At 46.1% G+C, this 72089-nt stretch overlaps 2 protein-coding genes across 2 annotated transcripts; one reads left to right on the forward strand and one right to left on the reverse strand.

The window, feature by feature from the left end:
• Positions 1 to 23697: 23697 nt before the first annotated feature.
• On the forward strand, positions 23698 to 28564 carry LOC543450 (pyrophosphate-energized vacuolar membrane proton pump). Its single transcript, XM_044566834.1, has 8 exons — positions 23698 to 24039; positions 25450 to 26021; positions 26141 to 26520; positions 26597 to 26683; positions 26825 to 27155; positions 27353 to 27763; positions 27848 to 27907; positions 28022 to 28564. The coding sequence occupies exons 1-8, from the start codon at positions 23799 to 23801 to the stop codon at positions 28226 to 28228; spliced, it is 2289 nt and encodes a 762-aa protein (XP_044422769.1). The 5' UTR covers positions 23698 to 23798; the 3' UTR covers positions 28229 to 28564.
• Positions 28565 to 28837: 273 nt separating this feature from the next.
• Positions 28838 to 31765, reverse strand: LOC123147564 (heparanase-like protein 3). The gene is made up of 9 exons (XM_044566835.1): positions 31222 to 31765; positions 31093 to 31129; positions 30812 to 30995; positions 30562 to 30710; positions 30238 to 30471; positions 29955 to 30144; positions 29749 to 29874; positions 29524 to 29623; positions 28838 to 29429 (listed from the first exon to the last, which is right to left on the reverse strand). The coding sequence occupies exons 1-9, from the start codon at positions 31432 to 31434 to the stop codon at positions 29088 to 29090; spliced, it is 1575 nt and encodes a 524-aa protein (XP_044422770.1). The 5' UTR covers positions 31435 to 31765; the 3' UTR covers positions 28838 to 29087.
• Between the last annotated feature and the right edge of the window lie 40324 nt (positions 31766 to 72089).

The following is a 72089-nucleotide window of genomic DNA, read 5'->3' on the forward strand; positions in this document are numbered from 1 at the left end:
GGTTCGGAGTTGCTCGGAAATCTCCCTCTCTCTCTATCTCTTCTCGCTCGTCACTACCCACTACTAGTATTAGGAGCGTCACACGGCACAAGAGTGGTGGTAGTGTACAAACTGAGGCTCCTCCGTCTCGAGTACGTGTGCGCGCGGTAGTTTCTTCCCGCCTTCAGGCCAACAGTTCTACGTTAGGTAAACAACGACGGAGAGACACGGACCAACGGGCACTGCCGTCGGTATTCTACGGACGTACTCCTGTGATATGATAATCGTACGATCGCCGTCGATGACAGACACCCAGACCCAGTCCATCCGTCTCGTATTCTCTCGTATTCTCATCCTGGTGAGTGGTGACGACGACCGGATCCGGATGCACAGACCAACTTCATCTCTTTCTCCTTCTCGAACGAGTGCACCATCTTCCGATGGGCGGGTGGCGTACGAAACAAGGGTGCTGGCATCATTCGGCCGTTCCGGCCGGACGTGGACAGCGCGATCGCGGCGGCAGGTGGGAGATCGGAGGCGCGCACGCTGGCGGCACGGCCGGCCGAATGATTGCGCTGCCGCCGCTGCTTTCCTTCCTTCTCTCCGGCCCGCCTACGTACGTACGCACGTCGCTAGTAGTACGTGCAACTTTTTTTTTGAACTGTTGTATGTACTGTACGTGCATCTTTTGCAAGTTGGCGCTCCCCGGCGATGCATGCATGGATGGACGTCCGGTTGGCGGTTGCGGCGGGCCAGCCGTGACCACGTTACCCTCTCGCCCATGTTTGGAAGTGTCGGGGGCGGGGCAGGGCAGGGCACGGTGGGGAGCGTGCCGCCGCCCGCCCGGCCCCGGATGTGCCTCTCCATCGGCTGCGGTTTTCTACGGCGCCGGAGCACCGACGGCGGCGCGTCCACATCAGGCCTCTATCGTGGACATGGCCACGCCCGTCCGCACCAAATCGTCATGTTATATCAATGATCACCATCCGCCACACAGAGCGCGCTTCATATAGATGTGTAGGCCGTGACGGCTATGCGCACACTCAGAGTCGTCATATCTCAGCCTTCATGAACAATTTCATCTTTACTCATTCAAACATTTCGATGGCCGCCAAAATTTAACATTCGACACATTAATGCAAGCAGTGTACATGGTCTTTGACAATTCCAATGAAGGCGAAATGCCCGAATCGCATGCCTTCGTTGTCTGCACCGTCCCCTTTCGCCGGCATTTGCAACGTTCCCTCCTTCGACGTGTGCATTGGGCTCTTCTTCGAGGTTCCTCAAACGTATGGTGATGTTCTACGGCTTTGCCCAAAATTATCGAGCCACTGGATCCATTGTGCTCGGATCCATCATGATAAATTGATTCTTGGTGTTCATGCGGTTATCTCTCGCCCGATTTTGCCTTAATTTGGAGCCCACGCGGCTCCATCTCGATCTTAAGTTGGAGCCCCTTGTCCTCAGTGACTGGCTGATGCAGTTTGCTCTCATGCATAACCTCCCGTCTCGCCTTCTTCTCTTCATTCTTCTTCTGCTCCATCTCTAGCTTTTCGTGCTTTCTCTTCTCGCCGTGTTTGTTTCTTGCCTTTATCAACTCACCGATCTTTTTTTTTCATCGCCTCCACCTCTCCTTCTCTCTTAAGCTTCTCATTTTATCTCTTCCTCCCGTCAGGGCGACCCATGATAGCTGGTGGAATGGTACTTCTAGGCACATTTGCCCTTTCCTCTTGATCAACATCATTTGCGACATCGTCCATCTCTGAAGAGAAATTGGCACCCTCCATATATTTTGACTTGCCATTCTCATTCCACGTGCTCTTCCAACAAACCCAACAATGTTGGAGGCAAAATGGTTTGCTCTTTGACTTGGCCATTTATCTGTACGTCGCTTGGATTATGGCGTCCTAAAACAAACAAGTTCACAAATTGATGATAATGCTCAAAGTAATGGAAATGTGGCAATCAAAAAACAACAACAATGCCTATATATTGAGCAATGGTAGAACCGCTAGGAGGAACGTACTTCACTTGCTCCTTATAGAACGCCCAAGACTACAGATCTCTTGAATCATACCCCGTCAGTTTGTTAGAGATTTGAGGCTACTTTCATTGTCCACCAAAGATGAAATATGAAACATTCATCGATGCATGCCCAATACTTTTTGTTGAATGGTCCTTCCCGACAATCGTATTGAGAGAGAGATATTGCCATGCCCGGATAAGAGTAACATGCTCGGTCTTGAGCGAGAGATATTGACATGCCCGGTCTAGAGTACTTGAGAGCACTCGGTGCTCAGGATACTCATAGGCTTTTGGAGATGAACAAAGCCCGTGGGTTTTCAGGTATGCTTGGGTCTATCGATTGCAAGCACTGAAAGTGGAAGAATTGTCCTACAACATGGCACGGACAGTTCGGAGGACGCTCCAAGGATGCCACCATCATTCTTGAGGCCGTTGCCGATAAAGAGACATGGATTTGGCATGCATATTTTGGGACCTGGATCTTGCAACGACATCAATGTGCTCAACAGATCACCTCCTTTTACCAAGTTAGCCAACGGAGAAGCTCCACCAGTGACCTTCGAAGCAAATAGCCGCGCCTACAACTATGGGTACTACCCATGCGGATGGGATCTATCCGAAGTGGAGCACTTTTGTGAAGACAATCCAAACCTCCTAAGGTAAGAAAGAAACAATGCTCAAGCGGCAACTAGGAAAGATGTTGAGTGGGCATTTGGGGTTCATAATCCCAAATTGCTATTGTGTTAGGACCGGCTAGATTCTGGGATCAGAAAAACCTTTTGCACATCATGACTACTTGTGTGATCATGCACAAAATGATCGCTCGGAATCAGGGTGGGCACGATTTGGATTATACCGTCTATCATCTCATGGGCGTACATGCTCGGAGGATTAGAAGAGAGGACCGAGTCCGACGTTCCATGGAGGTGTACCATGGCATTAGAGAGGTCCATACGTGCAATGATCTTCAGAAAGAAGTCATGAAGGAGTGGTGAAAATGGCATAGGGATCAAGCCTCCTAGTTTCATTTCTTTGTTTGTTGTATTGTGCAAGGATTTTGTTGTATTTTATGTTGCATTCCATGTTGTGGATTTGATAAACTATGTAATATTTTGATGTTGAGAACTAATAAAACTTTTGGGATGATTTTTATTTCAAATTGTGTGGTTTTAGCGCCGCTGCCATTGGTCGTAAAAATCGCACCTGACCCCGCATATATTCCTCGCCATCCGCTCTCCGGACACCCTAGCCACCTCACACTCCACTACCCTCAACTCCATATGCCACCCAAGCTCACCTCCAGCGATTTCCAGCCGTCTACGACATGACGGGTAGCGGATTTGACTCCGGTCAATCTGGATCCGTCGACTGAGGTGTCATCTCGTGCGGGTTGGAGGAGGTAATGACGGTCTGCATTGCACTCCGCTGCTCCAGGGGGACAGCGCCCGACCGACGGAAGGATCTGTCCGGCGTGACTCCATAGCGTTGGCTCGACGGGCGTTGGGTCCACTGGAGCTGGATCATCGTGGTCCAGGCAGCCGAAAAATCTCTCCTCCATCATTGGTCGGGCAGACTATGAGTCCCATCGGGAACGGACGGCCCGCCGTGGGAAGGAGAGGATAAGGGCCGCCGAGGCCCATATCGCGGCAAAAATGGTGGTGGTTGATGCGGTGGCATGGGCGACCGTAGAGGAGGAAGCCATCCGCGCCTACATTGTGAAGAAACGGCACCGGAGGAACACGCGCGTCCTCGGCCGAGAGCAGAATCGGACGGCTCATGCCATGGCCGGACTGCCACCGAAGGAGGAGAAGGAGGACAACGGCGACGAGAACAGCTCTGGCGACGAGCGGATCCAGCTCGGTCCACCGATACTTCCGCGAGAAGGACGGCAAGGGTGCTGGAAAGGGCAAGGGCAGCCGTGGATGATCTCCGCCATAGCCAAACATGCCAAATTTTGGTAGTCCGGTGGCATGTTAGTAGTGATGGGGTAGCCGAACGATGTATGTAATGCATCGACGTTGTTACATGAGTTTGTATGAATTTGAGATATGATGATTGAGGTGTTTGGTTGTGAAAAGGCAAATGTAGGACCTGACCGGTCAATGTCCACAGAGGTGCCCCGGTGTTTGATGGGCAGGATTTGTAAACTCCGGCTGTATGTGTTCTGTTTCGAGTCAAGCAGGAACGGAGTCAATCATGCGTGTGATGAAGGACGATGCATCTATATGTACGTACGTAGTTTCACGAAAGCGAGAAACAAGATAGATGGAGCACGCACACATGGCTGACAGCCGAGGCCGAGTCCCAAGTGCAGGCACCATAGCTGAGCAATAATGCCCCACGTGTGGGTGTGGCTTCATCAAAGTGAATGAACTCAAAAAACGGCCCTTGGACTGAAAGGTGAAGCATCGATGCCCATGAACCGAACGAAATTTCACTGCACAGCAACTGCAAGCGCAAGCACGGAAAGGCCCGGTCCTCCCCAGATCAACCAATCAAAGGCGCCTACGTGTCCATGGCCCTAGTCTGGCCTAGTCTAGCCTAGCCAGTCCGGGCCAACCGCGAACCGCCACCGCCGTGCGCGCGGCGCCGCCGATCCGCCACCGTCACCGGACGGACGCGCGGCGCCCCAGACAATCGGGGGATGGATGGATGGATGGATGGGGTCCGTGGCCGCGGAGGACGCGTTCACGCGGCCGTGCTCGTCAATTTGGAGCGGAGTAGCCCTTTTCCGCCCGGCCCCGGCCCCCGGCCCGCGCGACGGAACCGGTGCGCCACCAACCCCAATCATGCATGCGCGCGCGTCGGCGTCGGCGTCGATCGACCAATGGGTCGATGGATCCTACTACCAGCAGAGGCTCCAGCCCCCAGCTAGCGTGACGCCGGCATCCCAAGCTACTTTCTGTCGGTCGGTCTTTCTCTACGCGCGCCTCTCCCCCGTCTTTCACCCCCCGATCCGATCCGTGCGATTCCACGCCGTTCGACGGTGGAACTTGAACAGAGGATGGACGAGTAGTTAATTTATATGTATACTGCGTGACATGGAGGGAGGATTGGTTAAGCCATTTGTACAGGTTGAAGGCCTCAATCAATCAATCAATCAATCGGCTGGTTGACATGTATGGGCGATCGATCTTCCCCTTTGTCTGCTCGGCTGGTCAGTGACCTCACTCGCCCACGATGCGGTTTGCTGAAGCATGCGCCTAATACCATAATTTTTCTCAGTATTATCAGCGGCTGAGATATCACTTTAGCTGGCCCGATCGGCGCTCGTAATACACTCTGGAAGACCGAGACCTCGCACTCATAAACAATGGCTAAATCCAAGTAAAAAAATCATTTACTCTACCAATATGCAATTAGGGCATATAAAACGGTAGCATACGGATACATATGCCGATGACAAAAAGTAGTTTGAGGCATCTAAACCACGGATGTGTAGCCTGCGTGTGTGCGGATCTGAGCCACGAAAAGGGCATGCTTGCATGGCTGCGGTTACGTGCAGGCGCAACCACTGAATCATAGAGTGGTGCAGTGCAGTGTACCACCAACGAACGGTCGATCGATCTGGTAGCTAGCTAGCTACTGTCCATCGACATCACCCACTGCATTGCACTGGACTGGAGTGCGCCCAACAGCCAGCCAGCCAGCCAGCCCGGCTGCCTTGAACGAACTGCCCACCCCGTGACGCCTACCCCGTAACCAACCTCCTAATTTCTGTTGCATCCTTCTTCTTCTTCTTCTTCTTCTTCTTCTTCTTCTTTTTCTTCTTCTTTGCGACTAAAAAACTTGTTTGCCCCGTCATTTGTAATTCTAGCCCTCATCAAAGAGGAGGCGGCACTTTGGGTCGCCGCCGGTGCTAATAAGTTGAGTTCAATCATGTCGGGAGAGTAGTCCCTTTGTAAGGTGGTGTTGTAATCCCTCTAACTCTTTCTTCTCTCTTAATTAATATATGAGGCAAATCTTTTGCCTCCTTTCAAAGAAAAAAATTTGTTGGATTCGAACAGCCACGTGGCTTTACCGAATACTAGCACCAAAAAAAGCCAGGGTGATTTGGGTTTCACTTTTCAGATTTACCACCAGCTCGCTCTTTACACCTTGGCTCGACAGGCAGGCAGTGTGCCTCCAGCTGTAGAGATATTGTTGTTTATGCTCCGATGGTACATTTTTGTCTCTTTGTACTGTTCGGGCGTTTGCACAGGAGCAGGGCTTTGTCGGGACGGGCGGGCGGGCAGGATTTGGTTAGGCATCCGATGAGGCAGGAACGGGTTAATTGGGCATCCGATGAGCAGGGTTTGGTCAAGATTAGTGTGAGCAGGGTACCTGTATGTACTACCTCGTCTGCTGACACTGCTTCTACTAAGAGCATCTGCAGGTGGACATTGCAGATTTGATCCATCAAACACGCGCGGATGGGTCATATTTCAAACAATCGATTCCACAACCGGTCATCTCAAATTGAAAACCACAAATTCGTATTAGGCTGCCGGACAAGCTCAACGTAAATCTAGTTTTAAGTTGAGCTTGTCCGGCGGCCGGCTGCACCCCTTAGAATGTTGGTCCAGTCGCTGGCGAGGTAGAGTAGGACATGAGACATGGCTCGGCTAACAGAACTCAAGGCGCCGCCGTCTCTCATGCCCTACTCGTTCTCGTCGGTGCCCGGAACCTGACGATGCCGATGAACGTCAGATCGATGATGGATCCGTCCTCCACGACATCCACCACGACGCGGTTACAGTGCCCGGACTGGTACGGGGCGCTAGAGAATGCGACAACGCCTCGCCAACGTCCACCACTGCGAGGGTTGTCGCCGTCTCCCGCGCCCGCTACTTCGCATGGCGTGTCATGTTTGCGTCGGACGACACACATGCGTTCACCTCCTGCTCAGCGGGGCAATGGAGGGGTTGCACGTCCGCCCCCACGTTTAGACTCTAGACAGACCGCACCGACTTTTGTGAGGCAGCGGCGACACGCCTCACGACGGATCCATGCGCCATTTGGGAGGATGCAATCGATTCTCGACAGAAGGACTCCGACCGTTGCCGTCAGGCGGCCTCCTCCAGGGAGCGGCGGAGCGCAAACCAAATGATCATCTTTTCCTCGAGGCCGCTGAAAGAACATGCGGTGCCCCCATGTTTGGTTTTGGTAATTGATGACAATCTCGATGGACTAATGGTTGCCTTGAGTTATATTTGAAGATTTTGTCCATAGGCTTTTCTTGGAGTACATGTGTTGGTTTTAATGAGAGTTTGTGTCGACCAAGGTGCTATTCAAGGAATTACCTAAAGATTGGTCTTGTGAGAGGTTGATCAAGACTAAGTCAAAAAGTGAATCAAGTTGATCAAAGCGTAGAAGATGTACCGAGAGGGATCAAGTGATCCCATGGTATGGTAAGCATTGTCAATTACGCTTTGTGTACTAACCCATGGTCTTCGTGAGGGTTCTTTGTGGGGTTAGGTTGCGGTGTGCAAGTTCAAGTGGATCGTCACGAAGAGATCAAATGCTTGAAGCTTGCCGTCCTTTATGGTGACAATGGACTTGTGAAGATGTGCGGAAGAGTGGCTCACCCATAGTGGAGTATGGGGGAGCAATCAACTAGTCTTCATCGAGTCAACACAATCAAGAAAGGTTGCGGTGTGCAAGTTCAGGTGGAGCATCACGAAGAGATCAAATGCTTGAAGCTTGTCGTCCTTTGTGGTGACAATGGACTTGCGAAGATGTGTGGAAGAGTGGCTCACCCATAGTGGAGTATGGGGGAGCAATTAACTAGTCTTCATCGAGTCAACACAATCAAGAAAGGTGGTCCAACTTGAGGGAGTCAAGATCATCATCATCTAGTTCAAGTGGACCATGTGCAAGGCAAAGGTTTTGCCCTTGATAGGTTTTCTATTTTACCGGTCTCATGATGGTAGTTGGGAGATCGGGTTATAGGATCGATTGCCGTACTATCAGGGGGGGCTCTCGATGAGTAGCTTGATTGTATCGTTCGTTGAGAGCTCAAACCATTGCATCCTTGCATCATCTTTCTTGGTTCTTGTTTGGTTCTTTTTTTGAGTCTTAGAATTTATGGTCATCTTGATGACAAGCTCGAGTTCATCAAAAACGGGGTTCACATGCTTCTTCTATGATGTTTTCGATGTTGGAGGTTATGCCGGTTCTTCTCGGTTGGAGGCTTCACTCCTCTATTTGTTAGCATACCTCCCCTGCCTCTTCTTACTATAGTCAGTCGCTGTTTTGATGCTACTCGTCGTCTTGTTTCCAACAAGCTTGAGTTTGCTCAATTCGGAGCTCATATGCAGAAGTTATGGCAGTTCTGGTTTTCCGTGGAGTTTACTTGCTTTCGTGGAAGTGGCATAATGATGGCGCCAGCGGTAGTACCGCTGGGCCGGAGCGGCAGTACCGCTTATCGCTACAAGCGGTAGTACCGCTGTCCCATAGCGGTAGTACCGCCCATGACCATAAGCGGTAGTACGGCTCCGGTTCCGCGCTGGTACCGCCTCGACTCGAGACGTGGTTTTCTCGTGTCAGGTTCAGTGGCAGTAGGAGCGGTAGTACCGCTCATGTGCGGTAGTACCGCGGCTACCACCACCCATAGTGTCGCTCAATGGCCCTCCTCTCTGTTCCTTCTCCCTGTGCTCGTGGTAGGCATTGTGCGCGGTCCCAGTGGTAGTACCGCCAGGCCGGAGCGGCAGTACCGCTTATCGCCACAAGCGGTAGTACCGCTATCCCAAGCGGCAGTACCGTTGCGGCCAACGGTAGTACCGCTGGCTCCAGCGGTAGTGCCGCTCATACGGCTCTGCCTCGCACTCTGTTTCTCTCCGCTCTCTGTGTTCTACCACCCGAGCGGTAGTACCGCTCATACGCGGGCTGAGCACATAACGGTTGGATTCGGGAGCTCCTATAAAAGGGGGTCTTCTTCCCCATTCAACCTTATCCTTTGAGCTCGTGTTCTTCCCCCATTGTTGACCTTCTTCGAGCTTGCTAACTCTCAATCCCTCCATGGATTCTTGCTAGTTTTTGAGGGAAAAGAGAGGAGATCTAGATCTACATTTCCACCAATCACTTTCTCCTCTATGTGAGGGGAACCCCTTGGATCTAGATCTTGGAGTTCTTTGTGTTCTCTTTCTTGTTCTTCCTCTCATTTTCCTCCCTAGCATTAGTTGCTTCGGTGGGATTTGAGAGAAAAGGACTTGGGCACTCCGTGTGCCCTTGCCATTGCATTTGGTGCATCGGTTTGAGTTCTCCATGGTGATACGTGGAAGTTACAAGTTGAGAAGCTTATTACTCTTGGGTGCATGGTACCCTTGAGCTTGTTCCTCTTGGGTGCTTGGGCGCCCTAGACGGTCGGTGGTGTTCGGAGCTCAATCATTGTGGTGTAAAGCTCTGAGCAAGCGTCGGGGTCTCCAATTAGATTGTGGAGATCGCACCGAGCAACTTGACGGGTACCGGTGACCGCCCCCAAGGGTTGCCAAAGTGTACGGGTTCGGTGACCGCCCCCAAGGGTTGCCATTTGTACGGGTTCGGTGACCGCCCTCAAGGGTCCCTTAGTGGAATCACGACATCTTGCATTGTGCGAGGCATGAGGAGATTATAGTGGCCCTAGTGGCTTCTTGGGGAGCATTGTGCCTCCACACCGCTCCAAAAGGAGATTAGCATCCGCAAGGATGTGAACTTCGGGATACATCATCGTCTCCGCGTGCCTCGGTTATCTCTTACCCGAGCCCTTTACTTATGCACTTTACTTTGTGATAGCCATATTGTTCTTTGTCATATATCTTGCTATCACATAGTTGCTTATCTTGCTTAGCATAAGTTGTTGGTGCACATAGGTGAGCCTAGTTGTTTTAGGTTTTGTGCTTGGCAAATTAACCTTTAGGTTTATTCCGCATTTATTCAAGCCTAAACCATAGTTATTTTAAAGCGCCTATTCACCCCCCCCCCTCTAGGCGACATCCACGATCTTTCAGCCGCGTGAGATGAGCTTGGGGTCGACGGATCTGGAGGTGTAGGACTCATATCCTCTACCTGCGATGCCGGAGTTCGCCGGATGGGAACTTGTATGACGGAGTGGAGTGGAGTGGCTAGGGTTTGGTCGGGGGAGCGGATGAGGACGAATATATGTGGGGTTGGATGGGCCAGCGTGGGCTAGCTCTGATGTGGAGGACACGCCCGGCCGCACTCGGGCATCCCCATATCCGCCCCCATATTCAGGTTGATTATGATGGTTGCCGGTCAGCTCGGACATTTGAGGTTGTTTTGAAGCGCCCGTCTGGGTCAGTTTTCTTTTACCGGTCAGTGACCCAACCGTTTCATGCGGGCGTATGAAAAGGGATTTGAGACCACGGTTGTAGATGCTCTAATATCTGCTACTCACCTGTTAGTAGAATGGACTTTTAATTTTGACACAATTATATGAGAGTGATGTTATAAGCTAGGGCATGTCTAGGGAACATCTAGACTAGTTATTGCACATCTAAATGGCTTAATTATATATAAACAGGAAAAGAACCACCCACATGAATCTTCGCCTAAAAATAAACCATATATAATTTAGATGTACAATTCTTAGGGCATATTCATATGTGCTTTAGCAAAACAGTATAAACTACACACAAATATATATTGAATTACATTTCAAAGTTAGAGAAGTTTAACTACTTAGATGGGCAGGGAATGTCTACAAGACAATCATTATTTTTAATTAGTGATGTGGTTAATAGCGCCCTTTATGGTATGCAAGGGTGATGGCTGAGATGACCATCAGTCCAAGGTGCCCACTCTTGCGACAATATGACCAAAAGGGAACAGTCGAAATGAAGATGAATCCATCTAAAAAAAGATGAATTGGTTAGAGATATGCCATTGTAATATCCATAGCAATGATCATTTTTTTTGTATGTACGACATTCATATGGCATGGATTCCCTTTTTTACTCAATAATATGGGCTAGGTCCTTTTCTTTGTCATCAGTTTTGTTGATAGACACTATAGACAAAGTTTATTGTCTTGACTCACACTCTCTGCATTTTAAACCCGAACCGGAAAACCATGCCAAAAATAGATGGAACGGAACTAATTTTGTGGTTTTATAGTTTTTGATTTTTAGTACAGTATGAAAATTTCCTACCATTTTGAATTTTGGGTTCCATGGTATATAGCTAAAAACCAAACAGTTGACCGAATTACAAAAATATATTTATACTTTTTGAGCGAACGACCATACAAGGACTCGATCACGTAAGCACGTGAGCTTGTCTCGCTTGCATTGTCCAACATTCACGCGCTCAAGCATAGATCTTACATCTGCTCATCATCAGGTAGGTAAGCAAGGTGGTACTAAAGTTGCTGCCGTCGTTCATATAGACTGATTGGCCGGTGACCGCATACAAGATTAAGAGAAGTTGCGACCTACTCACTCAAGCTCATGGGAAAGTTAATGGGTAGACCAAAATCCCAAAAGAGCTTGTAATGCAGACATTTTTCTTGTACATGAGTATGATTCCCTACTAAGCACATCCATTTCTATTGTAAATAGTCATTTTTCTGGAAAAAAAAGCTAAGCACGATCATAAACAAAGCAAAGTATGCATTGCACATTTGCATGCACGACCAGCCATCAAGGAGTAAACACATCCATGCATATGTACGTATTTGTAGTTATATATTGTTTGTGAATCTAAGAACTTTCGAAGTATATCTTTAAGATTGTTCAGGTGATCTGGATCAATATTTATGATGGTTCACTGCCATCCATATTAATTGAATAGTAGGACTTCCCAATCCAAAAGATTCTTCAATAGACAGTTTTATTTCATCATTATGCCAAGCTTCATTGATCAGAATTTTTCAATATTTCAATAATCAGCACAAAAAGGTAGGCGAGATAGATGATCCCCCTATATGATACCTCCTTTGCAAACAATTCTTTTGCCAGTCGCACCATTAAGTGTAACATGGGTTATAGCAGAGTTCAGTATGCTCCTTGTCCACATGATCCATTTCCCCCAGATCCAACTGTTGAAGCGTGAAAACAATAGCACAATGGTCTATCTTATCAAATGTCCTTTTCTTAACCAATCCTAGAGATAAAAAAATCTCTTTTTGATTTGTGGCAGATTTGAAGGTATTCAAAAGCCCAATGTAAGAATCTAGAATATTTATGTTTTTAACGAACACACATTGATTATTGCTACGTATATGATATTTTTCTGCACTATGTTAGCTAGTATTTTTGTTAAAACTTTAATAGGCATGCTTATAAGGGAGATTGGTCTGTAGTTTGTTGTAGATTCAGAAGTATCCTAGTAATGAGTGAAATGCAGATAGTGTCAACAAGTTATCAGTTCACCTTTTTCATCATGAAAGTCAAAACAGAACCTATAAAATTGATTTGTAATAACATGCCCACACCTCTAAATGAAAAAACCATCGAAACCATCTACTTGTAGGGATTTATCATTGTGCATACAATTAACAACCTGGTCAATCTTATGAGTGATGAGTGTGTATTCCAAATGATTGAGATTATTATTTGTAGCTAAAGCCAAGTATCATTGATCTTTCGTCGGTGGTGAAAGGGTCCCGATGCTTTTCTCTAGATATCTCTAATTGCATATTAAAAATGTCAAATAAAATGTTCACGCTACTAGTTAAATGTGTCATACTACTTATGAGTAACATAACAACTTTGTACTATACGTCCACCTTTTTAATTACAATATCTACTGAAAATGTTCATGCTCTCAGATAAATAATATGTGTGTATTTAAAAAATGTCCATAAGTTCAAAATGTCATAGATTTTAAAAAATGCTCACACATCCAAAAATGTAGTTGTGTTTTTTCATAAATAAACAGAAGTGGTGAAAGTAATTTGAATCAAAATGCAAATGAAGATAATGTTTTCTTGTTGAAACACACAAAAAAGGAAAATTAAAATATAGAGAAGGAGGGGGGGGGGATAATAAGATATAATAATAGAAGAAAAGGACAGGTAAAAGAAGCCAAGCAACCAGTAATTGGCCGTACCAAAAAGGGGTGCTAGCATAGCATCCTTAGTTCACACAATGAGCATGGGAAACCTCTAAAACATGCACGCTTAACATGTTGGAGCTTAATTCAAATTAGACATGGAATTCTAACATGCCTCTAGCATGGAAAGCCAATTATGGAGACATCTATATATAGGAAGGGTGAAGGCTTTAGCCATTTTCGGAACCTACCCATCGATAAGAAGTGCCCAAATTTGCCAATCCAAATATGGAAGTCCAGGCCCACAACGCTCCTCCCCTAATGGGTTATTTGAAAAACCACGAGGAGAAAAAGAATGTAATATAATTATAGTTGCACCAACACACTATATCAATTGTATTTCTGCTATGAGTATACGCGTCTCAAGATATGGATTTTCTGTAAAACCGAAAACATGTAGAAAACATCAAGTGGATTTGGGCACTAAATTAATAGGTTAGTCCAGAAAAATAATATAAGTTGCTATAATTTTTTTTCAAAAGTGATAATGTAATAGCATGAAACAATCACAAATTATAGATACATTTGAGACGTATCACAGACTTCATGTGGAAATCTCAGGCACCTCTTCAGTGTCGTTTCTTTACATGGCTGGCACCACGGAATAGATGAAGGACTTCGGGCTGACTGGCATAGAGGGGTTTGCCTCACCAGGAAGTGTGCTTGCTATGTGCAGGTTGAGGACATGATCGACCACATCCTACTCACGTGTGTGTCCGCAAGGACCGTGTGGACTCAGATCTGTTTGCCGCTGGGCAGGCCAGAGTGGACACCAACAACAAATGGCACGCTCATCAAATGGTGCTCGGACGAAGCTGCTAGGAGATACATACCTAAGGAATTCCGTGCCATGTTCATCCTCGCCCTCTATGGCAACTATGGATGCATCAAAATGCCGTAGTGTTCGATAGGGGACTCGCCCTTACGACCGATAGTGGTCTCACGAATTGCGAATGAAGGTGGGGCATGGCGATAAGTGGGCCTTCTAAAAGGAGATTTGGATGTTTTTTCGGTGCTTTAGCCATGTGGGCGAGAGGGGAGTAGTTTTTTTGTGATAGTTTGATGCATGTTGGGTGGAGTTCTTATGGTGTCTGGTGGGGTTGTAACAACTTGTAACATCATACGGTGGACTGGGTTCTTTACCCTCCTTCCCCTTTAATATTGTGCGTATTCGAGATTTTTTCCCACCAAATCCAATTGAGGCATTAAAACAAAAGCACTATGTTATACCTTATTAGACGCTCTGTCAAAATTGATCTTAAAGAACGCAAATTCTCTTTTAGATTTGTGGCGGATTTGAAGGTATTCAAAAGCCTAACATAAGGATTCCTGAATACTTTTGATGTTTAACCCATATTAATTATTTCTAGGTATTTATATGATATCTCTCTATACCCTATTAGCCATTGATTTCGTTAACACTTTAATAGGCATGCTCACCATGAAGATCTATCTCTAGTCTACTACAGATTCAAGAGTAGGTATCTTAGAAATGAGCGATATATAGAGACTGTTAACAAGTTGTATGCTTATTTTTTTTCATTATGATAGTTAAAACAGAACTTGTAAAATAGGTCTATAATAACATGCTATCATCTCTTCATGAAAAGGCCATTGAACTGTCTAGTTATAGGGATTTATCATCGTGTATAAATTAACAACCTTGTTGTTTTCATCATTGGTGAATGTGTCTTTCAAATGATCGAGACTATTATTGGTAGCTAAATGTTGAGTATCCTATAAAATTGATCTTTCATCAGCGATGAAATGGATCCTGAGGATTTTCCCGAGATATGTTTCACTCTTTATGAAAAGAAATTATATATGGCAAATAAAATATTCACACTACTAGTTAAATGTTCACACCACTCATAAGTAACATAACTATTTTGTGCTATACATCAACTTTTTTAATACTGATATCTATTGAGTTCTCAAATGAAAGATATTTGTGTATTTATGAAATGTCCATATGTTCAAAATTTATGGTCATTGAGTTTTCAAAAATATTGATGCATCGAAAAATGTTGTTGCGTTTTTATAAATAAATACTAAGGGTAAAAGTAATGTAAATCAAAATTTAAATAAACACAACAATTTTCATGGAAGCATAAGGCCTGGGGGATTAGATAATTTGTCAAGCTTTATTAGGGGTTTGATGATTTATCCCAGGATTGTTTCAGTGGTTAGTGGCCCCGGCCCCACCCGTCAATCTCGATGGGGTGGGGGATGATCAAAGTGAAAAGTAAAGTGTGGGTTAAGATCTAATTTATCCAGACCTTATTCGTTGGAGGAGGTTTAGACGAGAATATCCCCATAGGGCCCGGAATAATGAGGAATCACCGTTGGCCCATGCCAGCCCCCTCCTCCCTCCACACCAAACCCTCCGAAGACCCAGGTGACGTGTTACAAAAAACTCTAGAAGCCACTCGCGGAACGTGATGAGACAAGGGCGCTCGCGATGCTACTGCTATCGTATGCGGTTTAACCAAACAAAAAGGATTTACGAGGAAGAGGGGGGGGGGGTAGGTGGGGACTTGAGGAAATTAGGTGGAGGGGAGGGAAGACCAAATCCCCTCCAAAGAAGAAAGGAAAATAAAAATATAGAGAAGGAGATAATAAATAAATAAAACAATAACATAATAAGGTAGGAAAAAAGCCAAGCAACCCCTAATTGGCCATACCAAAAAGGGTCGCTAGCTAAGCATCCTTATTTCACACAATGAGCATGGAAAACCTTTAAACTTGCACACTTTTTCTTTGCGGGGGAAGCATGCACATTTTACATGCTGAAGCTTAAATGAAAATAGACATGGAATTCTATCGAGCCTCTAACACAAAAGCCAATTATGGAGGCGTCTATATACACACAGGGAGGGATGGAGGCTTTAGCCTTTTTTGGAATCCCTCGAAACCCTTACCCACACATCCCCCGTGCCTAAATCCATCCGTCCAAATATGGAAGCCCGGCTCACAATGCTCCTCCCCTAATAGGGCTATCTGAAAAACCACGAGGTGAAAAATGTAATATAACTGCAATAGCGCCAACACACTATCCCGGCGCCGATGATGATGGTGCTTTTGGTTAGGCCCGGTAAACCACTTCACCAACCGATCCACTACTTCCACTTTTATTCAGTGAAACGGAACGGAAAAAAGTTGAAATGGGCTAGGGGAGTACTTGATCATTTCTAAGATACCTACTCTTGAATCTATAGTAGACTAGAGACCGATCTTCAATGGCGCTTTTGGTTAAAACAGAACTTGTAAAATTGGTCTATAATAACATGCTATCATCTCTTCATGAAAAGGCCATTAAAACGTCTAGTTCCAGGGATTTATCATTGTGTATAAATTAACAACCTCATCGATTTCATCATTGGTGAATGTGTCTTTCAAATGATCGAGACTATTATTGGTGGCTAAATGTTGAGTATCCTATAGAATTGATCTTTCATCAACGATGAAATGGACCCTGAGGATTTTCTCGAGATATGTTTCACTCTTTATGAAAAGATATTATATATGGCAAATAAAATATTCACACTACTAGTTAAATGTTCACACCACTCATAAGTAACATAACTTTTTTGTGCTATACATCAACTTTTTTAATACTGATATCTATTGAGTTCTCAAATGAAAGATATTTGTGTATTTATGAAATGTCCATATGTTCAAAATTTATGGTCATTGAGTTTTCAAAAATATTGATGCATCGACAAAATGTTGTTGCGTTTTTATAAATAAATACTAAGGATAAAAGTAATGTAAATCAAAATTTAAATAAACACAACAATTTTCATGGAAGCATAAGGCCTGGGGGATTAGATAATTTGTCAAGCTTTATTAGGGGTTTGATGATTTATCCCAGGATTGTTTCAGTGGTTAGTGGCCCCGGCCCCACCCGTCAATCTCGATGGGGTGGGGGATGATCAAAGTGAAAAGTAAAGTGTGGGTTAAGATCTAATTTATCCAGACCTTATTCGTTGGAGGAGGTTTAGACGAGAATATCCCCATAGGGCCAGGAATAATGAGGAATCACCGTTGGCCCATGCCAGCCCCCTCCTCCCTCCACACCAACCCCTCCGAAGACCCAGGTGACGTGTTACAGAAAACTCTAGAAGCCACTCGCGGAACGTGATGAGACAAGGGCGCTCGCGATGCTACTGCTGTCATATGCGGTTTAACCAAACAAAAAGGATTTACGAGGAAGAGGGGGGGGGGGGGGTAGGTGGGGACTTGAGGAAATTAGGTGGAGGGGAGGGAAGACCAAATCCCCTCCAAAGAAGAAAGGAAAATAAAAATATAGAGAAGGAGATAAAAAATAAATAAAACAATAACATAATAATGTAGGAAAAAAAGCCAAGCAACCCCTAATTGGCCATACCAAAAAGGGTCGCTAGCTAAGCATCCTTATTTCACACAATGAGCATGGAAAACCTTTAAACTTGCACACTTTTTCTTTGCGGGGGAAGCATGCACATTTTACATGCTGAAGCTTAAATGAAAATAGACATGGAATTCTATCGAGCCTCTAACACAAAAGCCAATTATGGAGGCGTCTATATACACACATGGAGGGATGGATGCTTTAGCCTTTTTTGGAATCCCTCGAAACCCTTACCCACACATCCCCCGTGCCTAAATCCATCCGTCCAAATCTGGAAGCCCGGCTCACAATGCTCCTCCCCTAATAGGGCTATCTGAAAAACCACGAGGTGAAAAATGTAATATAACTGCAATAGCGCCAACACACTATCCGGCGCCGATGATGATGGTGCTTTTGGTTAGGCCCGGTAAACCACTTCACCAACCGATCCACTACTTCCACTTTTATTCAGTGAAATGGAACGGAAAAAAGTTGAAATGGGCTAGGGGAGTACTTGATCATTTCTAAGATACCTACTCTTGAATCTGTAGTAGACTAGAGATCGATCTTCAATGGTGCTTTTGGTTAAAACAGAACTTGTAAAATTGGTCTATAATAACATGCTATCATCTCTTCATGAAAAGGCCATTAAAACGTCTAGTTCCAGGGATTTATCATTGTGTATAAATTAACAACCTCCTCGATTTCATCATTGGTGAATGTGTCTTTCAAATGATTGAGACTATTATTGGTGGCTAAATGTTGAGTATCCTATAGAATTGATCTTTCATCAACGATGAAATGGACCCTGAGGATTTTCTCGAGATATGTTTCACTCTTTATGAAAAGATATTATATATGGCAAATAAAATATTCACACTACTAGTTAAATGTTCACACCACTCATAAGTAACATAACTATTTTGTGCTATACATCAACTTTTTTAATACTGATATCTATTGAGTTCTCAAATGAAAGATATTTGTGTATTTATGAAATGTCCATATGTTCAAAATTTATGGTCATTGAGTTTTCAAAAATATTGATGCATCAAAAAATGTTGTTGCGTTTTTATAAATAAATACTAAGGATAAAAGTAATGTAAATCAAAATTTAAATAAACACAACAATTTTCATGGAAGCATAAGGCCTGGGGGATTAGATAATTTGTCAAGCTTTATTAGGGGTTTGATGATTTATCCCAGGATTGTTTCAGTGGTTAGTGGCCCCGGCCCCACCCGTCAATCTCGATGGGGTGGGGGATGATCAAAGTGAAAAGTAAAGTGTGGGTTAAGATCTAATTTATCCAGACCTTATTCGTTGGAGGAGGTTTAGACGAGAATATCCCCATAGGGCCCGGAATAATGAGGAATCACCGTTGGCCCATGCCAGCCCCCTCCTCCCTCCACACCAACCCCTCCGAAGACCCAGGTGACGTGTTACAGAAAACTCTAGAAGCCACTCGCGGAACGTGATGAGACAAGGGCGCTCGCGATGCTACTGCTGTCGTATGCGGTTTAACCAAACAAAAAGGATTTACGAGGAAGAGGGGGGGTAGGTGGGGACTTGAGGAAATTAGGTGGAGGGGAGGGAAGACCAAATCCCCTCCAAAGAAGAAAGGAAAATAAAAATATAGAGAAGGAGATAAAAAATAAATAAAACAATAACATAATAAGGTAGGAAAAAAAAGCCAAGCAACCCCTAATTGGCCATACCAAAAAGGGTCGCTAGCTAAGCATCCTTATTTCACACAATGAGCATGGAAAACCTTTAAACTTGCACACTTTTTCTTTGCGGGGGAAGCATGCACATTTTACATGTTGAAGCTTAAATGAAAATAGACATGGAATTCTATCGAGCCTCTAACACAAAAGCCAATTATGGAGGCGTCTATATACACACAGGGAGGGATGGAGGCTTTAGCCTTTTTTGGAATCCCTCGAAACCCTTACCCACACATCCCCCGTGCCTAAATCCATCCGTCCAAATCTGGAATCCCGGCTCACAATGCTCCTCCCCTAATAGGGCTATCTGAAAAACCACGAGGTGAAAAATGTAATATAACTGCAATAGCGCCAACACACTATCCCGGCGCCGATGATGATGGTGCTTTTGGTTAGGCCCGGTAAACCACTTCACCAACCGATCCACTACTTCCACTTTTATTCAGTGAAACGGAACGGGAAAAAGTTGAAATGGGCTAGGGGAGTACTTGATCATTTCTAAGATACCTACTCTTGAATCTGTAGTAGACTAGAGATCGATCTTCAATGGTGCTTTTGGTTAAAACAGAACTTGTAAAATTGGTCTATAATAACATGCTATCATCTCTTGATGAAAAGGCCATTAAAACGTCTAGTTCCAGGGATTTATCATTGTGTATAAATTAACAACCTCATCGATTTCATCATTGGTGAATGTGTCTTTCAAATGATCGAGACTATTATTGGTGGCTAAATGTTGAGTATCCTATAGAATTGATCTTTCATCAACGATGAAATGGACCCTGAGGATTTTCTCGAGATATGTTTCACTCTTTATGAAAAGATATTATATATGGCAAATAAAATATTCACACTACTAGTTAAATGTTCACACCACTCATAAGTAACATAACTATTTTGTGCTATACATCAACTTTTTTAATACTGATATCTATTGAGTTCTCAAATGAAAGATATTTGTGTATTTATGAAATGTCCATATGTTCAAAATTTATGGTCATTGAGTTTTCAAAAATATTGATGCATCAAAAAATGTTGTTGCGTTTTTATAAATAAATACTAAGGATAAAAGTAATGTAAATCAAAATTTAAATAAACACAACAATTTTCATGGAAGCATAAGGCCTGGGGGATTAGATAATTTGTCAAGCTTTATTAGGGGTTTGATGATTTATCCCAGGATTGTTTCAGTGGTTAGTGGCCCCGGCCCCACCCGTCAATCTCGATGGGGTGGGGGATGATCAAAGTGAAAAGTAAAGTGTGGGTTAAGATCTAATTTATCCAGACCTTATTCGTTGGAGGAGGTTTAGACGAGAATATCCCCATAGGGCCCGGAATAATGAGGAATCACCGTTGGCCCATGCCAGCCCCCTCCTCCCTCCACACCAACCCCTCCGAAGACCCAGGTGACGTGTTACAGAAAACTCTAGAAGCCACTCGCGGAACGTGATGAGACAAGGGCGCTCGCGATGCTACTGCTGTCGTATGCGGTTTAACCAAACAAAAAGGATTTACGAGGAAGAGGGGGGGTAGGTGGGGACTTGAGGAAATTAGGTGGAGGGGAGGGAAGACCAAATCCCCTCCAAAGAAGAAAGGAAAATAAAAATATAGAGAAGGAGATAAAAAATAAATAAAACAATAACATAATAAGGTAGGAAAAAAAAGCCAAGCAACCCCTAATTGGCCATACCAAAAAGGGTCGCTAGCTAAGCATCCTTATTTCACACAATGAGCATGGAAAACCTTTAAACTTGCACACTTTTTCTTTGCGGGGGAAGCATGCACATTTTACATGTTGAAGCTTAAATGAAAATAGACATGGAATTCTATCGAGCCTCTAACACAAAAGCCAATTATGGAGGCGTCTATATACACACAGGGAGGGATGGAGGCTTTAGCCTTTTTTGGAATCCCTCGAAACCCTTACCCACACATCCCCCGTGCCTAAATCCATCCGTCCAAATCTGGAATCCCGGCTCACAATGCTCCTCCCCTAATAGGGCTATCTGAAAAACCACGAGGTGAAAAATGTAATATAACTGCAATAGCGCCAACACACTATCCCGGCGCCGATGATGATGGTGCTTTTGGTTAGGCCCGGTAAACCACTTCACCAACCGATCCACTACTTCCACTTTTATTCAGTGAAACGGAACGGGAAAAAGTTGAAATGGGCTAGGGGAGTACTTGATCATTTCTAAGATACCTACTCTTGAATCTGTAGTAGACTAGAGATCGATCTTCAATGGTGCTTTTGGTTAAAACAGAACTTGTAAAATTGGTCTATAATAACATGCTATCATCTCTTGATGAAAAGGCCATTAAAACGTCTAGTTCCAGGGATTTATCATTGTGTATAAATTAACAACCTCATCGATTTCATCATTGGTGAATGTGTCTTTCAAATGATCGAGACTATTATTGGTGGCTAAATGTTGAGTATCCTATAGAATTGATCTTTCATCAACGATGAAATGGACCCTGAGGATTTTCTCGAGATATGTTTCACTCTTTATGAAAAGATATTATATATGGCAAATAAAATATTCACACTACTAGTTAAATGTTCACACCACTCATAAGTAACATAACTATTTTGTGCTATACATCAACTTTTTTAATACTGATATCAATTGAGTTCTCAAATGAAAGATATTTGTGTATTTATGAAATGTCCATATGTTCAAAATTTATGGTCATTGAGTTTTCAAAAATATTGATGCATCAAAAAATGTTGTTGCGTTTTTATAAATAAATACTACATATAAAAGTAATTTAAATCAAATTTTGAATAAACATAACAATTTTCATGGAAGCATAAGGCCTGGGGGATTAGATGAATTGCCACGCTTTATTAGGGGTTTAATGATTTGCCCTAGGATTGTTTCAATGGCTAGTGGCCTCGCCCACCCGTCAATCTCGAGGGGGGGGGGCAAAAATGATCAAAGTGAAAAGTATAGTGTGGGTTAATATCTAATTTCTCCATAAGGCCTTATTCGTTAGAAGAGGTTTAGATGAGAATATCCCCATAGGGCCCAGAATACCAAGGAATCACTATCGGCCCATGCCAGCCCCTCCCCCCCCCCCACCAACCCCTCTGAAGACCCAGTTGACGTGTTACAGAAAACTCTAGAAGCCACTCACGGAATGTGATGAGACAAGGGTGCTCGCGATGCTACTGCTGTCGTATGCGGTTTAACCCAACAAAAAGGATTTACGAGGAATAGGGAGGGGGAAGGGGATTAGTGAGGAATTGAGGAAATTGGGTGGAGGGGAGGGACGACCAAATCCCCTCCAAAGGAGGCATAAAGAAGAAAGGAAAATAAAATGCAGAGAAGGAGATAAAAAATTAAATAAAATAATAACATAAGAAGGTAGGGAAAAAATGACCAAGCAACCCCTAATTGGCCGTACCAAAAAGGGGCGCTAGTTAACCATCTTTATTTCACACAATGAGCATGGAAAACCTTTAAACCTGCACACTTTTTCTTTGCAGGAAAACTTGCACATTTTACATGCTGAGGCTTAAATGAAAATAAGCATGGAATTCCACCGAGCCTCTAACCCAAAAGCCAATTATGAAGGCGTCTATATACATACAGGGAGGGACGGAGGCTTTAGCCATTTTTGGAATCCCCCGAAACCCTTACCCACACCTCCCCCGTGCCCAAATTCACCCGTCCAAATCTAGAAGACCAGGCTCACAACGCTCCTCCCCTAACGGATTATTTAAAAAAACCACGAGGTGAAAAATGCAATACAACTGCAATTGCGCCAACGCACTATCCCGGCTCTATTTTTTGCTACGAGTATGCACACCTCTGGTTATAATTTCTGCCATCAAGGACTTCCCTAGCCCATTTCAACTTTTTATCTTCATTTATATGAAAAAGCACTCCGCCAGCAAGTAATGGATCAGAGTTGGTGAAGTAGCTTATCGGGCCTAACCAAAAGCACCGTCATCATCGGGCGTCTTAACTATCTCATCAATGGCAATAAAAACTTCTTACCAGTACCATCAATCCAGTGACCAGGCGTCGTGCTGTAGCTGAGATGGAACGACCAGCTCGCCGCCAGCACCTAGATAAGCAGGAGTAGATAGATAGATAGATGCCCCGGTTGAAAGGATAACCATCGGCGCCGCCCGCGAGTAGTAGCCGTGGCGTGCCATCCGTTCGTGGTTACCACCAGAAATGCATTGTTAAGCCGGGTTAACCACGCGAATTTGTTCACTCAGAGGACTCATCCGTTCGGGTTAGCCGTGGTTTCGCTCCGTGATGCCGTCACCGTGATGGCAGATTCTACCGAGGCAGGCGCAAAAAACAAAAAAGAGAATCGAATCCCCTCGCGAGTACCACTACCACCGGATAAAAAGATGCCCTATCCCCGGGGCCCGCCTGCCATTGGGACCAGGATGGCCGCAGAACACTTGCGTACAACGGGACAGAGGGACTCTTGCGCGCAGCCCCCTGGAGTTCTTCTCAATCACGGATGGGTCCCATTTCCCTCTCCTCGCCACGGGCCGCGGCCGCTATATAAAGCGGCAGGCATCCGGAGCACGGAGACACACGCAGAGAGAGCGAGAGACCCGCCGCCCCACCCCCCTCACCCGCCGCCGCCCCGTGCGTCCCGTCCGTTCGGTCCGTTAGGGCTTCGGCCGTCCGCCATGGCGATCCTCGGGGAGCTCGGGACCGAGATCCTCATCCCCGTCTGCGGGGTCGTCGGCATCGTCTTCGCCGTCGCGCAGTGGTTCATCGTCTCCAAGGTCAAGGTCACCCCCGGCGCCGCCTCCGCCGCCGGCGGCGGCAAGAACGGCTACGGCGACTACCTCATCGAGGAGGAGGAGGGCCTCAACGACCACAACGTCGTCGTCAAGTGCGCCGAGATCCAGACCGCCATCTCTGAAGGTGAGAAGCATCCTCCGCCTCCTCCACCGCCCGGGTGGTCCCCCCTCCCCCCCTCTCACTCTCTCCCCAGATCTGGGGCGGCCGTTGCTCGGCGGGAGCAGATCCGCCCGTTTCGCGGCCGTTTCTCCGGCGGAAGCGGCCGCGCTTCGAGCGCGGACAATGTTTGAAACTGCCGGATATTCTTTACTGTACAAAGTAGAATCTCGCCTAGGCAGCCTTAATTTTTCAGGGCCAAATGGCTCGGTTTGTGGCCGTCCGTTGGCTCATTTCGTCGATTCCGGCGCTGATCTGAGCGGGGAACTTTCGAATTTCAGCTCCCCGAGTGTTTTTTCCTCTTCATGGAAGGATAAAACCATGAGAAAGCTGAGCTGTAGCCATGCTAAAAGCTCTTCCTTGCTTCCTTTTATGCAAAAGGAAACCGAATCCGGGCGCCGGAGCTTTTGATTCGCCCGTGGGCGCTGCAGAACAGTGTCGTTTTCCCTAAGATATATTTGTCGCTCCCGGCTTAGTTCCAAATCTGCAGGATTTGAAAGTTGGCCCCTTTGACACTTTTGTTTGCTACGCTAGTAAATTTTTGTTTATGTGGGGCTAGGAAAGCCTAGCAAAATCACCATCTTCCATTTTTTAAATCTGAATGAAATGAAAATTGACATCAGATGCCTGTGTTTGGTGCCAGATCAAGGCTTCAATAAACAGTTCTTTTAATGCCTTGAGCGGTGCCCGTGTTCTGCGTCGGTGCTGTAGTAAAGATGCAGCTTTCAGTGAGCAACTGCACATCTCTACCGTCGCTGTCTTATTTTAATTAGAAGAGTATCATACTCGCTTGCTGGTGGAAGGCGCGTGATGGATCTGCCAGACGCAGCAAGCTGGACACGTTGCGAGCTGCCTTGACTTAGCTCACTCCACTGCCCTGGGTAGGCAGATCCAGACCTGAAACGTCAGGCTCATGGATAAGGATCCCGGCCATCTGTCACTGACGTGTCGTCAGTTTGCCGCTAGCCTTGTGAGATTGCCATCTCCATCTGCCTAACCCTCATCGGATGCGTGTCCTGTTTCTTGGGGTTTGGTGATTGGTGTCACCGATTTGTTTCTTCTTTGATTGGGACGTGTACAGTGGAAGATCTGCTCTTGGAATTGTCCGCTGGGATAGGATTGGGTGCGTGGCCTGCTGCTCTTCCCCAGATGTAAGACGGCAGTGGGTGGTAGATATTTGTTTCTCCGTGTGTCAGTCTCTAGGTAGATCCTATTTCGTTACTTACTAATTTCAGGAAGGTACAATTGAACCGAGGTTATCTAATAATGTAATAATATGTGCACTGCTAGCTGTAATGAAAAGTTGGCTTTATTTAATATAACTATTTAGTTTGGTCATATGAGTTATGTGTAACAGTTAACTTTTATTGTGAACAGGAGCAACCTCATTTCTTTTCACCATGTACCAGTATGTTGGTATGTTCATGGTCGTCTTTGCTGCGGTTATCTTCGTCTTCCTTGGGTCGATTGAGGGATTCAGCACAAAGGGCCAGCCCTGCACCTACAGCACGGGCACCTGCAAGCCAGCTCTCTACACCGCTCTCTTCAGCACTGCGTCTTTCTTGCTTGGAGCCATCACATCTCTGGTGTCTGGTTTCCTTGGGATGAAGATCGCCACATACGCCAATGCCAGGACGACCCTGGAAGCAAGGAAGGGTGTTGGGAAGGCATTTATCACCGCTTTCCGCTCTGGTGCAGTCATGGGCTTCTTGTTGTCATCAAGTGGGCTTGTGGTTCTTTACATCACCATCAATGTGTTCAAGATGTACTACGGTGATGACTGGGAAGGTCTTTTTGAGTCCATCACTGGTTATGGTCTGGGTGGGTCTTCCATGGCTCTATTCGGAAGAGTTGGTGGAGGTATCTACACCAAGGCTGCTGACGTGGGTGCTGACCTTGTTGGCAAAGTTGAGAGGAACATTCCTGAAGATGACCCAAGGAACCCAGCTGTGAGTTCACTTCTCACTTCTCAGCTTTTGGCTAATCGTTTTAGGCAAATTACAATTTATACTGTGACTGTTATGCTTCATGGCATATCCTTTGCTGAACTTTAAACTCTTGTTTGCAGGTAATTGCTGACAACGTCGGTGACAATGTTGGTGATATTGCTGGGATGGGATCAGATCTCTTTGGTTCATACGCAGAATCGTCCTGCGCTGCTCTTGTTGTTGCTTCTATCTCATCTTTTGGAATCAACCATGATTTCACTGCGATGTGCTACCCACTGCTCGTGAGCTCTGTTGGCATCATTGTTTGCTTGCTCACCACCCTGTTTGCGACTGATTTCTTTGAGATCAAGGCTGCAAGCGAAATTGAACCTGCTCTGAAGAAGCAGCTCATCATCTCCACTGCTTTAATGACTATCGGTGTTGCGGTGATCAGCTGGTTGGCTCTCCCAGCTAAGTTCACCATCTTCAACTTCGGTGCTCAGAAGGACGTGTCCAACTGGTAATTTATTTGTCAATATTTTTACTCAATTTGCAATGTTGTACTCGCTTCTGATTATGCTCTCTTGGTTTCACAGGGGCCTGTTCTTCTGTGTGGCAGTTGGTCTGTGGGCTGGTCTGATTATTGGGTTTGTGACCGAATACTACACTAGCAATGCCTACAGGTAAGGAACCCATTAGTTTCTAGTTATATTATTGTTCATATTTTGTGTTATGGTGTCTTATCCCCCAATTAGTTTCTAGTTATATTATTGTTCATATTTTGTGTTACGGTGTCTTATCCCCCAATTATTTCCTTGTGGCAGCCCTGTGCAAGATGTTGCCGATTCCTGCAGAACTGGTGCTGCCACCAACGTCATCTTCGGTCTTGCCCTTGGTTACAAGTCAGTCATCATCCCAATTTTCGCTATTGCTGTCAGCATCTACGTCAGCTTCTCTATTGCTGCAATGTACGGCATTGCAATGGCTGCTCTTGGCATGCTTAGCACAATGGCAACTGGTCTTGCTATCGATGCTTATGGTCCCATTAGTGACAATGCTGGTGGAATTGCTGAGATGGCTGGCATGAGCCACAGAATCCGTGAGAGGACTGATGCTCTTGATGCTGCTGGCAACACAACCGCTGCTATTGGAAAGGTAAATTTTCCTGCTCTACATTTGTTGGGTAACTCCTTTTTGACTTGACTACTGTTGTTTTTTGCCACATTGAGAAGTTAAAAGTATTTGATAAGATGGGCTATTTGATTATTGCGGAATTAGGCAGTGGGTGATGGGTTTGTAGTGAAAGCCACTTTATTGGTTATGTAACTCACTCTTTGCATATAATGTTGCAGGGTTTCGCCATTGGATCAGCTGCTCTTGTGTCCCTGGCACTTTTTGGTGCCTTCGTCAGCAGAGCTGGTGTGAAGGTCGTTGATGTCCTATCTCCCAAGGTGTTCATTGGCCTGATTGTCGGAGCCATGCTTCCGTACTGGTTCTCTGCCATGACCATGAAGAGTGTTGGAAGTGCTGCTCTCAAGATGGTTGAGGAGGTCCGCAGGCAGTTCAATACCATCCCTGGACTGATGGAGGGAACTGCCAAGCCCGACTATGCCACCTGTGTCAAGATCTCCACTGATGCTTCCATCAGGGAGATGATTCCTCCGGGTGCTTTGGTCATGCTCACCCCCCTCATTGTCGGAACCCTCTTTGGCGTGGAAACCCTGTCTGGTGTTCTTGCTGGTGCCCTTGTTTCTGGAGTACAGGTATCCTAGTGCTCTCCCCTTGCTTCCTGGGGAGTACCTCTGAATCCGTTTATTCTAGGCATTTACCTAGTTCCTTACTTACAGATCGCCATCTCTGCTTCCAACACCGGCGGTGCATGGGACAACGCAAAGAAGTACATTGAGGTAAATATTCTCAGAAGCCCTGATTGTTGATTTCCTTTTGACTTTATATTGATGAGCCAATGTATTGATCATGTCTCTTAACTTTGTCATCAACTTCTTCGCTACTTGTTTCAGGCCGGCAACAGCGAGCACGCGAGGTCCCTTGGCCCCAAGGGTTCAGACTGCCACAAGGCGGCCGTGATCGGCGACACCATCGGAGACCCCCTCAAGGACACCTCAGGCCCGTCGCTCAACATCCTCATCAAGCTGATGGCCGTCGAGTCCCTCGTGTTCGCGCCCTTCTTCGCCACGTACGGAGGTGTGCTGTTCAAGTACATCTAGAAGACTCGTCGAGCGGACTTAGAATCTACGGACACCATCACGAATAACTCTGCCCCGCCCGCCCGCCGTTCGTATGTTGTGCGCTGCTGTTATTTTTGGTTCTTGTGTCATTATTCCAGGATTGCCGCAGTTTACCCCCACTTTCCCTTTGGCCTCTTGGGTGTGTTACGTTAGTCTCACCATTACCGGCTTGTAGCTCCATGTAGTAGAAGAGAGAGACCAGATGTCCTCGGTCATTATTGGTATGTGTCTGGCAAATTTTCCTCGTCCCGTGATGACGACGATAATGTTTGAACCCTTGAACAATGATATCATGACGATTGTTGCATCATCTCACCTATGCCGAGTCTTTATTCTTATTCAGCTGATCTGTGTGCACCTGTGACTTGCTGCTCGATCTGCATAAGATCAGCTAGATAGAAGTGCTAGTTCAGAATGTAGGAATGTTCTGATCTTGTGTGAAATGCCTGGAAATTTCTGCATGAAACCAACAAATTTCTTTGAAAATTCCTGTGAAGTAGTTGGTTTCCCATTGCCTCTTGGTTCAGAAAAGCTTCATTCCTACTTTGATTCTCTATGTTCCCATCCAAAACAACATGGCTCTGAGGCTGAAGGTAAATGTTTCCTATCCTTTTTGTCTGCCACCATTACAAGAAAACACAAACCACTCGGAAGAAACCAGGAAAGAGTTATTCCCATTGCGTCTTGTTTCACTATGTCAATTTCCCCTTCATCCTCTTACAATCTAATCACACAAAGCCACACACTCTTCAGCCATCTTATAACTATCTTGGGATGGACATGCTTAGCAAGCCACCCTTTATGACCACCACCTATACCAGCAAGAACACCAAAACCTCTAGCTACACGCAGGGGCATGGTAATGCGGCATGTGGACGAACACGATGGACCGAGGCGCCATGGCGATGGGCCGCGCCGCGTCCACCTTCACAGGCTCCATCCTGGGGATGCTCCCGTCGGCGCCGGTCACCAGCGCCCTGCCGTTCAGCAGCATCACCTGGCTCTGGATGTTGCCGCCCTCAGGCGTGAGGTGGTACTCCTCCCTCGCCGCTCCGGTCGCCTGAGCAAACCTCCCCCCGTGCTTCCTTCCGGCGTGTGCGCCGCGGCCGCCTGAACCTGCCACCTTGACGTGGTTCGTCGCGTTGCCGTGCAGGTTGATGAGCAGCAGGGTTATCCCCGGCTGAAAGAGACAGACATGGAGAAGGTCAGTAGATGATGAGACTGTTGATGTTGTTGTGGTGATGAAAATGTGTAGGATCATCTGGATTGCTTACAGCATGTTTTGCGCAATGCGCGTAGGCGCGGATCATGTTGGTCCCGGTGAACTTGGCTTCTAGAACCTTGGTTCCCATCAGGCGATGCCACAGCAGAGCACTGCAGAGGAAAACAGGAAGGAGGAAATGTCATGGAAGTCGAAGCTTACACACTTTCAGGCAAGTTCCTATGTCATTAGCCATTGTTTGCATTGCAAATTTCATCAAGTAGCATACTGATCTTACCTGTAGTAGTCAGGATTTGGCTGGAATGTGGTCGTGTTCAGCAGGCCGTAGTTCCCACCGATGAAGCTCTGCCTACAGTAGCTCTTGGTGTCGAATTTCGCCGACATGCCGAGCTGATCCAGGAACCTGAAAACCACAAACCCCATAAGTAAGAACTTCATCAAGAGTATCTACTGAATTTTCATCTCAAGGATCTCCCATCTTACCAGAAGCTGAACACAAATGCATCAGTGACAAGGTGATGCCCACTGTTGTAAGCCCCTCCAGACTCCCCAACCCAGGCGACGGCCGACGTCCCGGCGGCTTTCAGCAGCCCCTGAAGATCCCTGAACGGGCTCGCCATGCCGTCGAGCGCCTTCGGGTCGAGGATCCTGTCAATCAGATGTGTGTCCACCCCTGTAAACGTCCAGTGTTTCACAAACGAGTTCAGGTCCGGTTCATGTATCTTTTTGTCTGAAAATTCTTTAAAATGGGCGTAAGCTTACACACCTGCCCCTAGGTTGTAGATGTGGTGGGTCACCACGTCGAGCATGTCTGGCTTGGTCTTGGCGATGAGCTCGCCGTACCAGGCCGGGTCGAAGAAGCCGCCGGGCGCGAGCACCAGCGGCTTCGCCGGGCTGCCCCGGTACACGCTGTCCACCGTCGTCTTGAGGGCGATCGCGTCCTTGACGTACTGGGCCGCCCCGATCTTCGTCCCGATGCCGGAGCCGCTGAGCTCATTCCCTGCAAGGAGGAGAGAGCACATTTCAGGATGAAACCCCATCTCCATGTGGAGTTTCTCGCTTCAGTTACCAAGGGAAATGGAGGACGTACCGAGCTCCCATCCATGGATTTTGTACCCCTTGCCGGCGGTGTACCGGATGAAGGACGCCGCGTTCGTGGTGTCCCAGTTGCCTCCCATGGCCCCGCCCTGCAGTGGCACCCGGCCGTTGAGGGCGTTGAGCCCGAACACGATCTTGGCCCTGCGGGTTCAGAGTGGAGCGGACCATGTGATGTGATGATCTTCTGATCTTCAGAACTCAAATCATGGAAGAAACGAGGGAAGATTGAGGGTGGAAATTACCCGGATTTCTGGAAGAAGGCGTTGAGCTCGTCCCAGCGGCGCATGGGCAGGCAGCCCTCGGTGAAGCCGAACATCTCCGACTCGCTCTTGGTGAACGGCGCGCATGGCCCCCGCCGGTCTGCCGTGCCGTACACCACCTTGTCCTGCAGCGAGCCGCCCAGCCGGAGCACCAGCGGCGAGAAGGCTGCAACCAAAATGGGAATTGCGCCGCGTTGGCAAGGATCGGTCAGTGAGCCGCCGCGCCAAGAACCTCTAGCGGGATGGGATGGATGGTGGCCTACCTTTGACGGCATTGAGAAGGATTTTGTTGGAGAGATCCTGCGCGGGGTTGAGAAAGAAAAAAAATGGTGTTAGTTCGCCGGCGGTGAAGGGAGGGGAGAAACTGGGGGGTGTCGGTGGTGACCACTGACCAGGTTGAGGAGCGAGGCGCGGCCCCAGCTGCAGGTGCCGTAGTCGCACTTGTCGGGCGGCCACCAGTCGAGGGTGGCGCACACGAAGTCCTCGCCCGTGGACGCAATGGCGCGCCGCCCGTCCACGGAGACGGCCCCCGCCTCCGCCGCCGCGCCCTGCCGCAGCACCGCCAGCAGCCAAAGCGCCCCAACAAGAAGCCGCAGCCCCGCCATGGCCGCCTCACAGAGCAGAGCAGAGCACAGAAGCCTTCACTCACTACCGCGGCCGGCCAGTCACCTACCTACACGACGGGGTTGGCAGGCAATGGCGGTCGATGGATGGATGTGTGTCCCTGCCGGCCGGCCACCTACACGGCGCCTAAATAGTAAATGGCAAGAGGCCAAGACGCAGGCCGTGGACGCAGGGAGAGGGGGAGGGAGGGGGAAGATAAGGCGGGTGGCGGTGGGTCTAGCTCTAGGCCGGATCATCCGACAGTGTGGAGTGCCAGGACACCACTTCACCCGATCGCTGCCCGCCCGGTTACTGCGCTGTCGTCGTCGTCCCCATTTTCACCGCCATGGTCGAGCTGCCGCTGGCGCTCCAGGTAGGACGGTGACGCGGTAAGCCCGGCGGTGAGGCTGGCCGGGTGGTTAGCGGTTAGCGCGGTTTTGACTGGGTGGGTGCATGACAGGCGGCAGCGGGGGCGCTGTAGCGGCGCAGGGGGAGTGGTGGGCGGTGCAGTGTCCGCCAGGAGGACGAGCAAGGGCCCAACCAACGGCAGCAGTAAATGTAGACCGCCTTGCACTGCATGCTTTCATGATCTTTATAAATATCCAGCGGCAGTGCATCTTACAACATACTACATACACGAAAAGGGCGGTACCATTCTTGATGCAAATCATTTGCGCGATTTCGGACGGCATGATTACAGTGGGTACACGACGGAATATTATGACACACGGTGGAACAAGAAGAAAAACACGATGGAACACTCCCTCCGTGTCAAATTGTAAGACGTTTTTTGACACGGTATACGTCTTGTAAGAAGTTACTACCACTTGGAGTAGTGCCGTCGTTCAAAGCTGAACAATACGACGCGAGAGAGGTAGATACATACATGCATGGGGGCATGGGGCCGTACACCGACGAACCCCACGCCCCACGGTGCATCGATGGTCCTCCTCTTCATCTGTTCTCCCATCCTAAAATGGCCCGGGCTAGCAGAACTAGTTGGAGGCAGCATGCACGTTCGCTTTCCTCTGTGGTCCGTGGTGGTGGGCTAGGGCTAACGGAGAAAGGTCGTCGACCGGCATGGCATGGTGAGCACAGCTAAGCTACCACTGGATGCCAATTGCCAAAGCAAAAGTTAAGGGAGGCCACGGTCTATACTTTGAACACAAGAGGAAGGTGTCGTCGTCTGCCACTGATCTACCACTCCGGGTTGCTCACAAGCTAGCTACGGCGGTTCTTGGGAGCCCCCAGGGTAGGTAGGTGTACCATGGTGTTTCACCAAGCCAGAATTGATGTAACCGAACTTGTGTCTTGGGTTGAGCATCCCCTCCCCTGCTCACGAGACACTCTAGCACGCCTTCTAGTGTACGTGCCAGAGCGTCTTCACCATTGTAAACATTTCCCACCTGTCAACGCAATGATACGCTTCCATGCGTATTGGCAAAGAAGAAGAAGAATTGATGTGTGTGTGTGTGTGTGTGTGGGTGGGTGTGGGTGTGGGGTGATGAGGTGTTCACTATCGCTTAGAGTTTATTGGAGTAAATAACACTTCCTCCCACCGCGTGGATATAGCGTGCGCATGTTTCTAGATCGGCAATGTGACTAGCCTAATATTTATTAGGTACGACGGAAATTATATCTTTAGAATTTTTCATCCATAGATGAATTGATTCATATGATTTTTGGCAACGTATAACACATATTTGGTTATTCAAATTAACAACCTAGAAGCGCATGCATGCCCACCCAGACGCAGGCAGTAAAATGTCCTGCTAACGAGAAAACCTTTTACTGGTTTGAGATGTGAGGAAACTGTTTTTCACTGCATTATGCGTGTTTCTACTAGTACACTGCATGCGTCCTAGAGGGTGTTTACCAGTTACTAAGAAACTGCTCCAATAATAATAATAATGAATGTAGATAAAAATGTTATCCCCCCTCCCCCGGCGGGCAAATTTCAAACTAATCGCCCTTAATCTGAACTAGCCCCTTGCTAAATTCGTCCGTAGGTGTAGCATACCCCTTTCTTGTTGCTAAAAGCTCTTGTATGGCCGACATCTTGTATCTTCCAGAGATGTCCAAATCTACTTGGAGTGACCAACCTCATGCAACTTCAATCCAAAAATAATAGACCAACCACTTAGAGCTTCCAAACAAATTTCCTTCGAAGATATGCCTAAATCTACTTGGAGTGACCAATCTCTTGTAGCTCCAATATTAATAGACCAACCTCTTGTAGCTTCAAATCATAGTTTGCATCTTCGAGATATGCCCAAATATACTTGGAGTGATCAATCTCTTATAGCTCCAATATTAATAGACCAACCTCTTCTAGCTTCAAGGCATAGTTTGCATCTTCGAGATATGCCCAAATATACTTGGAGTGATCAATCTCTTGTAGCTCCAATATTTATTGACCAACCTCTTCTAGCTTCAAGGCATAGTTTGCATCTTCGAGATATGCCCAAATATACTTGGAGTGATCAATCTCTTGTAGCTCCAATATTAATTGACCAACCTCTTGTAGCTTCAAGACATATTTTGCATCTTTGAGATATGCCCAAATATACTTGGAGTGATCAATCTCTTCTAGCTTCAAAATTAATAGACCAACATCTTGTAAAATAGATTTTGCGTCTCTGAGATATGCCCAAATCTTCATGGAGTGATCAACCTCTCCTAGTATAGCAATTAATAGACCATACTTTTGTAGCTTCCAAATAGATATTACATCTCTCAGATAGGCTAAATCTACTTGGGGGAGATAAACCTCTTGTAGCTTCAAAATTTGATAGACCTGACGTCATGTATCTTTCGAAAAGATTTTCCATCTCTGAGATATGCCCAAATCTACTTGGAGTGATGAACCTCTTGTAGCTTCAAAAATAATAAACCAACCTTTGGTAGCTTCAAAACAGGTTTTGCATCTATGGGATATGCACAAATCTACTCGGAGTGATCAACCTCTTGCAGCTATGGAGTTAATAGACCAATCTCTTGTAGCCTAAGAATTAATGGACCAACCTCTTGTAGTCTTAGAATTAATATACCAATCTCTCGCAGCCTCAAAATTAAAATACCAACCTCTTGTAGTCTCAAAATTAATAGACCAATCTCTTGTAGCTTCAAAATAGATTTTGCATCTATGATATATGCCTAAATCTACTTGGAGTGATCAACCTGTTGCAGCTTCAAAATTAATAGACTAAGCTGCTGTGCCCTCAAAATTAATGGACCAACCTCTTGTAGCCTCAAAATTAGTAGACCAACCTTTTGATGCCTCAAAACTACAATTTGTTTTAGCCTCAAAATTAATAGATAAATCTCTTGTAGCTTCAAAATTAATAGTCCAACATCTTGTAGTTTCAAAATAGACCGAAACTATTAATTTATGAAATCTTAATGAACAACATCTTGTGGTTTCAAATATTGATGTATCAAATCTACTTGGTATGACAAATTCCACTTGAAATAACCAAACTCTTGTACCTCCAAGAAATGCCAAATCTGCTTGGTATGGACAACATTTTGTAGCTTCAAAATGTTGGGGAACGCAGTATTTCAAAACTTTTACCTACGGTCACGCAAGATATATCTAGGAGATGCATAGCAACGAGAGGGGAGAGTGTGTCCACGCACCCTCGTAGACTGAAAATGGAAGCGTTTAGTAACACGGTTGATGTAGTCGAACGTCTTCGTGATCCAACCGATCCAAGCACCGAATGTACGGCACCTCTGCGTATAGCACACGTTTAGCTCGATGACGTCCCTCGATCTCTTGATCCAGTTGAGGACGAGGGAGAGTTCCATCAACACGACGGTGTGACGATGGTGATGAAGAAGTACCGGAGCAGGGCTTCGCCTAAGCACTACGACGATATGACCGAGATGTGTAACTGTGGAGGGGGCACCGCACACGGCTAAGAGAAGACTTGGTGTGCCTTTGGGGTGCCCCCCTCCCACGTATATAAAGGGGGGAAGGAGAGGTGGCCGGCCCAAAGGGGGGTGTCAGTGTCAAAACCGGCGGATCTCGGGTAGGGGGTCCCGAACTGTGCGTCTGAGGTTGATGGTAACAGGAGACAGGGGACACGATGTTTACCCAGGTTTGGGCCCTCTCTATGGAGGTAATACCCTGCTTCCTGCTTGATTGATCTTGATGAATATGAGTATTATAAGAGTTGATCTACCTCAAGATCGTAATGGCTAAACCCCTAGAAGTCTAGCCTATATGATTATGATTGTCTCTACGGACTAACGCCTCCGGTTTATATAGATACCGGAGGGGACTAGGGTTACACGAAGTCGGTTATAGAGAAAGGAATCTTCATATCCGAACACCAAACTTGCCATCCACGCCAAGGAGAGTCCCATCCGGACACATGTAGAGTCTTTGGTCTTGTATCTTCATAGCCCATCAGTCCGGCCCATGTCCAACAGGCCGGACGCCCGAGGACCCCTTAGTCCAGGACTTCCTCAGTAGCCCTTGAACCAGGCTTCAATGACGAGGTCTCCGACGTGCAGATTGTCTTCGGCATTGCATGGCGGGTTCCTCCTCCGAATACTCCAACACATTTTCGAACACAATGAACGTGTCCGGATCTGCAAAACAAGTACGACACACCGCCACAGAGAGTATAATATTTCACGAGTCCAATCTGCTGACAACTTTTTTGTAACGTGACGTCATGCCCCTGCCCAGTTATTATTTTGATCCATTTTTAGCCTATCGCTCCATGTTTCGAGACGTGGTTTTATTGGCATGTCTCGTCAAAGCAGAGATCGTGTCCCCCTATTGCGGGATTCTCATCAATACGGGCGTGGGTATCCCAACCGTTCAGTTGGCATGATTCCTTAGGAATAGGCAGTTTTTAAGGCCTAGGAGGAGGTGTTCGATATTCACCGCCTTTATAAAGGGGCTATGACTCGGTTTTCTTCTTTACGCCAGTCCTTTCCCCAACATCTCCAGCCTCGAGTTCTAGCACCCAAGGTTCAATCAAATTGCCTCGAGCTTCCCAGTCATGTCCGGTCCTAGCCCTCAAGGCCGGTGGGTGGCTTCCTCTGTCACAAAGGAGGATATTGCAAAGCTCCAGGCGGAAAGGTACCTGACCGTGGAAATCCCCCACAGGCTTCCTGCTCAAGGGCAGGTTATTCCCACTCCCAGATCCGGTGAGAGGGTTGTATTCATCTCCCACTTCCTCCGGGGGCTAGGGTTCACTCTTCACCCCTTTGTTCGAGGGCTCATGTTCTATTACGTGCTAGATTTTTACGATCTAGCCCCGGACTCTTTTCTTCTCACCTCGGTGTTCATCGTCATGTGTGAGGCCTTTCTCCGCATTCCTCACACTTCGGCTTATGGCGCAAGACCTTTAATGTGAAGCCAAAGGTGATCGAGGGGAAGCAAGAGGAGTGCGGTGGCACCACGGTGAGCAAGCTCTCTAACGCTCTTTGTCTAAAGGGATCCTTCATAGAATCTCCCAACTTATGGCAGCGGGAGTGGTTTTATATCACTGAACCCCATGGTACCAAGTGGGCAGCTACACCTGCGTTCCGATCCGGCCCTCCAATTCAACTTGCATCATGGATCAACAAGGGGCTGGACTGGGGATCAATCGGCGAAGTGCAGACTCTACAGAGCCGCATGCGGAGTCTTCTTGAGAAGGACACCGGTCTCATCAACGTGATTCAAGTAATGTTAGTCCGTCGGGTCCTCCCGTGCCAGCAACGGCCCTCCGTATGTGGGAGTTTAATCCGGAAGGACCACAAACCCTTCAACACTTCTTCGGCACGTCGCACAGAGGAATGTGGAAGTTATTTTTTGGGGCACAAAAACAGTGGCCGGACACTACCGAGGACATCGGCCTTGACTACAACCATCCGGACACCTCGGTAAGCACTTGACTCCCGAACACAACTTAATTAAATATCCCATGATAAGGTACCGAGAAAACCATCTTTTTCTAGGGCTGGACGAAGAAGGCGGAGCGAATTAGGTGTTCAGCCCCTCTTCCCGAAGACTTAGCTAGTCCTGTACTAACAAGGATGCTGGTCCCAGCACCATTCCAGGTGTCGGTGAAAGAGGACAATGAGGAGAGCAGGAAGACCAAAGGTGGCCTCCATTCCGTGGGTACACCAAACACCGTGTCCTGGGAGATTAAGGTTCCCTCTTCCGAAGATAAAAGAGAAGGAGAAGCTGACATCCTTTCTCCCCATGGTAAGAAAAGGGCTGCCTCCGAAGGTTGGGAGGTGAAGGCTCCTAAGCAAGGTAAGACGCTCCTATCAGGTGATTCGGGCTCGGAAGACGACGTTGTCACACAGTCCCTCCGTAAGAACGGGCCTTTAGCCAAATCGTAAGTGAACAAGGGTGTTTTAAACATATCCCATTCCTTTTCCTGTCACAAGGGTAATATTTAGAATACATGTTTTGTAGTCCGGTACGTAGTCTTCCTCAACAATCCTCTTCGGGGGATCTTCTTCCGGAGATGATGGAAAACGAGACGCCTCCGCAGGATTTCTCGCCCAATAGGGCGGACGACTTCGAGGTGTCATCCCGGAGGATCTCTCCCGATCAACAAATGGTGCAAAGGATAATGAAGACAACGCCCCAAGGTGAAACATCGGTCACCCAGGGTTCGAGGTATGCGGTCCCTACGGAGACCAATAGCAAAGGCCCTAGACTCTCTAGTTTACAGCCGGAGACAACTCTAGGGTTGGGCAAACATATCCCTTCAAAGGGAGTCCGTACCCCCACAGCTGTTGCCCGGGATCCGGAGGCGCCGAATACACTAATGGACATGTTACGATATTCGTCCGTCTCAGAGAAACATCATACCTTGATGGGTACGGTGGTTGAGAGGATTATGTCCGCGAAAAGTGGATTGAATGAAGCTTTCACGAGCCTGCTAAGAGGCTTCGAGGTACGTAATGTAATATTTTCGATTGTGCTCTATACATAAAATTCACCTGTGTATAGATAGTAGCCCCTGAGACTCTGGTTGGCGTCCCAAGGGAGGCAATCAGAGGATCGAAAAAGATATGCTCAGGAAATAATCTAATTAATTGGAACACATGCTGTTACATCCACGATGACTGTCGACGCTACAGAGGTTGCAGGTCTGGAGCAGAAACTTGATGTGGCGAATGACGACATCATGCTTATTAACAGGCGGCTCGACGAGGCGCAAGGTATGTTTTGAGGCAGTCAGTGTATGTATGTATAATAACATGAGCACGAAGCTAAGAATTATATACTGAGACATGCATAACTGCAGATAGTGTTGCCGCGGTGGAGGCCCTTCAGGCTGAACTTGCCCGAGCCAAGGAGCAAGCCTGGATGAGTAATGTGGCGCCAAGAAGGCAGCTGATGAGCTACAAGCCGAACAGGCTGCTCGACGCCAGTGCGAGGAGAGAATGTCTACCATGGCTCGCGAGCTGAAGGAAGCCACTGTCCGGTGCGAGTTCCTCGAGAGGGATAACAAAGCCAAAATGGCCGATCTCAACAATGCCTTGCAAGAGGCGAGGGAAGCACGATCCGAGTCTAGGGCGGCTCGGGAGGAGATCCGGCAAGCTGGGGAGATAGCGGACAGTAAGCCCTTCTTATTATAGACTAAATTCGGCGATCCGAAACATGCCCCGCTTAATCAAATGTGGAGCTCTCCAGACGCATTCTTGGACTTGCCGAAGAGTGCCTCCGGTGCCGCGCAATTTTACCAAGCGCAAGAAGGGTATGCAACAGAGAAGCTTTTCTGGACACAATTCGGCACGCCAAAGCACCCGCTGTTGCTGAACGAACAAATGGCCTAGTGGGCCGAGCTTCACAAGATATCCAGTTTCGCCATGAAGGACATCATGGTCCGACTGTGGCCGACTGAGCCAATTCCGAATAGTTATTTCGGTTTGGTGCAGCGACTTATGGATGTGGTGCCGCATATCAACGTCGTGAAGCGATCATCGTGCATTGAAGGTGCACGGATGGCCTTTGCCCATGTCAAGACGTATTGGACGAAGATGAAGGTCACCAATATTGTAGCGAAGAGTCCACCCGGGGGCAAGGACGAACAGACGCCAGAGCATTATTTTGAAGATGTCCTAGAGGGCGCCGACTTAATAGAGGTTCAGTGCTCAAAGGATATGGTTTTCAAGTGAATGTGCCGAAATTGTAAAAACAATATTATGATGTTAAGGCTATGCCTAAAAGTTTTGGCTCCTCCTGTGCGGCCGTTTTTGTATAATCTGAAAGTTTTCCAGTCGTCGGCTTCAGCCCGCTCGCATAAAATACGCGGGTGTTCAGAAAAGCACTTGATCACTCTTGACCCAACGTCTTGGTCCGTGAAGGAGGTGTCAGTGCGGTGAACTAGGCAATCAGACTATAGGGCTTTAACACTTTCACTTAGTCATAGAAGTTTGATGGTGGGTCTATGATATAGCCCCTGGTACGTACGCCTCTATCCGAATACGACGCATTATATAAGCGACAGGAAGAACGGTCCTTCGTGTAATACGGGAGGAATCATGAAAGATTTTGATAAGTCATCGAGTGGTTGACCAGCTCTCGCTGCATCATGACAGTCAGTTTTCGGCTTTCTCTACTGAGGTGCTCATTCGGATAAACCAGGACACAATCGCAATAGTTCTCCCTTTACTACCCTAGTCGATAGAGCGGAATGTAAGGTAGTAAGCAAAGGAGCCGGGCAACCCAACTATTGACCAAAGACATGATTCGGAGCTGATGCATATAAGGCCGAACTCGTGACGCCGAAGTGTGCTGTAAAGCTGTTCAGACTTACCGGTAATGTATTTGTTCCCATATTGAGCCCCTCGCAGTTTGGGCCGAGGTGCGTGTGTGAAACAACTAAAGAAGCAAAATTCAGTTCTTTTAGAAAAAGCAAATAGTGAATACGAATTATGTTCACTAGGACATGATTGATATGTCAATTGCCATTTTACAGATAATAACGCCACGACCCAAGCTATTTGACATGCCGGTGGTCGAAGGCTGAGGGAGAAGGCACTTTACATGCTCTAAATAGAGAGTGCGGTCTACTAAGAATTAATTGGACCTCCTGTCGCACGTCTGCGTCGCCTTGCCTCGGTGAAAGGACTCCTTAACAGGAATAGCCTTTGGATATGTGAACGGAGCCGAACCCCGAAAGAGTCCGTAAGATGACCCGTCTTTGAGCCACCTGTGGTAAAATATAAAAAATAATTAGAAAAGAAAAGAAAAGGAGGATATAGGAGAGCTTGTAGGCCTGTCCATATTGTGCCTTTGCCAATGACCAGGGTATTCTAAGTAAATCATTATGTACGCACGGTACAAACTTCGCGGGTATATGAGGCAAACGGCAGAGACCGAACTGCTAATCCAGCTCTGAGATTGATCGACCCCATTTAATAGAGGCCGACAGCTTAATGGCTGATGAGATATGCGGCTTGATGAGGCCGCTTGGTACTTCGACTGTGGTAGCCGTAGTATGACTCTCCGTACCGAGGGAGTGTTCCGTATTTCCATTTATTGTTATGACACCGCGTGGACCGGGCATCTTAAGTTTTGCGTGGGCGTAGAACGGGACCGCATTAAAACGAGCAAAAGCGGTACGCCCCAAAGTGCATGGTAGCTACTGCGGAACAGGACAATATCAAAGGTTTAGCCTTCGCATCGGAAGTTATTCAGTGAACCAAAAACGACTCCCAGTGTGACGGAGCCCCTAGAGTGAGCTTCTACGTTGAATACTGCTCCCTTGAGGGTAGCTGTGGCGGGCTTGGTTCTTGAAGGATCGATGCCCATTTTGCGGACAGTGTCTTGGTAGAGTAGATTAAGGCCACCGTCGCCATCCATAAGGACTTTCGTGAGATGGAACCCATCGATAATTGGAACAATGATCAGAGCCACTGAACCTTCAGGATGGATATGGCGAAATTTTGGGGAAAACGGCTGTATGGCGTATGCGTCCCGTAGTGTGCGCCTGCACTCCCCTGTAGGGGTGTGCGTCACGTATACCATGTTCATGGTTTTTACTTCGGGGGGAAATTGTTTCCGACCCCCGGTATTCAGCTAGTGAGTTTCTTCATCATCGTTGTCACTGGGCGGCCCCTTCCCCTTGCGTTCGACATTAAGCTTGCCGGCTTGTTTGAAGACCCAACATCTTCTGTTGGTGTGAGTAGCTGGTTTATCGGGGGTGCCATGAATCTGGTAGGGTCAATCTAGTATTTTGTCTAAATTGGATGATCCGTCTCTATGTGCCTTGAATGGCTTTTTCCGTTGACCGGGTTTGGAGCCGCTGAATCCGGCGTTGACCGTCGTGTCTTGCGTTCTTTCGTTATGATTGCGACGTTTGTGTTTATTGCGCCGTGGCTTGCGTTGCCGTCTCGGACTTCGGAAGTGCCTAGATCGCTGGTGTTGTTGCTTCTACGAGCGAGCCAGCTGTCTTCTCCCATGCAAAAGCGGGTCATTAGAGCGGTAAGGGCTGCCATGGACTTTGGCTTTTCTTGACCGAGGTGGCGGGCGAGCCACTCATCCCGGACACTGTGTTTGAAGGCCGCGAGGGCTTCGGCATCCGGACAATCGATAATTTGGTTCTTTTTAATTAGGAATCTAGTCCAGAGCTTCCCGGCTAACTCTTCGGGCTGCTGGATGATGTGACTTAAGTCATCGACATCTGGTGGCCGGACATATGTACCTTGGAAGTTATCGCGAAAGGCGTCTTCCAGGTCTTCCCAGCTGCCAACAGAGTTCTCTGGAAGGCTGTTGAGCCAGTGTCGCGCTGGTCCCTTTAGTTTTAATGGGAGGTATTTGATGGCGTGGAGATCATCACCGTGGGCCATGTGGATATGAAGGAGAAAATCTTCAATCCATACCGCGGGATCTATTGTTCGATCGTATGATTCGATATTCATGGGTTTAAACCCTTCTGGGAATTCGTGCCCCATTACTTCATCAGTGAAGCAAAGCGGGTGTGCGGCGCCTCTATATCAGGCCATATCGCGACGTAGCTCGGATGGAGTCCGTCTGTGGCATTTGGCCCGGGCGTGATTAAGTTTGTCATGTCCGAACAGATGGCCGTCGTCGCGTGTCGGGGCACGCCCCCGTGATCCGTAGATCGATCTAGTGTGTCTTTGTTTGCTGTCCAGGTCCTACCGAAGTTCATATGTATATGCCCGAGCTGTTTTATCCTGACCTTTACGGTGAGGTAGTGCGGGCTGGTGTTCAGCTTGAGTTGCCGCTTTGTCCCGACCACATGGTGGTAGGTCAGCCGCATTGTGCGCTGATGGCACGGGCTCCAACACCTCGTCATCGAATTGAGGTAGTAATTTGCGCTTCGGGTAACTTTTGGGTGGTCGCTCGAGGCCGTATTTCTCGGTTGCCAGGACGTTAGTCCATCTATCATTGAGCAGATCTTGATCAGCTTGAAGTTGTTGCCGCTTCTTTTTCAGGCTTCTTGTAGTGGCTATTACCCGACGCTTAAAGTGCTCCTGCTCGAGAGGTTCCTCTGGCACGATAAAATCCTCGTCGCCGAGGCTCACCTCATCCTCGGAGAGTGGGAGATAATTACTGTCCTCCGAGTCTTCATGCACGACCTGTTCATCAGGGCTGACCCACCCATCTCCCCGTTCATCCGGTTCGGAAGTTGGCTCAATGAGGTCTTCATTGTCTCTGGCTTTGTCTAGAGTATTGTTTTCTCCTGTGCCGGTATTGCTGTCTTTTTCACGGTGTGACTTAGAGTGGCGCCGCTGTCGTCGGTGCTTTGGCTGTATCTCAGGGGTTTTATGTTCCACTGGGTCTTCTTTGTCATCGCCGTTAACTTCTTTGGGTGTGTCCACCATGTATACGTCATAAGAGGAGGTGGCCGTCCAGCGCCCGGTAAATGGTGGGCTTTGGGTCTGCTCCTCTTCGGCATCGTCGTCCATACCGTCGATGTCTTCGGAGTTGTAGTCGAGCATGTCGGTTAGATCTTCGACAGTGGCTATTAAGTGGGGGGTGGGAAACGAAATTCCCCATCATCAGCCCCGAGTTCAAACCAGATATAGTTCGGTCGTGAGTCCCTTGCTAAAGAGAGGGTTTTTAATGAGTTTAGCACGTCGTCTAAAGGTGAGTGCCGAAAGATGTCCGCAAAACTGAATTCGATGATCGACGCCTGGTAAGGCTCGGCGGACGCGGGTGCACATAGTTCGGACCCGGTGGCTGGAGATGAATCCGGGGGTCCGGTGATGCAGACCCCGCTCGAGGTTGGATCTGTGTGCGGCTCCAACGCCGCTGAGTCTGCGGCTTCCGTGGCGGGGTTAAGCTTCCCGTCTTCGGATAGCGCAAGCTGCTCCAGATCTAGGGCTAGAGCGCTTACAGGCGCGATCTCCTAGGTATGGTCCAATGATTGATTTAGGTCATGTTCATCACGGTGGTAGGGAGCGGCTGCCATGGGCGCAAATCCATCGAAGATCAAGTCTCCGCGGATATCAGCGATGTAGTTCAAGCTTCCAAACCTGACCTGACGGCCAGGGGCATAGCTGTCGATCTGCTCTAGATGGCCAAGCAAGTTGCCCGTAGTGTGAAGCCGCCGAATACAAAGATCTGGCCAGGGAGAAAGACATCTCCCTGGGCAGCGTTGTTGATGATGGATGGAGCCATCGAACCTTCTGATGGCGGCACAGTGGAACTCTCAATGAAAGCACTAATGTCGGTGTCAAAACCAGTGGATCTCGGGTAGGGGGTCCCAAACTGTGCGTCTGAGGTTGATGGTAACATGAGATAGGGGACACGATGTTTACCCAGGTTCGGGCCCTCTCTATGGAGGTAATACCCTACTTCCTGCTTGATTGATCTTGACGAATATGAGTATTACAAGAGTTGATCTACCTCGAGATCGTAATGGCTAAAACCCTAGAAGTCTAGCCTATATGATTATGATTGTCTCTACGAACTAACCCCTCCGGTTTATATAGACACCAGAGGGGACTAGGGTTACACAAAGTCGGTTACAGCGAAAGGAATCTTCATATCCGAACACCAAACTTGCCATCCACACCAAGGAGAGTCCCATCCAGACACGGGTAGAGTCTTTGGTCTTGTATCTTCATAGCCCATCAGTCCAGCCCGTGTCCAACAGGCCGGACGCCCGAGGACCCCTTAGTCCAGGACTCCCTCAGGGGGCGCGCCAGGTGTGGGGAGTCCTACTAGGACTCCCTAGACCAAGTAGGATTCCCATTTCCTTTTTTCCTTTTTCGGAATAGCAAAGAGGGAAAGAGAGGAGGAGTAGGAGAGGGAAAGGGGGGGGGCACCGCCCCCACCCCTTGTCCAATTCGGATTGGCAAGGGGGGGGGTGCGTGCCACCTCCCTGGCCGGCCCTCTCTCCTTCAGTAAGGCCCATGTGTGGCCCATTAACTTCCGGTGGGGAGGGGGTTCCGGTAACCCCCAGTACTCCGAAACTTATCCGATACTTCCCGAAACCATTCCGGTGTCCGAATATAACCTTCCAATATATGAATCTTCACCTCTAGACCATTTCGAGACTCCTCATCATGTCCGTGATCTCATCCAGGACTCCGTACAAACTTCGGTCATCAAATCACATAACTCATAATACAAATCATCATCGAACGTTAAGCGTGCAGACCCTACGAGTTCGAGAACTATGTAGACATGACCGAGACACATCTCCGGTCAATAACCAATAGCGGAACCTGGACGCTCATATTGACTCTTACATATTCTATGAAGTTCTTTTATCAGTCAAACCGCATAACAACATACGTTGTTCCCTTTGTCATCGGTATGTTACTTGCTCAAGATTCGATCGTTGGTATCATCATACATGGTTCAATCTCGTTACTGACAAGTCTCTTTACTCATTCTGTAATGCATCATCCCGTGGCTAACTCATTAGACACATTGCTTGCAAGGCTCATAGTGATGTGCATTACCAAGAGGGCCCAGAGATACCTCTCCGATACACAGAGTGACAAATCCTAATCTCGATCTATGCCAACTCAACAAACATCATTGGAGACACCTGTAGAGCATCTCTATAATCACCCAGTTACGTTGTGACGTTTTATGGAACACAAGGTGTTCCTCCGGTATTCGGGAGTTGCATAATCTCATAGTCAGAGGAACATGTATAAGTCATGAAGAAAGCAATAGCAATAAAACTAAATGATCATTATGCTAAGCTACGGATGGGTCTTGTCCATCACATCATTCTCTAATGATGTGACCCCATTCATCAAATGAAAACGCATGTCTATGGTCAGGAAACTTAACCATCTTTGATTAACGAGCTAGTCTAGTAGAGGCATACTAGGGACACTCTGTTTGTCTATGTATCCACACATGTACTAAGTTTCCGATTAATACAATTCTAGCATGAATAATAAACATTTATCATGATATAAGAAATTATAAATAACAACTTTATTATTGCCTCTAGGGCATATTTCCTTCAGTCTCCCACTTGCACTAGAGTCAATAATCTAGATTACATAGTAATGATTCTAACACCCATGGAGTCTTGGTGCTGATCATGTTTTGCTCGTGAGAGAGGCTTAGTCAATGGGTCTGCGACATTCAGATCCATATGTATCTTGCAAATCTCTATGTCTCCCTCCTTGACTTGATCGCTGATGGAATTGAAGCGTCTCTTGATGTGTTTGGTGATCTTGTGAAATCTGGATTCCTTCACCAAGACAATTGCTCCAGTATTGTCACAAAAGATTTTCATTGGACCCGATGCACTAGGTATGACACCTAGATCGGATATGAACTCCTTCATCCAGACTCTTTCATTTGTTGCTTCCGAAGCAGCTATGTATTCCGCTTCACATGTAGATCCCGCCACGATGCTCTGCTTGGAACTGCACCAACTGACAGCTCCACCATTTAATATAAATACATATCCGGTTTGTGACTTAGAGTTATCCGGATCTGTGTCAAAGCTTGCATCAACGTAACCATTTACGACGAGCTCTTTGTCACCTCCATAAATGAGAAACATATCCTTAGTACTTTTCAGGTATTTCAGGATGTTATTGACCGCTGTCCAGTGATCCACTCGTGGATTACTTTGGTACCTACCTGCTAAACTAATAGCAAGGCACATATCAGGTCTGGTACACAACATTGCATACATGATAGAACCTATGGCTGAGGCATAGGGAATGACTTTCATTTTCTCTCTATCTTCTGCAGTGGCCGGGCATTGAGTCTGACTCAACTTCACACCTTGTAACACATGCAAGAACCCTTTCTCTGACTGATCCATTTTGAACTTCTTCAAAACTTTATCAAAGTTGCTTTGTGAAATTCCAATTAAGCGTGATGATCTATCTCTATAGATCTTGATGCCCAATATATAAGCAGCTTCACCAAGGTCTTTCATTGAAAAATTCTTATTCAAGTATCCTTTTATGCTATTCAGAAATAGTATCATTTCCGATCAACAATATGTCATCCACATATAATATCAGAAATGCTACAGAGCTCCCACTCACTTTCTTGTAAATACAGGCTTTTCCAAAAGTCTGTATATAACCATATGCTTTGATCACACTATCAAAGCATATATTCCAACTCCGAGAGGCTGGCACCAGTCCATAAATGGATTGTTGGAGCTTGCACACTTTGTTAGCACCTTTTGGATCGACAAAACCTTCTGGTTGCATCATATACAACTCTTCTTTAAGATATCCATTAAGGAATGCAGTTTTGACATCCATTTGCCAAATTTCATAATCATAAAATGCGGCAATTGCTAACATGATTCGGATAGACTTAAGCATCGCTACGGGTGAGAAGGTCTCATCGTAGTCAACTCCTTGAACTTGTCGAAAACCTTTCGCAACAAGTCAAGCTTTGTAGACAGTAACATTATCGTCAGCGTTAGTCTTCTTCTAGAAGATCCATTTATTCTCTATTGTTTGCCGATCATCGGGCAAGTCAACCAAAGTCCACACTTTGTTCTCATACATGGATCCAATCTCAGATTTCATGGCCTCAAGCCATTTCGCGGAATCTGGGCTCATCATCGCTTCCTCATAGTTCGTAGGTTCGTCATGGTCAAGTTACATGACCTCCAGAACAGGATTACTGTACCACTCTGGTGCAGATCTTACTCTGGTTGACCTACGAGGTTCGGTAGTAACTTGATCAGAAGTTTCATGATCATCATCATTAGCTTCCTCACTAACTGGTTTAGGAATCACTGGAACTGATTTCTGTGATGAACTACTTTCCAATTCGGGAGAAGGTACAATTACCTCATCAAGTTCTAATTTGCTCCCACTCACTTCTTTTGAGAGAAACTCCTTCTCTAGATGGATCCATTCTTAGCAAAGAATATCTTGCCTTCGGATCTGTGATAGAAGGTGTACCCAACAGTCTCCTTTGGGTATCCCATGAAGACATATTTCTCCGATTTGGGTCTGAGCTTATCAGGTTAAAGATTTTTCACATAAGCATTGCATCCCCAAACTTTAAGAAACAACAACTTGGGTTTCTTGCCAAACCACAGTTCATATGGTGTCGTCTTAACGTATTTAGATGGTGCCCTATTTAACGTGAATGCAACCGTCTCTAAAGCATAACCCCAAAACGATAGCGGTAAATCAGTAAGAGACATCATAGATCGCACCATATATAATAAAAGTACGGTTACGATGTTCGGACACACCGTTACGTTGTGGTGTTCCAGGTGGCGTGAGTTGCGAAACTATTCCGCATTGTTTCAAATGAAGACCAAACTCATAACTCAAATATTCACCTCCACGATCAGATCATAGAAATTTTATTTTCTTGTTATGATGATTTTCCACTTCACTCTGAAATTCTTTGAACTTTTCAAATGTTTCAGACTTATGTTTCATCAAGTAGATATATCCATATATGCTCAAATCACCCGTGAAGGTCAGAAAATAACGATACCAGCAGCAAGCCTCAACAGTCATTGGACCGCATGCATCAGTCTGTATTATTTCCAACAAGTCTGTTGCTCGCTGCATTGTTCCGGAGAATGGAGTCTTAGTCATCTTGCCCATGAGTCATGGTTCGCAAGCATCAAGTGATTCATAATCAAGTGATTCCAAAAGTCCATCAGCATGGAGTTTCTTCATGCGCTTTACACTAATATGACTGATACGTCTCCAATGTATCTGTAATTTTTTTATTGTTCCATGCTATTATATTATCTGTTTTGGATGTTTAATGGGCTTTATTATGCATTTCTATATTATTTTTGGGACTAACCTATTAACCAAAAGCCCAGTGCAAATTGCTGTTTTTTGCCTATTTCAGTGTTTCACAAAAAAGGAATATCAAACGGAATGAAACCTTCTCGAGGATCTTTTTGGAACAAACGCAATCCAGGAGACTTGGAGTGGAGGTCAAGGAAGCAGCGAGGCGGCCACGAGGTAGGGTGGCGCGCCCCCCACCCTCATGGGCCCCTCGCAGCTCCATCGACCTACTTCTTTTGCCTATATATACTCTTATACCCTGAAAACATCAAGGGGAGCCACGAAACCACTTTTCCACCACCGCAACCTTTTGTACCCGTGAGATCCCATCTGGGGACCTTTTCTGGCAAGCTTCTACATCAACACCATAGCCTCTCCGATGATGTGTGAGTAGTTTACCATAGACCTTCGGGTCCATAGTTATTAGCTAGATGGCTTCTTCTCTCTCTTTGGATCTCAATACAAAGTTCTCCTCGATGTTCTTGGAGATCTATTCGATGTAATTCTTTTTGCGGTATGTTTGCCGAGATCCGCTGAATTGTGGGTTTGTGATTAAGATTATCTATGAAAAATATTTGATTCTTCTCTGAATTCTTATATGCATGATTTGATATATTTGCAAGTCTCTTCGAATTATCAGTTTGGTTTGGCCTACTAGATTGATCTTTCTTGCAATGGAGAAGTGCTTAGCTTTGGGTTCAATCTTGCGGTGTCCTTTCCCAGTGACACCATGGGCAGCAAGGCACGTATTGTATTGTTGCCATCGAGGATAAAAAGATGGGGATTATATCATATTGCTTGAGTTTATCCCTCTACATCATGTCATCTTGCCTAATGCGTTACTCTGTTCTTATGAACTTAATACTCTAGATGCATGCTGGATAGCGGTCGATGTGTGGAGTAATAGTAGTAGATGCAGAATCATTTCGGTCTACTTGACACGGACGTGATGCCTATGTTCATGATCATGCCTAGATATCATCATAATTATGCGCTTTTCTATCAATTGCTCGACAGTAATTTGTTCAGCCACCGTAATTTATGCTATCTTGAGAGAAGCCACTAGTGAAACCTATGGACCTCGGGTCTACTTTACATCATATTATTTTCCAGTCAACTAGCTATTTCTGTCTCCGTTTATTTTGCAATCTTTACTTTTCAATCTATACAACAAAAATACCAAAAATATTTATCTTATTATCTCCATCAGATCTCACTTTCGTAAGTGACCGTGAAGGGATTGACAACCCCTTTATCGCGTTGGTTGCAAGGTTCTTCTTTGTTTGTGCAGGTACTAGGCGACTTGCGTGTAGTCTCCTACTGGATTGATACCTTGGTTCTCAAAAACCAAGGGAAATACTTACGCTACTTTGCTGCATCACCCTTTCCTCTTCAAGGGAAAACCAATGCATGCTCAAGACGTAGCAAGAAGGATTTCTGGCACCGTTGCCGGGGAGATCTACGCCAAGTCAATACATACCAAGTACCCATCACAAACTCTTATCCCTCGCATTACATTATTTGCCATTTGCCTCTCGTTTTCCTCTCCCCCACTTCACCCTTCCCGTTTTATTCGCCTCTTTTTCGTTCGCCCTTTTTCCGTTCGTCTCTTTTCGATTGCCTCTCGTGTGTCCGTGTGTTAGATCGTTTGTTTCGTCTTCATGGCAAGCCCTTCTTCTCTTCCTTTGTCTCCCGATTTTGAAGTTCTTCACTTCAAACAAAGACAAGGAGAAAACTTAAAAGATGCTTGGTACAGGATGATAGAATCCTATCGTAATTGCACTATAGGGGGGATTTCAAGAGTTTACTTTGCAATTTTTATGTTGGGCTAACCATGTCCCATAGACAACTCTTGGACTTTTCCGGTAAAGGGAGTTTTTATTAACGTCGATCCCAATATTGCGTATGAGATTATAGAGGGAATAGTAGGAATACTACCCCCACAAGAGGGACTCCATAATACTCAAGAGGGAACCCAAGTTTTTTAGAAAATATGCGAAGTAACTAAAATTTTGCGAAAATCTCTCAAACCCCTTAAAAATGTTAGTGGGAACCTTCACTGCATGAATATGTTGATCACTCTTTGTAATAAGCGGTTGGATGCTCTAGATCTAAAGATCTCCGAGTATGAAGGGAAACGTAAGGAAGCTCCCGGATCCGAGAAAAACCCTAATAAAAAGACCAAAGATGATAATACCTAGATCTATTCTTGCTTTTATGCCTAGCTAGGGGCGTTAAACGATAGCGCTTGTTGGGAGGCAACCCAATTTTATTTTTGTTCCTGTTTAGTAATAAATAAATCATCTATCTTCTGTTATGATTGTGTTTTTTATGTTTTAATTAGTGTTTGTGCCAAGTAAAGCCTTTAGGATCTTCTTGGATGGTTGTTATTTGATCTTGCTGAAAAAACAGAAAGTATGCGCTCACGAGAATAATTTTCTTTTTTTTACCAGAGAGCAATAAAATACTGATTCCAACTGCAGTAGATCAATATACAAATTATTTAGGACGTCCTAATTTCTCAGGATCTTTGGAGTTACATAAGTATTCGAAACCTACATGTTACTACAGACTGTTCTGTTTTTGACATATTCTGTTTTTCGTGTGTTGTTTGCTTATTTTGATGAATCTATGGCTAGTATCGGGGGGTATGAACCATAGAGAAGTTGGAATACAGTAGGTTTAACATCAATATAAATAAAGAATGAGTTTATTACAGTATTTTAAGGTGGTGGTTTTTTTTCTTATACTAACGGAGCTCATGAGATTTTCTGTTGAGTTTTGTTTTGTGAAGTTTTCAAGTTTTTGGGTAAAGATTTGATGGATTTCGGAACAAGGAGTGGCAAGAGCCTAAGCTTGGGGATGCCCAAGGCACCCCAAGGTAAAATTCAAGGACAACCAAAATCCTAAGCTTGGTGATGCCCCGGAAGGCACCCCCTCTTTCGTCTTCATCTATCGGTAACTTTACTTGAGGCTATATTTTTATTCACCACATGATATGTGTTTTGCTTGGAGAGTCTTGTATGATTTGAGTCTTTGCTTTTATTTTACCACAATAATCCTTGCTGTACACACCTTTTGGGAGAGACACACATGAATCAGAATTTATTAGAATACTCTATGTGCTTCACTTATATCTTTTGAGCTAGATAATTTTGCTCTAGTGCTTCACTTATATCTTTTTAGAGCACGATGGTGGTTTTATTTTATAGAAATTATTGATCTCTCATGCTTCACTTATATTATTTTGAGAGTCTTTTAGAACAGAATGGTAATTTGCTTTGGTTATGAAATTAGTCCTAATATAATAGGCATCCAAGATGGGTATAATAAAAAATTCATATGGAGTGCATTAAATGTTATGAGAAGCTTGATACTTGATAGTTGTTTTGAGATATAAAGATGATAATATTATAGTTGTGCTAGTTGAGTAATTACGGAATTGAGAAATACTTGTGTTGAAGTTGGCAAGTCCCGTAGCATGCACGTATGGTAAATGTTGTGTGACAAATTTGAAGCATGAGGTGTTCTTTGATTGCTTTCCTTATGAGTGGTGGTCGGGGATGAGCGATGGTCTTTTCCTACCAATCTATCCCCCTAGGAGCATGTGTGTAGTGCTTGGTTTTGATGACTTGTAGATTTTTTCAATAAGTATGTGAGTTATTTATGACTAATGTTGAGTCCATGGATTATACGCACTCTCACCCTTCCATCCTTGCTAGCCTCTTCGGTACCGTGCATTGCCCTTTCTCACATTGAGAGTTGGCGCAAACTTCGCCGGTGCATCCAAACCCCGTGATATGATACGCTCTTTCACACATAAACCTCCTTATATCTTCCTCAAAACAACCACCATACCTACCTATAATGGCATTTCCATAGCCATTCCGAGATATATTGCCATGCAAATTTCCACCGTTCCGTTTATTATGAAACGCTCCATCATTGTCATATTGCCTTGCATGATCATGTAGTTGACATTGTATCTATGGAAAATCCACCTTCATAATTCTTTCATACATGTCACTCTTGATTCATTGCATATCTCGGTACACCACCAGAGGCATTCACATAGAGTCATATTTTGTTCTAAGTATCGAGTTGTAATTCTTGAGTTGTAAGTAAATAAATGTGATGATTTTCATCATTAGAGAATTGTCCCATGTGAGGAAAGTTCTTCGAAAAAAAGAGAAAGTCCATAAAAAAAGAGAGAAAAAATGAGAGAAAAAGAGAGAAGGGGCAATGTTACTATCCTTTTTCCACACTTGTGCTTCAAAGTAGCACCATGATCTTCATGATAGAGAGTCTCCTATTTTTTCACTTTCATATACTAGTGGGAATTTTTCATTATAGAACTTGGCTTTTATATTCCAATAATAGGCTTCCTCAAAATGCCCTAGGTCTTCGTGAGCAAGCAAGTTGGATGCACACCCACTTAATTTCTTTTGTTGAGCTTTCATACATTTATAGCTCTAGTGCATCCGTTGCATGGCAATCCCTACTCCTTGCATTGACATCAATTGATGGGCATCTCCATAGCCTGTTGATTAGCCGCGTCAATGTGAGACTTTCTCCCTTTTTTGTCTTCTCACACAACCTCCATCATCATATTCTATTCCACCCATAGTGCTATATCCATGGCTCGCGCTCGTATATTGCGTGAAAGTTGAAAGAGTTTGAAAAGGCTAAAGTATGAAACAATTGTTTGGCTTGTCATCGGGGTTGTGCATGATGGGAGCATTTTGTGTGACGAAAATGAAGCATGGCCAAACTATATGATTTTGTAGGGATAAGCTTTCTTTGACTATGTTATTTTGATAAGACATAATTGCTTAGTTAGCATGCTTGAAGTATTATTATTTTTATGTCAATATTAAACTTCTGTCTAGAATCTTTTGGATCTAAACATTCATTCCGCAATAAAGAGAATACATTGAAAATTATGTTAGGTAGCATTCCACATCAAAAATTCGGTTTTTATCATTTACCTACTCGAGGACGAGCATGAATTAAGCTTGGGGATGCTTGATACATCTCCAACGTATCTATAATTTTTTATTGTTCCATGCTATTATATTATCTATTTTGGATGTTTAATGGGATTTATTATGCATTTTTATATTATTTTTGGGACTAACCTATTAACCGAAGGCCCAGTGCAAATTGCTGTTTTTTTGCCTATTTCAGTGTTTTCCAGAAAAGGAATATCAAATGGAATCCAAACGGAATGAAACCTTTACGAGGATATTTTTTGGAACAAACGCAATCCAACAGACTTGGAGTGGAGGTGAAGGAAGTAGCGAGGCGGCCACGAGGTAGGGTGGCGCGCCCCCCACCGTCGTAGGCCCCTCGCAGCTCCACCGACCTACTTCTTTCACCTATATATACTCTTATACCCTGAAAACATCGAGGGGAGCCACGAAACCACTTTTCCACCGCCGCAACCTTCTATACCCGTGAGATCCCATCTGGGGACCTTTTCTGGTGATCTGCCGGAGGAGGATTCACTACAAAAAAATACACTTCCGTGATGATACGTGTTTGTCATAGTAGGTCACTTTTTTTGTCATGCATGTACATCCATGACAAATTTATGACATAATCAAGATAGTCATACCTGTGCTGGCGTAGAAGTGTTCCATGACATTACCAAAATTATCATCACGGAAGTGTCCACTTCCATGACGATAAATCACGCGTCACAGAAGTGCTTTCGTCAAGGGTGACCGACACGTGGCATCCACCATAACGGAACGCCGTTAAGCTATCGGGTCGGGTTTTGGATCCGATAACCCGTTAACAGCCCCGACCAATGGGGATTTTCCATGTGTAAAATCATCATTGGCTGGAGGAAACACGTGTCGGCTCATCGTTGGGACATATGTCAACCACTCATTGGACGGAAGGCGCCTATGATACGTCGACATGTGGCACGGCCCAACAGAGGCCCATTCCTGTGAAAAGGCCGACCCGTTTGACTTGGTCAAAAGCTGGCGGGCCGTCCCATGGAAAGCCTGTTAACGGCCTATTCGAATATAGCCCATTTACAACCCGCTAACCCAAGGCCCGTTACACCCTATCCGAATTAGGCCCAGTAGCGTCATCTGGGCCATCCAATATGATTCCAGCCCGTTTTCACTTCTGGCCCATGTATGGCCCATGACGTCTTTCGGCCCATATGAGGCCCTATGTAACTCTTGGCCTACTAACGACCCGTGGTGAAACTGGGCCGTAATGAACAGTGTATCACTTTACACCCATTAACGGCCCGTGGTGAAACTGGCCCATAATGAATAGTGTATCACATTATACCCATTAACGGCCCGTTATTCCGTTGGGCCGTTTCCAGCCCATGTTATCTTTCGGCCTTCTCAGAGCCCATTTATTCTTGGGCTCATTTCCAGCATTCGTTTACTTATGGCCCGTTACTGTCATTTTTTGCTTGTGGGCCAAATTCAGCCCGTGGTTACAGTCGGCCCGTTTGTGGCCCGTTAATACGCTGGGCCGATTTCATAGCGTCATCAAATATGGCCTATTAACGATGGCCTGTTATGGTCGGCCCATGAACGGACGATTCCAACTCTAGCGCATTTACGGCCATAATGCGGTTTGTTTGGCCCATGTTTGGCCAATCGATTATACGGCCCGTATAAGGCCCATTGATAATACGGCCCATAGAAGGCCCACTATTTCTATGGCCCGTAGAAGGCCCATTGTTTCTACGGCCCGTAGAAGGACCACTGTTTCTACGGCCAATAGGAGGCCCAGTGTCACTACAGTAAATATTAGCCCATGGTTATTGTGGCCTAGTTTTAAAAAATAAGTTATTGCAGCCACTAGCTAACCGTGGAAAAAGAACTGCAATGACTACAAGCAAACAAATAAACAAGACAACAAGGAAACAAATAAGCAAGCAACTAACGCTAGGCTATCATGGCTATTACACATATTACATCCACTGGGCATCAAAGTTCGCCACCAGTGCAAATATAGGGAACAAAGCAGCATATCATATACACTGGTTGTCAAAGTTGGCGACGAGCGCAAATAAACGCCGCAGCAAAACAAATCCAGAACTGAAACCACTTCAGAAGATCTCAAGAAACAATATCTTGGGTACCCATAATGCTGGCAAGATGCTTAGCAAGCTTATTAACTTTCTCTTATTTGGCGCTTAAATCCTCCAGCGCTTGCTATTGCACCAGAAAATATGCATCTGAATTCTGCAGGGACTTCCTCAGTCCTTCAGCTTCCCATCGCAGCACATCTGATCGATGTCTTTCAACTTGAAGTTGAGACTCAAGAAGACGAACTGATTCAGGAAGCGAGTTCGAAGAGCTTGTGCCAGCAGTAGTGGCCAGTAACTCGAACACTACATCAAGACAGGACTTTTGGGTTCCCTCACTGTCGTCAAGATAGTTTTTATCAGCTTTCTTGGAGACCAACAGGGATGTCTCACTATCTTGAACCTTATCTGCATTACTTCCTTTACCATTGGATAACGCGGTACTGTTCTCCAATATTTTGTCCGCATTCTAAAAGAGAAACAAGCAGACATCACATGTTTACCATGTTGTATATGAAACTCATTTTGGTAAATGAGTTCAGTAGTAAAGTGGACAGGATAACAGCATGAAACAAACATATATCTATGTACCATGGTCACCTTATGGTCTATACCATTCTAGTTTTTGTTGCCAAATCAAGATAGAGACACAGTTCAAATAATATTTGTTCAAGGCAAAGCAGAATAGACAGAATATAAGTGTGGGTAACTATAGAGCAATAACAACACTTGTAATGTGCATGACATGAGAACATAACTGTTTATTCAATTGAAACTGAAATCAACATAAAGCAGGTTACAACAGCAAACCAGTTAAAGAAACAAGTTTAAAACATACCCGTTGCACCATTGGAGTTTCAATTCGATCCTTCAAATTTGAAAATAGTTGGTATGAGTAAATACAGTCATGCAAGAGCAAAGGAGTATGAACCATAGCTACAGAACCTGACCCGAGAACAAATCTTCTTCTCCTTTAAGCGTTGAGTTGGGATTCGGAGTGGTGGTCCTCGTGCTTTGTGCACTGCAGTTCCCTTACTAACTGCTCGTGTTTGGGTGCTTTGTGGTGGAGACAGTGCTGTGTCAACTGGAACTGGGTTACTATCCGCCGGGGTTGGGGTTAGAAGGGGTGTAGCTGGTTCTCTGTCCAACTGGGTAGGGGTACAATCTGCGAGAGTCTGGGTTATGTGTGGTGGATCTGGTCCTTGGGCAAGTACAACCGTGGTTCTATCTGCATCAACTGGCAGCACTATCTTTTCTAAAGACCGTGTTGTTACTCCTTAGATACTGCCATCATGCTCTCCAATTCAAATGGCTGATAAACAAGAAAAGTAATTGAAAGTATAGACATTGTATGATAGACAGGTGCAATGGATAGTGGGGAATAAAAGAGGGCATGAAATAATTCATATTTATGTTGTCTAACCAAACAGGATAGCATGACACAATTTCACATATATGATGGCTAACTAAACAGGATAGCATGGCCTAATTTCACATTATGATGGCTAACTAAAAAAGATGGAAAGACATAGTTCAAAATATGAGACTATGTAAACAGGATGACATGACATAACTATATAATGTGTTTATTAAATAGGTTGGCATGCCATAATTCACATACATTCACGGATAGAATGCCATAATTCAAAATATGATGACTGTAAACACTAAACAAGATGAGATGATATAACTATATGATGTGTTTATTAAATGGGTTGCCATGCCATAATTCAGATAGATGATGTGTATGTACTATGTAAACATGATGGCATGATATAATTCAAATATATGATTTATATAGTAAGCAAGTAAGCAGATGGCAATCCATATATGATGTAAAAACTAAGCAATGCAAGACAACATGCATGACATGGGTAATATAACCCTGCCAAGTTTTAGCATAGACCTCAGGGGGAAAATAGGACTGGTCATCAGTCTCTGAATCTTCCTCTGAGGAGCTCTCTGTAACCAGCAAGATGTCTGCTTCAGCAGGTAGCATTGTCTGCTCTGAATACCTTGTTTTCACTCCAGATACTTCCATCACCGCTTCAAATGGCTGATGCACAAGAAGAGTAGTTGAATATACAAACGTTGTCGCCAAATGGAACACGTAATACAAAAAAATGATAGCATGATATAATTCACATACATGATGATTGGCTAAACAGCATGACATTGCATAATTCACATATATAATGCCTTTGCAACAAGATAACATTGTATAATTCACATATATAATGTCTTGCAACAAGATGGCAATGCATAATTCACATATATGGTAATTAGACACTGAAGAGGTGGCATTCACACAAAGCATGTCTAAACTAATCAAATGACATAGCAATGCGAGACACCATACGCACGATATGAGCAACATAACCCTGCCAAGTTAGAGCATACACCTCGGGGGGGGGGGATAGGACTGGTCATCTGTCTCTGAATCCTCCTCTGAGGAGCTATCCGTAACCAGCGAGATATGCGCTTCGTCAGATAGCATAGTCTGCTCTGAAGACCTTGTTTTCACTCCAGAATTTGCCATCACCGTGTCAAATGGCTGATGCACATGAAGAGCATTTGAATGTAATAACATTGTTGACAAATGTAATATGTAACGAAAAAAGGATGGCCTGATATAATATACATATAAGATGACTAGCTAAGCAGGATGGCATTGCAAAATTCACATATATGATGCCTGGCTAAACAAGATGGCGTTGCATAATTCACATAAACGATGAATAAACTAAACAGATGGCATTCGCACAAAGGATGTCTAAACTAAGCAGATGACATATTTGATGTATAAACTAAGCAATGCAAGACACCATATGCATGATATAACCAACATCAGCATGCCAAGTTAGAGCGAAGACCCCAGGGGGTAAATAGGAGTTGTCTTCTCCTTCTGAATCCCCCTCAGAACAGATATCTTCCTCTCGATTACATTCCGAAATGCGTGGAGGGGGGCTGCCTTTGCGCCTACCGTGGAGCGACGTCTGCATGAAATTTTGTTGCCACACAAGGCTCGTCTCGTTTGCTCTACATGTTCAGTTCCATTGTTTACAATAACTGCCATGCATAGGAATAAAACATAGTGAGACTATGTAAGGAGTGCATGCAGAAATCCAGAGTGATGGTAGCAACCTGTGGATAGACCCAAAACCAGTAATAGCAGGCAGATAATGGCTTCAGTTAAAAAATACAGATAATGGCTTCTTTACTATTTGTTTCCCACCCAACATGAAACTCACAGTAGACACCGGAGATTAACCAGATAGTAGATAGATACTATTGATAGCGGCCCCGATATGTACCCCACAACCATTTAAAAACTCAAGTTTGACCATTAGTTTGGAGCTAACTCAGAGTCTAATCGGTGAACAGGACGATAAAGTAGCATGTAATATTAAGCGATGCATAACGTAAGCAGACACGAAAGAGTGCGACCTCTCTTGCGGACCCGTGTAGTCCCCGAGGTCATCTGGTCGGTTGATGATGGTAGTGCTGTTTTCATGGCTGCCAGCGGCGGGGAAGAAGATCTGAGGCGGCGAAAGATAGTCTGGAGGCCGGATCCCTGCTGTGCTGGACCCTTCTGTCGTTGGAGCAGCTGAGCTGGGGTGGACGATGGCGCAGCAGGAGCGGGACAAACCACGCAAGATTTTCTTTGACAACTATCTGTAAGAGAAGTAATTCTGTAAGGGCTCGTTTGAATTGGAGGATTACAACAATGCAGGGATAGGAACTAGACAGGAATAGGATAGGAATGCACGTGCAAAACAGAGAATTTAAAAACACAGGATTTCTGCCAATCTGGGTGTTTGATTCACAACAATTGGAAGATCACATGATGCAAAGAAGCATGCTGAGATTAAGTCAAACCACAAGAAAATGTACGGTTATAATGCTATTATGCTACTATCTTTTAGTCTTGTGCTTCATGAATAGGAATTTGAAAAGGAGGACAAGTGAAAATTAAAATTCCTACATTTTTTCTTTCAAGGAGACACTAAAGGAACAAATCCGTGTGCTCAGTGGACAATATATATAACATGTAGAGTAAAAAAGAGATGCAACAAGTGTACAACCTCTTTGGCGAAGCCATGTCGATCTCAGCGTGATTGGGTTGGCCGGTGAGGATGCTCCGGCTGACTTGGTTGTCGGAGGAGGGGAAGAAGATCTTAGGCGTCTGGAGATGGAGCCTGAGGTACTGCTCCGCTGTGATGGAGGGTTTCGTCGTTGGAGCAGCTCCGGTGAGTTGTACGACGCCGAGGCTGAAGCAGGACAAGAGAGACAACGAACAACGTTAACCTGAGTGGAATTCTTATAGCATCTCCAATACATGATGTAAAATACATAACCACAAAGTGCTAGATGTAAAATACATCAGCCGCTCATCTATGAACTTAACTGTCGAAACTGAATTTAACTGTTGAAACTGAACTTAACTGTCGAAACTGAATTTTGCTGTCGAAACTGAATTTTGCTGTCGAAACTGGACGCACTAGCAAGGTGAGGCTACATGTCGGTCGACTGACTTTTTCATCTCTGGTCAGTCGATTTTGCAGCCATTGCATACGAAATCAAGGGCCTGCGGTTCATCTTCAACCTCCACCCCCCTGAGCCGGCCAAACAGCAGCCCCTCGCCGCCCGCGGTGCGCCGCCCTGCCCGCCCCGAAAACCTCCCCACCATCGGTCCGCCGCCGCCCCGGCCATCCCACTAGGCCCTCCCGTGCCGAGCTTTTTCTCCAGCGATCCCCACACCACTGCCCCGCTAAAGCCCCGCCACCGCCGGCGACCACCGCCCCCATCCTGAACCCTAAGATAGATAGTGGGGTACCTCTCCTGCGAGCCCCCCTCCCTGCTGCGGCTGGTTCTTCCTTCACCCCGGCGGCATCGGAGTGAAGTGTAGCTAAATCGGAGCAGCATCACAAGCAAGAGCAAGAGCGAGAGCAACAGCGCGAGCAAGAGCAATAACAAGAGCAGACCAGGCAGGGGACCGAGAGCAAGAGCAGAGCAGTAGCGAGAAAGCAGTAGTAGGTCCTACTGGTGTGGACGTCGCCGCTGAGGGAGCGACGCCGTGGAGGAAGTGGCCGGCGCCGCCGCCGTGGATGGAGCCGCGCTGTGTCGTCTCGGGACCGAGCGCCGGCAGCACCGTGAGATCGAATCAAGAAGAAAATGCGGTGATTAGTGTACAACCTCTTTGGTGGCGCCGATTAAGCCGCAGCTTCATCCAAGGAAACGGTGATGATGATGCTCTTCCGGTGGTGCAGGTGAAGACGGCGGTGTGGGAATGGAGGTGGCGCAAAAGACGAGGGGAACATCGGGGCAACTCCTTGGAGGTGGAGGACGGGGTGGCTGAACCGGCGAGATGATGAGATCGATGACGGATCCTCATCCGGTACGGTGGATGAGGGACGTCGAGGTGTTGCTGTGGACGACGTCGTCGGGGAAGAGGCTCCGGCTGGGTGGCGGACGGAGCAGGGTGTGGGGTTTCGTCGCGGGTTTTCTCAGCCTCAGTGTGCGAATGGGTGGGCGGATGGGATGGCAGTGGGGAACCATGGCTTAGAGACGCGCTTGTTCGAAATGTGGGGTAAGTTACGAAAGTACCCCCACCGATTTGAGGCGGTTCTTTCGGTTCAGGGGTACCACGGGCATTTTGCGTGTCGGGATTTCACAGGAGGTGGGAATTTTCGCGCGTGTTGTAATTTTGGAATAGCAAGGCGTGGGTTGAGATGGAGGGAGTTGTCGGAGCACAACGAGACAAAGATATATCTTAAATATTTTGGGCTAACAAGGCGCGGGTTAAAATTTCCGGACAAGCCTAACGTGTACTGTACGAAATCAATGCGCCCTACGAATGTCATTCAAAACTTTGAATTCATGTTATGCTCAATTAAAATATTTCGCTACGTATATAATGCATGCAACCTACTACTCAAATGAACATTTTAGTGCATTCCAAACGTATATACTACCGCTTCAATATGAACTAAATTTGAATTCGTTTCTCTATTTGAATAAGATCTACAGTAATGATTGTTGTGAAGTCAAAGCATTTGAATTCGTTTCTCTGTTTTAATAAGATCTACAATATCATTATTGTCAAGTTAAACCATTGTTTGTGTATTATCTTCACAACACACCACATGATTAGTCTCGAGTTACATATGAACTATGTGTACTATATGAACTCGAACTAGATTTTTTGAATCCACTTTATTTTGATTTCAAATCACATTACATTTCTAGCTCTAGCTAGATCTTCATAATCTAAACCATGTCTCATATGTATAATGTGTTTATCACATTATGTATGGTGCCCCGCCCCCTACGCCTACAAGTATTTAGATGTGAGTTGCAAACACCACACATTACCACAAATTCAAATAAAATATGAGAATGTTCGATATATAGTATTGTTTAGATTGTTCGATATTTAGTTGTAAGCTGCAAACGCCACACATTATCACAAATTCAAATAAAATGTGAGATTGTTTGATGTATAGTATGGTTTAGATTGTTCGGCATTTAGCTGTGAGTTGCAAACACCATGCATTATCACATTATGGTATAACATGTGCACAACACGTGTATCACCGCTATATTCATGCATGCAATGTTTAAAACACTATGATCTCCTATTCAAATATATGAATCCGCTTTCATATCAAATTATGATCTTAGTTAGTCTCTTACACCCACACAATCCTCTAACCTTTGTAACTACCACTAACTTTCTCTCGTGCATGCACACACCCTCCTCGCCCTCCCCCTCCCTCGGCATTCTATACACCGGGCACATTCATTTTTTTTCTTTAGGTCGTTCTCCCAGAGTCTCCACAACTCCTTTCCGACACACACCGATCGATAAACCTCTCCAGCGATGCCTGTCTACAACATACAAACACACCTTCAATCTCCTCCTTTATGTGTCATTGCCTCGTGTCTCTCATACGGTCAGACACACGTGTAAACTCTCGCCCCTCTTTTCATCGCTCTCTCACAACCGCACACTCCTCCCCCTATCTAGCTAGTAGTTGGGCCTCTCGCACCACCTCCTAGCTCCATTCTCTTTGTCTATCCATCTCGCTGGGCCTTATTAGCCTCTAACAAATGGACGTACACCGACCGATCTCTCGCTATACATATAGCTAGCTAGGTCCTTATAACTCGTTTTTACCCACACTTCAATCGATCTACCTCATTAGTTGTGTCTCTCCCTTCCTCCGACAAACAACAATTGATCTACTGATCTAGTTAGGTTTGCTTACCAAACACATGGTTCCCCTTCATCATCCATGGATGCGTCCCGACGGATCTATCACGCACAGGCACACACATAAACACATCCCCACTCTTATTGATAACATTGCAGTTCCACCCTCAGTTTGTCTAGTAGGCCTCTCCCACCATCTTCGAGAAGCAAATCCACCACCCATCTAGCACTCTACCCTCTCCCTCCGTCTCCCTCCCTCTCTCTCCTCCATCTCTCTCCCATCATATTTCCCGTCCTTCAGTTATGTATGGATGTCGACCGATCTCCCTCAAGACATAGCTGGGTCTCTCCTTCTCAACGCATATACGAGTCGTTCTACCTCTATAGTTAGGCCTCTGCCTACCACTCCCACCACCCCCTCCCCCCACACACACCGATACATCGAGCGCTCTAGTCATGTCTCCCTGCCACACACAAACTTGACGTGTGCCCTCTAACGTTCCGGTAGGCCAGTCGCCCTATATCTTTGACTTGTACACACACACAATTTCGATGGCTCTCTTCATCGATCTCGCACCCACCCACTTGATCCTCTCTTAGACTCTATCGATAGCTATGACCCCTCCCTCTCTTCTCGTGGATTGCCCGACCCTCTATGTATGATATGGATAGGCGTCCATTTCACACACATTGCATGCAAAATTTTGTTTCAGATGTCATCGATACATATTCCCACAAATAATTCATGAAATCAACCCCCACCCCACCCCCACCCCAAAACAAAAAACACTCACGAACGCGGTTTGTATCTCTCACACACACCCACGTAGGTGGGGAACGTGCACGAAGAGAAGAGGTGCATGCACGGCGCACGTACTCCCGTCTCTTTCCCAACCACGCCCGCGCGGGTACACGGTGGAGCTCATTTCTGTACGAAAAAGGCAGCCCACGTGGTAATTTGGCACGTGTGGTTTTCCACTTGGTGGAGGGAGGATCATCTACCACGAGTGAACAAACAAATTGCGACTTGACGTGTTATGTTAAAAAAAGAGGCAAACCATGTGGGGCCTACCTTAGAGGCAAGGCTCTATACACTGGAGTACTTTTGATGTGTCCCGTCAACTCACAGAATGAGGAGAAGCTTGCTTAGTACGCCGTATCCCCCGCCCACGGGCGCGGTGGCTCGCAGGATGAGGTGAAGCTTGCTTACTACACCTTACGCCCGCTCCCTCGCCCATGCACGCGGTGGCTCGCAGGACAAGGAGAAAAATTTACTACTCCCACCGTTTACTCCTTGTCCCTACTACCTTGGTTATAGAGATTATATCATATTGTTTGGAATATATATGTCCTTTAGTAGATTTCAATATGAACTACTAGTACATACTCCAAACACTGATGTATATAGACGTATTTTAGAGTGTAGATTCACTCATTTTGCTCCTATGTAGCACTCTCCCTCGCCCCTCGACCCTCGCCCACGTGGTGGACGTGCAGCAATTCATTCGGTCTCATATAGCCAGAACGATATATATACTGCACTACCATTATTGCTCGACTTCCCGAAAAGGCAGAGAGCCAATCGCAAGGTCAATATTTTGGAGATGCCAAGCGCAAGGTTATAGGAGAACGAGTAGTAGGTGCTGCGTCATTTATAAATAAAGTTTTTTTCTTTAGTGGCACGTACGCAATATGATAGGTTCATATGGAGAGAAAAGGAGTACATAGTCAGGACGGGCCAGCCTACACGGTTGCTTGCTGGGGTTACTCTCTTCACACTCTCTCGCACAAAACGACTGTGGCCACATCTCTAACATCTCGACGGATCACGTCCGCTTGGGGAAGGGGTGGATGTTTAGTGTAGATGCGGTGGCCGTCGCCGACGGTGAAAACCCACTGTCGGCACGTCCCGATCAGGGGTCCCCGCCATTCTCTCTCACAAAGCCGGTGAGGTTGCCTTCGTCCCTTGCTCACTGCCGCGACGTGGGCAGTTGCCGCCTCCCGCCGCCCTCCTCAAGGTTGAGCTACGTCCCTCAGGTACAACTCCCTTTACAGACGGCTTGCACCGCTGCTCCAGCTGCCCACATCACTCACTGTGGATATTTCTCTACTTCTTTGCCCCGCACATACCTCTACTGGCTTCTACGTACTGTATTTGTGATGAGTTTATGTCTCATCAACTAGTCCCAGTAATCTTATTCTAATCACGCTTGTTCAATTTCTTTGCCACAGGGATGCTCATCTCGATTTTGGTGAAACTGCACAAAATGATCCGATGGTCAAAAGGTTGCAAACTTCATTTATTAGGAAGCTCGAACGTTGCCAGCAAATTGAAGCCTGGTCAGGGTTCACGGTTCAAGGGCTAGGGACTGCATGGATCGTTTTTTCTTTAGCTGCCTCTGTTCCAAAATAAGTGTCAACTTTAGTAGTAGTACAACTTTGTACTAAAGTTTGCACAAAGTTGAGAAACTTATTTTGGAACGGAGGGAGTACATATTTGCTATGATCTGTCAATCATTGAGATGCAATAGCATGCATGTTAGTCTCCTTTGTATTTGATGAAATGTTGCAACGGGCAACCTTGGACGCAAGATACATGTAACAGAAGCTGGAAGCTTCATAGCATTGTACAAATTTATCTCGCTGATAAATTACAGTACGTACTATACTAGTACTTCCTCCGTTCCTAAATATAAGTCTTTGTAGAGATTTCACCATGAACCACATGCGGATGTATATAGATGCATTTTAAGTGTAGATTCATTCATTTTGTTCCGTATGTAGTGGAATCTCTACAAAGACTTATATCTACTAGTAATAGCTAGCCCCCACTACTAGGAATTCTCTATCCTCTCCTTGAGCCACGTCATCAAAATTGATGTAGCCGTTAGATGAAGTAAATCAGTCCATAATAGCCGTCTGATCTTGACGTTGAGAGGCTCCGCACTAAGCCACATGCAAGCATGCAGAAATACCGTGCCACATGCATGTGAGTGGGTTTTAAATCACATCAACATGTCTGCATGCAAGCATGCACCGGTAGCATGCATCTAAGTGAGATTTTAAGTCCCATTAACATGTCAAAAAGAAAAATATAATCCCATTATGCAATAGGAGTTCAGGAGTTGGCTGATCTTTTTTCCTTACGTGGGATGATCTAAATGATGATGGGAGTTTATTTAGTTTGGCTACCACATTTTTCATGCGGTTATAGAGTTTTTTTTGTTCTATGAAATCGATGATTTTGCGCAGAGAGATATACCGCTGTTCCGCGCCAACGCGCGGGAACTCATCTAGTAATATTTAGGAACGGAGGGAGTACTATGTAAAGAGTTAGGTGTCTCACGGTGATAGTAGTGTGAGGTGGGCCATGTAATCACTGAGCCTGCGTGTTTTCACTCCTCTTGCACGCCTCCGCTGTAAGAATGGAGAAAATTGTAATCTAGTAGTAGTAGTATACCTCCTTTCGCAGAAAGCGTGGGGCATCCAACAGTCCTACCACCTCAGTAATAAAGACCAATGAGCCGTCAAATCACATAGACCCAGCAGTAAGTTGGACGGACGAAGCAACCATCACTCTTGCGCCAGTGAGAGGTCGCGTCCGCTCTGCCCGGGCATGAATGCGGCACCGATTCTTTGGAGCGATGCTGACCGTTTTGGGCGGGAAGCGCGCGCGGATGATGGATGGGCTTTGGGTGGGCCAGGCTGGTCAGGAGCAGGCGTGGCAGCTGTCCGCATGTCCCTACCGGACACGCCCGGAAACGAGAGGATGCACCGATTCTCGCGGCTAAAATCATACACTACACAACATCTCTCTATAGGAGTAGGTCGATCTGTCGCTCTCTCTAACACACACATGGTGTTAAACACACACACACACACACACACACATGCACGCACCTTGGTCCCGTTGCACCTTCTAACGTGACTTATTACACCTAGACGGAGGGAGTAGTAAGTATATGAGATACAGTGGCACACTGACTTAAGTCAAATACAAGTGGCCAAAATTTGTGTGCATGTTATAATAAGGATTCACTTAAAATAGTACGTGAGCGAACAGAGGGATCAATTGGACAGTGTTCCCGAGCAGTAGCGAGATGTGTGAGGTAAGATACACCGCTGGCGCTTTTAATTTTTCTTATTAATATGTTTGTTTCACCCTCTGACTGGTGGGACCCAACGTACTACATGGAGAGAGGTAAGGTGACTAAGGCTGCATTATTTCTGCACCACTCTGGATAGTCTTACCACCAAAGCCACATGACACGATTATGATTGAAATCCCAATGACTCCCACACACACAAAAAAAACACGGCATGCTTGTCACACGAATGCAGGAATGTATAAAAGGTTATTTCCCTCTCGTTGAACATAACGGGAGGGTTGTGTAGCTGGTTAGCCTGTTCGCTCACTCTCTCGCCCTCTCCCGCTGGAGCCTCAGCGCTTGTAGTTGCTCTCTTCACACTCTCTCGCCCTCTCCAGATCTAAACAAGACTTCGTTGGCCTCTCTCTCCCCTCACTGCTGCTCAAAGAGCCGGCAGGATCCGTCCGCCGGGAAGGGAAGGAGGCTTAACGCTGTCGCCGTCGGCGAGGGACTACCGGCGCAGCTGTTCACTTTCCACCCAGCGGCGGCGCGGGAGGGCCTCCGACCCCTTCTTCTTCGCCGCCGTCCCGTCGCCCACCGAACCACGCCCCAAGAACCTTAAGGTATAATTTACTTACTCCACATGCATTGCTCTAGCTGCATGTATACCATGAATCTAGGACGTGGTTCAAAGAGGAAAGGAGTGGGGGAAAGTAGTGGGAAAAGTTGTATATAGCATGAATCTAGGACGTGGTTCAAAGAGGAAATGAAGGGGGAAAGTTGTATAGCATTAATCTAGGACGTGGTTCAAAGAGGAAAGGAATGGGGGAAAGTAGTGGGGAAAGTTGTATCGCATAAATCTAGGACGTGGTTCAAAGAGGAAAGGAAGGGGCGAAAGTACTAGTTCAAAAAGGAAAGGAAGGGACAAGGCTGTAGAGTTTGAGCAGGACTAGATTTGCTGCGCTCACATAGGGAAAGGCGTCTAAAGATAACAAAACTGGGACCAACACAAATATGCTCCTTGGTTGCTTGTTCTTTGTTGCAACAGACTGTGCATGACCACAGTACATCGGTAGATGCACATGGTGCTGGTGCGTCCACTGTCCCGTGCAACTCATTAGCTGTTGTTAATCTAAGGCCCTGTTTGGTTAAAAACTCCCTAGTCCCTACCTGCTGGGTTCCAGGGACTAAACATGGACTAGAGGTTATTAAATGACATGCTAAAAGACCATGTTACCCCTAGTAATGAACTAATAGAGACAAGGTGCGATGCGTGGCAGGGGCAACTGTTGGAAAAAGTCCCAAAAAGACTCCCTCGGGGTCTTCTTTCTTTAGTCCCAAATGCCCACTTTTAGTCCCTAAAAGTCCCTCCTCTTTGGTTTAGATGGGACTGACACGGAGTTTTTTTAGTCCCTACACCAAAATGTCCCTGTAAACAAACACCCTCTAATAATGCCGCTGGAAAATTGATGCAATGCCACAGTTAAAAGCAAATTACATGTTTAACGAATTTTATTGTTAATATAATCTCTATGTTAATATTAATCAATGCCACCGTTTGAGAAATGCTACTGTCTTGCTTTCTTTCCCATTTAGATAAGGTAGATGCTTCTTTTTGTTGGCTTCTGTGTCATCCACCGTTATTGACCACTAATTGTTTCCTTTGCACCTCTGTGTAAACAGGGTTATCTGCTTCACCTCGTTGCCATTGTGACCTTTTGTTGCACTGCACAAAACACTTTTGTTTTAAGAGTGTTTTGTGCAGTTCAACCAAAATGTCACACCGACAACGTTGCTTGATTGCTTGATCTTAGTGGAACTGCACAAGAGGAGATCTTACTTCCTATCCGTTAAGGCGAATTTGGTTCAGATCTTCTTCTTGTGAGTTGTTTGAATTCCGCATCATGAGAGGTCAGTACTAGCCTTCTTTCACATGATTCTGCAGTGTGCATTCATATGTTGTGCTACTTGTACGATAATGTTGCTTGATTTTAGTGAACTGCACAAATGGAGACAAGACTTCCAATCTGTATGTGCACCGTAATATCCCATTGAGGTAAGATAAGGATATTTCACAACTGCTGGCCTGTATTTTGCCACTTTCATCAGAAAATTAAGTTTAGTACTATACTTGTGCTCCCTAATTGACATGCCAAATCTTACATTGAAGGCGAAGCTTGTTTGTTATTGAACCAAGTGATGAAGGGGAAGAACAAGGGGAAGAAAAACAAAAATCAACTCCCGGTGCTGTCATGAAAAAGTGGTATTGTCCTTGAGAAGTGCTTCATCTGTGCTGTTTTAAATATTTCCTTTCCTTTTTTCGAGCAAACAGTGATGCTAGCATTTAGTAGTCCTCTTGTCTTTGCACAACAGGATCATCTTCCTCTGAAGAAGAATATGGAGTACGTGAAGTGACTAGTTCCGATTATGCCAGGATGAAGAAGCCCTGTCTATCTTATCATCAGAAGGAGCAGTTGAAGGATGGTTACATTACTCCCCACAAGACCAAACTAACTTCAGCTCAGAAGGACTGACAAAATCTCCATTTTTTGCTGTGATGCGCGAGTACAATGTTGTTCTAGGATTCTTTCTGGTGAGTTCCATTTTTCTAAAAGTGTGCTCTACATGGACCATGTATGTGCCTGTTGAAACTGTCAATTCATAGTACAGTTTGCTCTATACTAATCACTTTTTTGTATTTGTGCAAACAGGGGTGCTCAGCTTGATTTCAATGGGAACTGCACAAAATGTTCATGAATACATCGAATCATTCATTTCCACCACAAGAAAGGAGGTGCCGATAAGTTCAAGGCGTTGCAACATATAAGGGCGAAATCATACAAGCTACGCGCGAATTTGGTTGATTTTGGTGGAACTGCACAAAAATAATAGCTGGTTTATTTAGCATGAGGTGCCATGTCAATGTCCGAACTGATGGCAAACCCTGCCCATTCCACAATCGTAGGCATTTGATATTTTGGAATGGGACAACCTTGTCAAATTTTGCTCATTGATTTTAGCAAGACATGCATTTGATATTTTCGAATAGGACGCCCTTGTTGTCAGCAGCGTCGATGAATTTTTTCTTTTTTCTTTGGTTGTGAAGTAAATATTGCCTCTGACATGTGAGTCGCTGAGATGCATAATCATCGATTGTTTTGAATGTTCTCTATGAATTGCCAGGCCTGTGTGTTTGATTGCAATGTACAGAAACGCTAAAACCTGCTCAAACTCTTTGTACTCCTTCTGTTCCTTTTTACTTCGCACATTGTGAAAGTGCATACTTTTTTGTATAAGACTGGTCAAAGTAGAGATACTTTGACTGCAGACAAAACTTGTATGCAGACTAGAAAGGACTGGAGGGAGTACATGTGAAACTGTTGCAAATGAGGTGATCACTCTGGGAATAATGCTAGTACATATTGTTTTGCATGTTCATCCAATGCCAGTGATACATGAATTTGAACTAATCAAAATAAATTCATTCATACACTATCGGATTTCATATAAACATGCCAGATTTCATTACATTTCATACATTGTTCAACTAAAAATGGGTGCGCTGAAGGTATAATTAATTAACCGAAGCTACCCACCTGTGTCCCGCTGAGCCGAACAGAAGCTTCAGTGACTTAACTGCAGGTGCAGTTGCGTAACTGACATGTGGCCTATTGGGCCCACGTGTCAGTCAGCCAACTGCACCAGCAGTTAAGTAGAAGCAGCGTTATTCTCCAGCAGAACTCCCCGACTCCACGTCACCGCCAAGAAGCTAATCGGCCGTCAATGGTCAACCCGCCTAGCTTGGCTTCAACAGGAGGGTAGCAGTGTGGACCTGAGGGCGGCGACCTACCGTGTTCTACTCTTCCTCGTTTTCTGTGTGGCGCGACCTCGTTGGCAGCGGGGTGGGGCCTCGGCGGAGCCGGCGATGTCCTCTGTCTCGTTGCCGGCGGGTGGCACCTCAGCGGAGCGGTGGAAATCCTCCCCCGTGTTGCCGGCAGGGTGGGGCCTCGGCTGAGCCGGGGATGTCCTCTGCCTCGTTGTTGGTGGGGTGGGGCCTCGGTGGAGCCAGCAGTGTCCTCTGCCTCGTTGTTGGCGCCGCGGGGCCTCGGCCGAGCAGGGCCTCGTCGACGCCAGTGGAGCGGGGACTCGGCGGAGCCGACATTGTCCTCTGCCTCGTCCTCGGTCTCGCCAAACAGCGCCTCGCTCGCTTCATCGCCCTCTTTGCTAGCCTCTTTGTACGCGGCCACAGCCTTCGCCACCCGCATGCGCTCCCACCAGCGCTCGAGGTGGCCCTTGTGGGTGGAGCGGTATGAGTCGAGCAGCGCCTCTTGCTCCGCCCGCTCCGCGGCGATCTGCTCCTTCGCCTGCAGATGCTCCTGGAGAAGATGGTGGTTGTAGGCGGCGTCGGCCTGCGCCTCCCGGAACTGCTCCTGACGCATCTGCCTCTCACTGTCCATATATTGGCGCGGAGGAGGGGGTTGGCGCCGAATCGTCGACTACCATATTCTCCATTGGGACGTCGTCGTCCTCCGGCTGCCTGCCGGCCAGCCGGCCGGCAGCAATGGCTACCATCTCCTTGTGGTCCGTCGTCCGCCTGTCCCGAAGAGCGCTGGAGCGCGAGGAAGCCATGGTGGACAGTAGTGGTGTGGACAGGAGAAAGGGAACGGATGCGGATGACTGCGGCTATGGCGGCGCAGCAGTTTATATAGCAATGGTGGGCGGGCGGAGGGACAGACGTGTGGCGCCGGAGTAGCCACCTCGGCAACGCGTATCATTAATGTGGGCGGCAGACGGACGGACGGACGACACTTGTGTCGTTTGAAGGCGGAGCAATCGCCTGCACCAGGAAGCGGGGCGGGCGGCGCTGACTGTTTCGGGCGGAAAGCACGCGCGGGCGAGGAGATGACTTTACTTGGAGAGGATGATAATGGGGACCCACCAGGTCCATAGCCTCACGTACGCAAGTGCCTCCTTATTATATATATATGTATAAAACTATACTCCCTCCGTCTAGGTGAATAAGTCGTATTAGAAGGTGCATCACGACCTAGGTGCAAGCAGATTGGTGGAAAATAA

The sequence above is a fragment of the Triticum aestivum genome, chromosome 7A, assembly GCF_018294505.1.
Source record: "Triticum aestivum cultivar Chinese Spring chromosome 7A, IWGSC CS RefSeq v2.1, whole genome shotgun sequence".
NCBI classification, from domain to species: domain Eukaryota; kingdom Viridiplantae; phylum Streptophyta; class Magnoliopsida; order Poales; family Poaceae; genus Triticum; species Triticum aestivum.

Bases quoted from the DNA above. Each gene is read 5' to 3' on its own strand.
- LOC543450 (XM_044566834.1), top strand. From the start codon at position 23,799: ATGGCGATCCTCGGGGAGCTCGGGACCGAGATCCTCATCCCCGTCTGC. The intron at 26,022-26,140 runs GTGAGTTCACTT...TCTTGTTTGCAG, and splicing joins ATGACCCAAGGAACCCAGCT to GTAATTGCTGACAACGTCGG. The intron at 27,764-27,847 runs GTATCCTAGTGC...CCTTACTTACAG, and splicing joins CCCTTGTTTCTGGAGTACAG to ATCGCCATCTCTGCTTCCAA.
- LOC123147564 (XM_044566835.1), bottom strand. From the start codon at position 31,434: ATGGCGGGGCTGCGGCTTCTTGTTGGGGCGCTTTGGCTGCTGGCGGTG. The intron at 30,145-30,237 runs GTGTGTAAGCTT...GGACGTTTACAG, and splicing joins CATCTACAACCTAGGGGCAG to GGGTGGACACACATCTGATT. The intron at 29,430-29,523 runs GTAAGCAATCCA...TGTCTCTTTCAG, and splicing joins CGCATTGCGCAAAACATGCT to CCGGGGATAACCCTGCTGCT.